The sequence below is a fragment of the Eupeodes corollae genome, chromosome 1, assembly GCF_945859685.1.
Source record: "Eupeodes corollae chromosome 1, idEupCoro1.1, whole genome shotgun sequence".
NCBI classification, from domain to species: domain Eukaryota; kingdom Metazoa; phylum Arthropoda; class Insecta; order Diptera; family Syrphidae; genus Eupeodes; species Eupeodes corollae.
Genome location: NC_079147.1, coordinates 297,078,645 through 297,136,462, shown reverse-complemented (window position 1 = coordinate 297,136,462; position 57,818 = coordinate 297,078,645). Strand labels below are relative to the sequence as shown.

General features: G+C 34.5%; 3 protein-coding genes across 3 annotated transcripts; 2 read left to right on the top strand and 1 right to left on the bottom strand.

The window, feature by feature from the left end:
* Positions 1 to 2,711: 2,711 nt before the first annotated feature.
* LOC129938515 (uncharacterized) lies at positions 2,712 to 4,247 on the top strand. The gene is made up of 4 exons (XM_056046136.1): positions 2,712 to 2,923; positions 3,068 to 3,276; positions 3,339 to 3,534; positions 3,593 to 4,247. Exons 1-4 carry the CDS (start codon positions 2,866 to 2,868, stop codon positions 3,877 to 3,879), a joined length of 750 nt encoding a protein of 249 aa, XP_055902111.1. The 5' UTR covers positions 2,712 to 2,865; the 3' UTR covers positions 3,880 to 4,247.
* An 8,908-nt stretch (positions 4,248 to 13,155) lies between these two features.
* Positions 13,156 to 16,043, top strand: LOC129941147 (sulfite oxidase, mitochondrial). The gene has a single exon (XM_056049707.1). It carries the CDS (start codon positions 14,340 to 14,342, stop codon positions 16,023 to 16,025), a length of 1,686 nt encoding a protein of 561 aa, XP_055905682.1. The 5' UTR covers positions 13,156 to 14,339; the 3' UTR covers positions 16,026 to 16,043.
* A 139-nt stretch (positions 16,044 to 16,182) lies between these two features.
* LOC129941148 (probable serine/threonine-protein kinase DDB_G0282963) lies at positions 16,183 to 31,426 on the bottom strand. The gene is made up of 3 exons (XM_056049708.1): positions 29,884 to 31,426; positions 18,873 to 19,722; positions 16,183 to 18,791 (listed from the first exon to the last, which is right to left on the bottom strand). The coding sequence occupies exons 2-3, from the start codon at positions 19,718 to 19,720 to the stop codon at positions 18,191 to 18,193; spliced, it is 1,449 nt and encodes a 482-aa protein (XP_055905683.1). The 5' UTR covers positions 19,721 to 19,722; positions 29,884 to 31,426; the 3' UTR covers positions 16,183 to 18,190.
* Positions 31,427 to 57,818: the final 26,392 nt, after the last annotated feature.

Below are 57,818 nucleotides of genomic sequence, written 5' to 3'. Positions count from 1 at the left end.
TGCCTTTTAAGTCCAAAGAAGCAGCGATTTGCAAGAGTTATTCTTCATTTGATTTTAGCGCTGGTGTAGTTGTATGTGTTTATAGCGGTGCCTAGGTAGACAAATTCCTTAACTACCTCGAAATTATAGCTGTCCATGGTGACGTTTTTCCAAGATGTCGTTGTTCAAAGTCCTTTTTTGATGACAGCATATACTTGGTCTTGACGTCATTGACCACTAAACCCATCTTCTTCGCTTTCATGGCAGGCTTAAAAACGCTCCACTGACATCACGCTTTGATCTTCCAATTATGTTTATATCATCTGCGTATTGGAGTAGTTGGATGGACCTTTGGAAGATTGTGCCTCTAGTGTTGACGGTTGAGTTTTACACAATTCTCGCGACTTTAAAATCGGTAAAGATATGGTGTATATCGATTTTTAGTTTCTGGGTTTTTGCCTAGATCTGCCGTAGTGTGAATATTTGCTCGATATTGGACTTTCCTGGTCTGAAGCCGCACTGATAATAACCTATCAGGTTGTTGACGAACGGCTTCAGACGTTCACAAAATACGGCAGAGAGGATCTTATATGCAATGTTAGGGAGACTGATGCCTCTGTAGTTGGAGCAGTTTAGAGGGTCTCCTTACTTATGTATCGGGCATACTATGCTGAGATTCGACTCATCGGGCATGCTTTCTTCCGACCATATTTTGCAGATCAGTTGGTGCATGCTCCCTACCAAGTCATCGCCTGCTTTGTATAGTTCGGCAGCGATGCCGTCAGCTCCAGCAGCTTTGTTTGACTTAAGTTTAGATACAGCTACCTTCACTTTATCAAGGTCTGGTAGGCGGAATTGTTGATCTGCGTCGCCTAGGTTGAGTGGTTATATCTCCCTTACAGCGTAATTCGGTTCGTCATCACCGTTATATAATTTGGAGAAGTGGTCTTTCCATATATTCCCCTACGATGTTCCCCTGATCGTCTTTATAGGCTTCGGTTCGTGGCTGGTACCCTTGGGAGGTATTTTTTACCTTTTGGTAAAATTTACGAACCTCAGCAGCTCTAGCCCTGTTGTGCAGCGACGTTTTGTATGCCTGTTGTTTCGCTGCGTCGTCAAACCAGGGGTTTCGCTGTGGTGGCCGTGTGAAACGTAGCACTTCAGAGGCGGCATCTCTGATGGCCACTGGTTTTCAATACCTAATGCAGGCAGCATAGGACTCCTTAAGAGGTTATTAGAGACTCGATCGGAAAACGACATGGCAATCTCTTGCGATTGTAGCCGTCTAACGTCGAAGCTTCTCACGGTAGCCGTACCTTGGCTTGGCTTCGAAAAGTTCGAACATTCTGTAGTGTCGTGGGTCGTTTTCAATGTGGTCAACCTAGTTGACACTTGATTGATCATCGCCGATTGATCAAAAAAAATTCATGTCCCCTTTTGGATATCAGGATGTTGTGATCTACGTACTAGCTACCAGAACTTCTCGCCCCTTAGCGAGATCGATCAGCCTGAATCCGTTGCCGGAGATGGTGTCGTACAGGCTGTATCTCCCGATTGTGCCACCAAAGATGTCTTTTTTTCCTAGCTTCACATTAAAATCTCCTAAGATAATTTGAATGTCATAGCCAGAGGGCACTGCTCATAAGACTTTTCCAAGAGCTCGAAGAATATGTCTTTGGTGTCTTCATCATTCTCCTCTGTTGGGGCATGCGCGTATATTATACTTGCAGATGCGGATTGTCGTGATGCGCTCGCTCACACTCCTGAAACTTGAGACTTTAACTAATGTATTTTTTACATGGTCAGGAAATCACCCCGACGGCACAACACCCAATCAGGAGGGCCAGATCCTTAGTATAACTCCAAGGGTGGGGAGCCGGATAAACCACTCCAACAACTTTCCACTGGGGTTAGAACCAATCTCCAGTTGAGGTACTACGCACCCGATGTTCACCGCGGGGAGGTGAGAGTAGGAGTTCATAGACAGATGTCGGTTTTAAGAAAAACCTGTATACGCTTGTGACCTCTTGAATGGACATGTCTACCATTTGAACATTCAATTACGGATATTAATTTTTCTATTTTTTCATAATTCAATTGAAATATTTCTGAAATTTTCCGGTTAATTTCAATCCGCAAATTCTTACCACAGATAGGAAATGTCAAACAAAACTCTCAACAATAAAGGTTTAAAATCTTAAAGCGGAGAAACACAGTTAATTTCAGAAAATAATGTTTAGTTTAAGGTTGTAAACACCTCGCTTTCATAAAGTTTTTATTTATGGGGAGCAGAAACTTATAAATAGACAGGTATGGATGTAACCCCCTACTTTGGACACACTACAGGATTTGCGGTGGGTTTTATATTGGGTGTACGCAAAGACATAAAATATTTTGTACATGTGGATCATTCTTTCGTGTTTTAAATCAAAAAGTGAATGTGAGCCCACAAAAACTATACTAACATGAGATAAAAACATTTAAATAGATATCAAATTCTTTTAAAAATGTATGTTCTTTAAAGTACATAAACCTTAAAACACGTTTTCCTATATATCGAGCATTTAAAATCTTCACTTTTGAATAAATTATTTATTTTTTCAAAACGTATTACATGCAATATAGCCTTATCCAGAAAACGTAAAATTCTTAACTGAACACACTCATCTGAAAGTGAAATGCGTCCCACCAACTCTGTTTACACCTTAATTATTTTTGGGCTGGGTAACTTTTTCGAACTGTCACTTTTTCCATTGCATCCCAATTAATTTGTTGGTTTTCATTCCAACAGAATCTATTTGTTATTTTTTATTTCTATACAAAAATTCACGACTTAAATTGTAATTATATTCACATTAAATATAAATAAATAAAAACCCAGACGATATGCAAAAAGAACAATCCGTAGAAGGGTCAGAAAAGAATGACTATCCCAAAGCTTCAAGTGAGTAATCAAACACAATCCCCTTTGGTTCTCCTAAATTCTTCTAATTGACCTGAATTTTTGAGGCGTCACCAGATCTTTTTGTAAGTCAAGTCAACCAAAATAAATTCTCGTGTCTTTTTTTTCGCCTCTGAATTACCCTAGATGGCCTGGTATTTGGGGCAATTGTTACATTCGTCGGTGCTATTGCTCTACTGATGGCTTTTTGTTCGCCTTATTGGATTGAATCCTATGAGGAGTCACGCAGCAGCTTCCTCAACATGGGTATTTGGCAATATTGCTTTAAGAACTTCGTCTATCCGAATTATCAATTTCCAAAGAAGTTCACTGGATGCTATGGAGCTTACAGTCACGTGAGTTATACTTTGAATTTGCCTTGGGGTGTTCTTTTGCATAATGGAAGGAATTTCTCTAGGAATACCATGAGATCAGGGAGTATCTCCTGCCTGGATGGCTGATCTCTGTCCAGGTGCTTGTGACAATCGGGTTTCTACTCGCCTACGCCTGTCTGGGTGTTCTATCGATGATCATCACTCGTCTGCCACTCAAGGGAGTTCTCCAATACGAATGGATTCTTACTAGAATCTCCTTTATCTTATGCGCTGTTTCCAGTAAGTTTTATTTAAACCTTCCACAACCCTGAATATTAATTTATAAATACAATTTTAGGCATCTGTATGTTCGTGGCTATAGTTATTTTCGGCTGCTGTGCTTACCGTCGTGACTGGCTGATGTATCCCAAGTTCAACGTCCTCTCATGGTCCTACTCTCTGGCTGTTGTGGCCTGTATGGTTCTAGGGCTTGCTGCAATGATCCTCTATCGCGAGGCAAAGGACGCCTACGAGTTGCGTGGCGATAGTAAGAATCTGGTTATGCAAATGGAAATGCAGGAGCCCGGCTATCAACCACCACGCCATCATCAAAGCCAATCGCGTAGTCTTCACGGCTATATCTAGGCTCTGAGGCTTCTCAAATTAGTTTTGAATAGATTTAAGCCTCATTCTTTTTTATACTACATATCTTAAACACATTTTTAATCCGTCCAAAAATCACACGTGTACAAGTGCCCTTAAATGTTTACAACTACAAATTGTGTCTAGATTTAGAAATTACTTAACCAACAAATCCGTCCGAGTGGTAAAAAGTGCCTTTTTAAGAAATACAAAGAAATATGAATCTTTGTCTTCGAATATTTTTTTAAATTGTAATAAATTTGTTTACAATCTAGAAATAATTTCATAGAATAATAATTTTGATTTAAGCAAAAATTAAAACGAAAATAAATTGACGAAAGTTTTTAAACTTCTTTTTAGACAAAAAATAAGATTTCTGAGTTTTTATTTTAATGTTAGGGTTAGGGACACATTTTTTGGTTTGAAAGATAGGAACAATACGTTGAGTATGATGGTAACTTGTACCGTTGGTGATTCTACATACTTGAACCGATTCCGGGTGTGTAAATGATTACTTAAGCATTCCAACTTTTTATTAACACTAAAAATATGTGGAAATAAAAACAATAGGAGTACCTACACCAATATTATTTGAAAGGTCTCAATGAATACAATAATTGAGAACCTTGCATCAAAAGCGGGTAAGCCCATTTTTTCCGCAAAACCGGGTTTTTAAAACACCATATTAAGAAAAAAGTAATCTATACATATTGGTGCAAACCAGAGGTCGATACGACAAAAAAAATAAGTCCATTATAGCAAAATTTGAATCTGCCACCCTAGTGCGTTTGGTGCAAAAAAGTGGCAAATCCGGATCTGCCTCCTTATTGACACAAACGAAATGCTTACGTTATTTGCATCAAGTTAGTCACGTTTTAAAGTCATAGACAGTGAATCTAATATAGATAGTGCAGGCCCATCAACAAGTGGCACAACATGTAAGAAAAGAAAAGTCGGATTAACGACTCCGAATGGAGACAGAATATTATTAAGAAGTCTATTGCTACTGGGAAGAGTAACACAAATTATAAAGGCAAAGATATTGGAGAAAGAAAAACTGGACCAGATTGTTGTTGCAAAAAGTATAAGTGTTTTGCTAAAATTAATGAAGAGAAGAGAAAAACAATATTAGAAGGTTTTAACAATTTGGGAGAAGCTAATATGCAAAATGTTCATTTAAGTGGTTTAATCCAAACCGAGAATGTTGAAAGACAACGACCAAAAACTGGTACAGGGAAGAAGCGAAGTTGCTTACATAAGTATTTTATAACATTAGGGACTCAACATATCCAAGTTTGCAGAAACGAATTTGCATCTCTCCTTGGGATATCAAAAAAGAGTGTAGATAAAATATCCAAACAATATCGTAAGCGTATATCACAATATCACCACTTTCCCTAACCAGGGTACAGTTTTTTGCCTTGTGATAGGTGTTTTGGTGCCGAATGTATTGAGCAAGCTTCTAAAAACTTTAAAGTTGTTAATGTTGGCCAAAATATGATTCTAGACTTCAGTCAACACTACGAAGGTCATTTTAAAAAAGTGATAGATAATAAATGCAGAAAAGATTCGATTCAAGATATCGCATATAGCATTTTTGAAAATATAGTAAATAGCACATTGAAACTGTTGCAGTCAGTTCATCAACTGGAATGCCTGTATTCGAATATTTTTCTATAATGAGGAATGTTGAAGCCAACTTGTCTGTTCTGCCTCAGGAACCGATGTATGATCAAACTTTGCCTTTAAAAATGGCTAAATATAAAGATGTGATGCAACTTGTAAAGAATTACGCTCCACCCAAAAAACTGTTTTTCTGAGAGGCTCTTAAAAGTGAAACTGTTGGACCAACAAATGACGGTTCCAGTAATGATGACGATGATCAGGCTGAAGTTAACCTTGTTGAGAAGATGTTGAGAGATTCAAAAGAAGAAATATAATTCAGAAGTTTTATGAACAGGTTTAACGAAATTCACAAGTCCATGATCCTAGAACCGAAGGCTGCAAAGACGAAAGTGAAACCATCATAGTGAAAGTGGAACCGCAGTCAATGCTGAGGATATGAAGGAAATTTTTGCCGACTGTATAATGGCAATGACGAGCCCAATTTCGCGTTAGACAGGATGATCCATTCAACATAGACGACGAAAGCAAAGATTCCCGTCTTCCCGACTTAGACGAAGTGAAGATTGTCATATCTAAGCTGAAGTCTAATAAAGCTGCTGAAACAGATGGTTTGAATGCCGAGCTCTTCAAAACAGCTGGAGATAATTTGGTAAGGAGCATGCACCAACTAATCAGTAAAATATGGTCAGAAGAAAGCAAGTCAAATGAATGGTACTTTCAAATTATTTGCCCTATTCTGATTCTGAAAAAAGGAGACCCTCTAAACTCCACCAACTATAGAGGTATAAGTCAACTTAACATCGCTTATAAATTCTTGTCTGGCGTAATATGTGAACGTCTAAAGTCCATCGTCAACAACGTGATAAGAGCTTATCAGTGTGGTTTTAGACCAGGAAAGTTCAGAATCGATCAAATATTCACATAACGGCAGACCCACTATCTTTTCATCGACTTCACGGCCGCGTATGACACCATCTACAGGGACGAGCTGTATAGAGCCATGTCTAGTTTTGGCATCACTGCCAAACTCGTCCGTTTGTACAGGATGACCATGGAGAATTCACGCTGCTCCATGAGGGTCGAAAACATTTTATTTTACTAGAACCTTTTGATGTTAAAAACGGCGCTGTCATGTGCTTTCTTTAACATCGTGCTTCAAAGAATGATGCAGAGCTCCCAAGTCAACGCTATAGGCACTATCTTGCAAAAGTCTGTCCAATTCAATTACTAGCATATGCTGATGACATTGACACTATCGGAATGTCAAAAATGGGTTTAAAGGTTAATGAGGGCATCGAGAAAGGACTTACCGACCGACGTCTCGATCAAAACGTCACCATCGACAGACGTTAGATTGTGGTAGTAAAGGACTTCGTCTACGCATAAAACAACACCAGCGCTGAGATCAAACAAAGAATAGCTAAGAAATCAATTGAGTAGCAAAGCCCTCTCTCGAGCGACCAAAGTGTCGCTATATGAGATCCTTATCATCCCCATCTTGCTACACGGATGAAAACACTTTGGGTCGTTTGGAGAGAACAGTTCGTCGCGTGGTCTATGGTCATCTATGTGTAGAAGGTAAGTTAAGTAGAACGACTGAGTGCAAATCTTAAGACAAATAAAATATCCTTTTGAAATAAAGCAGCTGATTTAGGAACAAAGAAGAGCTTGAAGGAAGAGATTTATAGATGAGAATGAACTACAAAAAAGAATTAGTTAGTTTGCACATGATTTACTAAGTAGATTTCTGAAAACAGATGCTCCTACCGAATACTCTTTATAGAAAGCAGTAAAGCGTTCAAAAAGATCATAGACGCAAAACCCGCGAATAAAATGCCAAGATAGCAAATGAATCAGAAACCCAAACAAATCTTATCTTTTTTTCTGAATATCTACCGAGTGTTTTTAAGCCATTCCCTGAAAATACAGCTACAGATCCCTTACAGATTGTTGCTTGCCTTAAAATAAGATATGAACCTAGTCATTGAAAAATTGCAGAAGTCTTTGTGCAGGTTCAGACGACATAAGGGACTTGAAAGTAAGGTCAGTTTCTAGCATCTGATTGGCCAGCTGTCAAAAAATTGCCTTCCCATTAAGGTAACTTTATTGGAAAGTTGACTTTAAAGATTGTCAAGAAAAATCTACCTAACTAGGTATTAAGTCAAGTCTACTCATGTCAAAATGACAGGTGATCATGTTTTTTCATTCAACTGAAAGCTGAACTTTATTACTCTATTATTTATTTATATTCTGCACAACTTCATTTAATCCTTTCTGTAAAATGGTTCCTTGTCAATTTTGAAAAGAAAAAACTAATATTTCTTTACAATAAAATCTATAAATCGTGATTTAGCTTGCCTCAGGAATGTTTTGTAGACAATAATTTTGTTGGTATTTTTTGCACTATGAACTTAAATTAGAAGTTTGCGAAGTAAAGGTCTGAATTCGAAATTCATGACACTTGAAGAATTAACTAGATGTTTTGGTCGAAATTTACGTTCAAAGCATATACACACCATATATATATTTTCCTATCAAAAATGTTTAAAAATGCAAACTTAGGAACTCATTTGGTCGTGTCCTTGGTACAATAATGTATCTGCAGGAATGGTTTATACCTTCCTGGAATCCTTGAAGTTTGAGTAAGAACGTTCCATTCACACTTTTTAATTACAATCAAAAAAACTTATAAGAACACGTCCAAGTGAGTTCCAATGTGGTGCAGAAATTGGTTGAAATGAGGATACGATATTATGTCTACTTACTTTTCAATTGGAACGTGTGGCTGAATGTAGAACAGCCCATTACACAGCGCGCAGAGCATTTTTTATCCATACTTGTAATGTGAAATATAATTTATCTGCAAAATAAAAAATCACAACACAAAAGGCGCAAACACTCTTTTAGCAGATTTTGATTAAAATGTAATATTATTATTGCTAGGGGCAATAATCAACAACAAAATTAAATGAAAATGTTAATAATTAATGTAAGTTATGTTTTCAAACAAACAACTTTGAGATATTGAAAATGATGTTATAATTTTTTAAATAAACAAATGCAAAAACGAAACTTGCTATTCGAGAGATTTAAAAATCTGAATTTTTGTTGACGTTTTCAAACTCACCTCGCTCGACGAAATAAACAGTTATGTTATGTGCGATGTTTCGCTGCTGTCACACTTTTACCATTTTTTTGTATTTGAAAAACTAAGCTTATAGTGAAATTGTTAAAACCTAGTCACTGTTTTGTAATTATCAAATACATTTAGGAAACAGTCATCGTTTTTAAATTCGAGAAAAAAGGATAATTATAACATTCAAAAAAGACAATTTTTGGAATGTATAATTTTGCATGAATCTTTGTATTACATTTAAATTAAAAAAAAAAACAACAATGTTTTACATTTTTGCTAAAATATTTTAAATTTTCTTTACATAATACAACAAATGCCTTGTTCAGACAATTATAGCTTTTTATTGAAAATAAAAAGTGTATTATACGTAGTACACACTTTTAAATATATTAACGTCACAAATTAATAATTTCTTGTCACTTTCAAACAAAGTCTTCTAGCCAAAGTTTCTTTTGTATTCAAATAAGATGGATTTAAGACAAAATCATTTATCCTGGGTATACCTAAATCCATATTCGATCATTACCATCAAAATAAGACTACATACGTAAATAATCAAGCAAGGAAAAAATAATTTAATTAATATATTTTTTTTTGGTAATTTTCTTAAGAACTAGAAGACATAAAATCATCAACTTTTCAGTTTTTGATCAAAAACTATAAGCCATGCATTCTAAATACAATAGTAAATAATCTTAAAGTTTTAAAAATCACACTTTTAACCTTTGTTTGCCCAAATTTTGAATTTAAAACAATTTTTTTCAAAAACAATGCAAATCAACATCAACGTCTGTTCCCTTAGCAATTAGAAAACATGAACCAAAATGTAATAACAAGAAATAAACACGATCCTCTCGATCATAAAATATAATATTAAATATTATGTTACATTTCAATACAGTCAGGTAGGAACATGTTGTTTTACTTATAAGTGATTAGTGTTAGGTTAGGTTAGGTTATAGTGGCTGTCCAAGATGGAAACGGACACACTTAGGCCAGTTTAATGGCCCATTGTGATACCACATGAATCTTGAGGCTTCCTCCTAAGCTCAATGGAACCAGCTTGAGTCCCTTACGAAACGTGAGAGGCTGATTATACCGATGTGATTTAGATCGTTTAGGTCGTTAAAGAAGAATTCTCCTAGGTAATTCTTGCGTTTTCAAGCTAAAGCAGGGCATGTGCAGATAAGATGAAGAACCGTTTCTTCCTCTTCCTCGTCCATACAGCTTCTGCAAAAGTCATTTGAGAATACGCCTAGTCTCGTGGCGTGCTTTCCTATTAGACAGTGTCCGGTTATGACACCTATTATCCAGCTTATATGCGATCTGCTTAGAGAGAGCAAGCACCTTGAACGTTTTAAATCCAGTGTTGGCCAGATGTTTTTTGTGGCTTGACACGTGGTGATGTTGTTCCACCTGGTGCCTGCCCTCCACACAGCGTCTTGCATTAGCAGCAGTTTACAAGTAGCGATTGGTATGCCAGTACTTGCCAAACGTGGTAGGATGGGCTGTACTGTACCGTTTCTGGCGAGTTCATCTGCCTTACAGTTATCTGAAATGTCTCTATGGCCTGCAACCCAGCAAAGGTGAATATTAAACTGTTGCGCCATCTCCATTAGAGATGATCGACAGTTATGGACAGTTATGACTGAGTTTGTAAAAACAGAGTCCATAGATTTGAAATCGGCCTGGCTGTCAGAGAAAATACGGATATCAGATGTTGATATCACGTTTTCTTTGAGCCAAGACAAGACTTCCTTAATCGCCAAAAGTTCCGCCTGGAACACGCTACAATGATTGGGAAGGCGGAATGAGAGACTTAATTTCAGTCGTTCAGAGTGCACCCCTCAACCAACCTCTTCTTTTGTTTTTGACCCATCTGCGTAAAAATGGATTGACTCATCCTCCAAGAATGTCCTATCCTCCCGAAAAGATCTGGTAGGCATAGAAATCTGGAAGGGGATGGTGTATTCTGTGTGCTTTGGAATTGATTCTAAGTACCTTAGAATTACGGAATGGCCAATGTTGTTGTAAGTCCATTGCGACGAAGCATTGAGGTGAATAGCAGAGCTTGCAGCTATTTGTTTGCTAGATATGTCAAGAGGTGTAAGGTAGAGCAAGGTGTCCAGTGCTGCAGACGGGGTCGAGCGAAGCGATCCGCTTATACATAGGCAGGCTAAACGTTCTACTTTATTTAACTTATCCCTGTTTATACCTTTCTCTAAAGCAGTCCATCATACTGCCACACCGTACGTTAAAATCGGTCTGATTACCGATGTGTATAGCCAATGCATGATTCTGGGTTGTAAACCCCATTTATTACCAATAGCTTTTAGATAGAACACCACCTTGCGGTGTCCCTCTACTAACGAATCGTCTGCTAGAAGAGTTGCCCAGTTTTGAGTTAATTATTCTGCTAGTAAGCATTAAATGAATTAACTCCCGAAGCGAACTCTCTACATTTAGAGATGTCAGTGCAGATGTGATTGCAGATGTGTCCACGTTGTTAAAGGCACCTTCGATGTCAAGGAAAGCAACCATAGTGAACTCTTTATGAAGGAGGGAATATTCGATGGTGCGTGCTAAAGTGTGTAACGCTGTTTCCACCGATTTACCTTTACAACAGGCATGTTAAGACGAAGACATAAGTCTTGTATCGATACGTGCCCTTGAATGGATATCAATCAATCTTTCCAGGGCCTTAAGAAGGAATGATGATAGACTTATAGGTCGTAATTAATGTTAAAAACCATAAGTTCTTTGTTTAACCATATTTTATGACAGTTAACAGCAAAACAGTTTTTCGATTTTGGTCTTAAGTTGGCATCTGAGATAATCGGATTAATAAATTTTTATTAAAAATATGATATCTCAACGAACTATTCTAATTAGCATTGTTTTGACTTGATTTAAAGACAAAAGTGTTGGATTTAAAAAAATGTTTAAAACTTGCCCCTAACTCCTAAACAGGGAGAATAGACTCCGCTCCCATAGTAAAAAATGATTGTTTTTAACTGTTCTATACAAATCCGTCATTAAACTTTGTCGCCTGAGTTATCGTACTCTTCCCAAAAAATGCAATAGCTAATGTCGCCGTAGCCAATAGGTGTCTACCCTAAAGAATTTCTCATCAATCTACTTTATTTTCATGTTCAATTGATTTTAGGGGGTGGTGAAATGACTTTAGCTGTGGGGAATTGATGTTAGACTTAAGAGTGCGTAAAAATTGACGTTTCAGCTTGTAGGCAAACCAGAATGACAGATTGGTTTCCGGTTTTTATATAATGTGTCTATGGTTCAAAGAATGAAGTTGACTGCAAATGAAGTCACTTGTGTTGCTTGAACCTGCCCAATGTTTAAAGATTGATAAGATCCAAGCCTGGAAAGTATTAAAAAAATAAAAACTTTCTGCTAAGTAAATGATATATTAACCTTCCGAAGTCAAGGCTTTTTTGCCTTAGTGAATTACATCTGCTGTTATTCATCGTCCCACCACCTTTTATAAAAAAAACAACACTGAAACTGAAAATCAATTATTATTATTTATTAAAGTTCGAGTATTTATATAAAAGAAATTGAGAAAAGTATTCTTTTGAGGTTTTATAAAAAGTAGTGGGGTGATTGGTAACCAAACTTGGCATCGGAAGGTTAAGAAAGAAAAATAATTTGTTGATCTTGCATAGATTGGTCCTGACTCCTGATCATCCGGTGGTTTTAGTGTTGGAAGAGTCTAATACTGCTCACTACGGATTTTTAAAGAGTATCTTTGGGAAATTTCCATCGGATGAAAAACAAAATAGAAAATGAATTTTTAAAAGGATTTGTTTTACTCAATTTGAGTTTTACCTTAAAGCCTAGTACATACTTCCTCGTGAAGTGAACGTTCGCCAGTGGAGAAAGTGAACTTTTGACATTGCTCACTGGTACACACTTGTGAGTACACGTTGTGAACATTTGACTTCAGCTTCACCAACAGTTCCCGTACATTTTGCACGTGAATTGCCCGTGAACGAAAACTCTCCACTTTGTTCTCCACTCAGCTTCACGAGCAAGTTCACGGGTGAACCAAAAACTGAAATTTGTATGGGTTCACGAGATGGTTCACAAGTATGTACTAGGCTTAAAATTCAATTTTTTTGTATTAAGCTCAGGTTTTTGAAATATTCAAAATATGGCATGAAATGCAAGGGTAAAACACAAATCCCTATCTTTAGACCCAGTTTAAATCATTTTGGTATCTCTTTTCAAAAATTCTCATTTTTAATCTTCATTTAGCTCTAAATGAAGTTTTTTTTTCATAGTTTTTTTTTTTTTAAATACAAAAAATAAAACAACAGTAGAAAAATATTCCCATTTTAATTTAATATAATTTATTTGTTCCACTATTTCTTAATAATATATAATTATGTAGATGGATGTACAGATGTAAAGTTTATAGGCGTTATATTTAAAAATAAAATAGAAATAAATAAAAAATTAAGTTTGAGTTTAAAAAAAAAATAGATAAAACAGCATTTAAAAACGGAATTATTAGATATTTTGATCCTATTCGATTAAAAATTACAATTTCCTTGATGAGAAATATTTACATGAGAGTTTTAGATATCAGTTAAATATAAAAGTATATCAGAGCTGTAAGGATTTAGGTCATTTGGTGACTTATGTCAGTATAGTGAAACTCAGTTAAAACTCTTTACATTCTTTACAGTCATTCTTAAATGCTCTTAAATTTCTTATGTCAAATCAAATTGATTCAAGTTAAAAGACTACATTCAAATGCCAGTTAGACCGATTTAAAATTAGACAAATTCAACATTGACTTTTAATTTTTCTTAAATACTTTTTGATTTGACGTTTCAACCAGTGGTGACTTTTAAAAATATTTAAAACTTTTATTTTAAACGTCAAAGTCATGACTTAATAGCAGTTACTAAAAGACTAAAATCTTGACAGCTCTGACGTATAATAATGCATGTATGTTTATAATAGTTTATGTCATTTATGCGAGACAAAATAATGTGTAGATAGATAGAGACTAGGTACCAAATATATTTTGTTTTTGTATAGAAAAAAGATAGTGAAATGTGAAAAACTTTTTACACATAATTTACAATTATTGTATTTGTTTTGCTTTATTTTAAGTTATCTAAGTTATTTTGAGTAAATTCTAAAAATCATTCCATTTTGTTCGCCGTCAAGTTAATATATATTTTTTTTCTTATGGTGAGTTTAGTTCACTTTTTCGCTAGTGAACTCACCTCAAATTCCTATTAGTGATGAAGTACACCCTATATGTCATTCTGCATGCACCTTAAGTACATATCACAAAAGCTTTAATAAAAAGCTCCACTTGACACATCATAACAGCTGATTGATTAATAAACGTCATCATATAAAGCCTCACCATGGGGTGGTGTAAACAAAAAATTTACTTCCGCTTCTATAACCGCAAGAGCCAAAAATAAAAAAAACAAATAAACACAAGTGGAGTGGACCACTGACAGCATCCCACGAGCTTTGCCCTTGAAGCAGAACAACAACATAAAGCATTTAAGGGTGACAGGTCAGGCCTTCTTATCTTCGTTTACTCAAAAATAAAAAAAATTATTACGAAAAAATAACAACAAATTATGAACTTAGTGGCTATCATCGTCACACTGTTGTGAAGAGTGATAACGACAGTATATACTTGAGATTGAAGATGTCAAGGGTGCTACGTAGTGCCTTTAAATTGGGAAGCCATCACGCGACCTACCTACTGCACCAACAAGAGGCTAGAATAATAAAGTCAATAAGCTGCTACTGTGACTATTCATATAAAGGAGGTCAAGAAGGGGGTGATGGTGAGTCAAGAAGAGATTTCAGAACGGTGTTGACCTTGGTGGGGTTGGGTGGGTTTGTAGCTGCCTATGTGCTAGCATCGAAAGTGGCAGCTGAAGGGAAGCCCTCGAAAGAGAATGTCAATTACCAAAAGTGGCACACGGAGGCGAGAACAGATTTGCCGACCTACAAACAGGAGGTGATTCAGAAACATGACACCTTGGAGAAGAGAATCTGGGTAACCTATGGAATTGGAGTGTACGACATTACAGATTTTGTCCCGAAGCATCCGGGCAGTGACAAAATCATGCTTGGCGCTGGAAGTGCCATAGATCCCTTCTGGGCTATTTATCAGCAGCATAATAACAAAGAGATTCTAACGCTTCTCGAGTCATTTCGAATTGGCAACCTGGATAAGGCGGATGCAGTGAGTACTGAGGATATGGGATCGCCTTGGGCGAATGAACCCAAACGACATCCGTTGCTGAAGCCAGCTTCAGAGAGACCTTTCAATGCTGAACCACCAATTAGTCTATTGGCGGAGAATTTCCTCACACCCAATGAGTTCTTCTATGTGAGGAATCACCTTCCGGTGCCGGTGATTGATGCTGAATCCTATGAACTCGACGTTGAAGTTGAGGAATCGGGAATATCTAAGTCATTCAGTCTGGATGAAATCAAGAAGCTTCCCAAGTGCACTGTGACTGCGGCTGTAATGTGTGGGGGAAATCGGCGTTCCGAGATGACCGAGGTGAAGCCAGTCAAAGGTCTATCGTGGAGTGCTGGAGCTGTAGGTAATGCTAAATGGTCGGGAGCCAAATTGAGGGATATACTCTTAGCTATTGGAGTTGAGTCAGACGAGAAGCGTCATGTGATTTTTGAAGGCTGTGATCTGGATCCCACTTCGCATCCCTATGGCGCCTCCATCCCTCTTTCCAAAGCTATGGACGAGCGTGGAGATGTCATCCTAGCCTACGAGATGAACGGCGAGACTATCAATCGAGATCATGGTTTCCCGTTGCGAGTAATTGTCCCAGGAACAGTTGGAGCGAGAAATGTCAAATGGCTCAGTCGAGTAGTAGTCTCAGATAGTGAATCATCATCACATTGGCAGCAAAACGACTACAAAGGATTCAGTCCCAGCACCGATTGGGATACAGTTGATTTCACAAAATCACCTGCCATTCAAGCGATGCCAGTGACTTCGGCCATTTGCTGCCCATCAGAGGGCGATAAAGTACAAACGAAAGATGGATGCATTGCTGTCAAAGGCTATGCTTGGTCAGGTGGAGGACGACGGATTGTTCGAGTTGATTTGACCGCAGATGGAGGCGAAAGTTGGCATGTGGCTGAGTTGGAACAAGACGATCTGCCCGATGGTCGTCATTATGGTTGGACGCTTTGGTCAGCCAATTTGCCAGTTCCGGCTGGACAAAAGAAAATAGAGATCTGGTCAAAGGCAGTTGATTCGGCCTACAATACACAGCCGGAAAGCTTCAAGTATACTTGGAACTTGCGAGGGGTCCTGAGTAATGCCTATCATAGAGTCAAAGTCGAAATTGAATAAATGAAATAAGAAATGGAATTTGTTGTTTTTTATTTCTTACTTTTTTTTCAGAGAGGGCGCTTTAAGGTACAAAAATAATAACTTTTCTTTGGTCGCAGCCACATTTTCTGGATTAGTTTTTGTATTCGATTTGGACGGGTTAAAGGACTTGAAGACAAGGTTTCTAGCATCTGATTGGCCAGGTGTCAAAAAATTGACATTAAATTAAAGCAACTTTGGGCAGGTTCTGACTGTCAAAAATTGCCTTTATTTTGACTGGAAAGTCAAGCCCACTTATGTCAAAATGACAGAGGATCATATTCTTTCATTTAACTGAAAGCTGAACTTTATTACTCTGTAATTTATTTATTTATTGCACAATTCCATGTTATGTTTTGGGTAAAAGAGTTAACTGTCAAATTGGAAAAGAAATAAGTAATATTTCGTTACAATACAAAATTTAAATAGTGATAGACTTGTAGCTTGCATACGAAGTGTTTTGTAGCACGATCAACTAAAGGTTCATAGACGTTAGTGAAGTAAAGTTCCGAGGTTGAAAAGTTTGACATTTTGGTCAAAATGTACTTTCTAAGGCTGAAATTGACTACAAATGAAGTCCCTTCCAAACTTCCAGACTTCCAAATATGGCAATATTGTTGGAAAGTTGACTGGAAAGTTAGTCAAGACAAATTTCCCTAACTATCATGTGAATTTTACTCATGTCAAAATGACAGGTGATCATGTTTTTCATTCAACTGAAAGCTGAACTTTATTACTCTATGATTTATTTGTTTTCTGCACAACTTCATTTAATACTTTTTGTAAAAGGGTTTCCTGTCAACTTGTCGTGGTAGACTTGTAGCTTGCCTAAGAAGTGTTTTGTAGCACGTTCAACTTAAGGTTCATAGACGTTAGTGAAGTAAAGTTCTGAGGTTGAAAAGTTTGACATTTTGGTCAAAATTTACGTTCAAAGGCTGAAATTGACTTCAAATGAAGTCCCTTATATTGGGCAAGTTCAGGCGACATATGGGACTTGAAAGTAAGGCAAGTTTCTAGCATCTAATTGGCGAGCTGCCAAAAAATTGACTTCCAAATAGGGCAACTTTGTTGAAAAGTTGACTGGAAAGTTAGTCATGGCAAATCTCCCTAACTATCAAGTGAATTTTACTCATGTCAAAATGACAGATGATCATGTTTTTTCATTCAACTGAAAGCTGAACTTTATTACTCTACGATTTATTTGTTTTCTGCAAAACTTCATCAAATACTTTTTGTAAAAGGGTTTCGTGTCAACTTGTCAAAATAAAAATCGTAGTGGATTTGTAGATTTCCTGAGGAATGTTTAGTAGACACGACAGTAATTTTATTGGTACTTTTTGTACTATGAACTTAAAGTAAAGGTTTGCGAATTAAAGTTTGGAATTTGAAATTCATGGCACTTGAAAAACTAGCTAGTTGTTTTGAATGTAAGTTTAAAGAATTAAGTTGACGTCCCTTGTGTTGCCTGAACCTGCCCATTATCTAAGACTATCTTTTCTATTGGTATTTAAAACTGACAGTGACATTTCAAAGCAGTTTTAAGATTATAGCAAATACAAATTTGATTTATGGAAAATGAAGCAGTAAATGTCAGGAACGGAAAAAGGTTTAAAAAACGCTCAAAGTTGAAATTTTAAAAATAAATCAATCTCAACCAACACCCTCTATCAACATGAATCTTGTTCAATTATAAATTAAATTAACTTGACGGCAACTTTAAGCACATTCGAATTTTTTTGTTGCCCCTTAAAAAATATCGATTCCATATTTTTCGTTGTTTTAAAAAGTCCCAAAAAAATTGCTTCCAACGAACTACCAAATATTTCCTACTTACATGCTACTAACCAAGTTAGAACTTAAACTTACTCGGACAGCTTGTTTACACGTTGCATCTTAACTCAACGATACGATTTTCAAGGACTCGATCAATATCGTGGTGTTCGGTTGTTAAGACTCAACGTGTAAACAAGGTGTCATTTATAGAGATCAAATATCTCTTTTAAAATCACTTTGTCTTTGGCTACCTGTCCTTATGTTTTCGACGCAACACCGCTGTAGATGCAGATGCAGAAACAGGATCAATCCATCCTTCCCGTTCTCTGAATCTTCTCTTTCCTCTTCTACAGCAGCTTATTTGGCTGGTCCTATTAAATAACAATCTTATCATACGAAGGAGGTGGTGATTCGTCTTTGAATTGTTGCAACTCCTTTCCATTTTCTGGCAGTAAAATAGCAATATGGTATGGCGGCGGAGCTCCAGTTGGCGTTAATTCCAAATTCTCCTGCGACTGCGCTGGCGGTGGCTGGTGCTGATGCTGAGCTGGTTGATAGTGCAGATTCAATTGGTTATTCTGCTGAGTCAATAGGCCACGACTACTTGAATCGTCAATGCTAAGCGATGGGGATGCAGCTAAATTGCTTGGCAAACGGCAAAGGGACACAGTGCATGCGGCCAAAAAGAATGTGGCAGAGAATGCAGCAAAGATGAGAACTTCCAGGCCGGTTCCTTGGTGATCGGCGTATAATTTGACACCGGCAACAAAGACGGAGGCCAGAATTAATGTGGCCCACATACCGAATTTCAAGTGCGATGGCAGAACTTGAGCGTCAGCTGAGTCTAAAATTGGATTACTAGCGGTGGTGGTGGTTGTTACCGTTCCGGTTGTGTTGGAATGGTGAAGACGTACTGTTGGAATGGGTCCCATGCCCATGGGGCCTTGTTCTAGATTTTGAGCATGCGATGGGCTTCTGGAAGGAATTAAAAAAAAAAAACAAGAAAAAAACAATAATTTTCAAGCAGTTCGTCAGAAATTCCGAAAATGTACTTACACATAAATAGGTGGCAGTGCTACCGACGTCACCGACGCACCAGATGGCGCTGACGAGTGCGATCTATGCGTCGAATTGTGGTGATGGTGCTGGTGGTGATGCACTCGCGTGGCATACGAACTGCCATGATCGCCAGCGCCACTGCCAGTTGTAGACGACGAGTGCTGCGTCTGGTAATGACGGATGCTCATGTTGCCAAACTGCGGATGATGATGGTAACTGCGGGTGGTAGTTGTGGTCAGAGTCGTGGTTGGGTCATGATGATTGTTATTGCTCAATGTGGCGCTATTGATGCTGCTGCTGCGACAACCCCGACTTTGTCTGTTCGAAGAGTAGTGCACTATGGTCCCGCTGCTGGCGCCACTGCTGCTGTTATTACTAAAATTATTATTGTTGCTGGCAACACTATTGTTGCTAGCGCTATTGTTGTTACTGTTATTCGAGTGGTGATTGTTATTACTATTATGGCTGTAATAACTGTTATGCGCATTGTTATTATTATTATTGTTGTTAGCTATACTATGCGATCTATGGCAGTCTATTGTAGTCGATTGTTGTTGTTGCTGTTGCTGGTGTTGCTGATGTTGTTGTTGCTGGTGTTGCAAGTGCTGTTGGTGCTGCTGTTGTTGTTGCTGATGGCCGTGACTATGGGAATGCTGTTGTTGTTGCGACGACGACGACGATGGCGGTAAACGATGTATTGTTGGCATTAAGGACGTCTTACCACCCATTCGACGTGGCGGATGGGGAAATCCTAAACCATTTCCACCTGCCCCGGATAAGGATGCAGCTACTCGAGCACGACCGAAACCGTAGGTCTGGGAACGCTTATCGATCCAGAAATGCATTGCTGTGAAAGAAACAAAACAAAAAATTAAGAAAAAATATGGAACAATACAAAACTGGTGTGAAAGAAATTTGAATGAGTTTCCAATCAACAAACAAAAAAATTATAGTGCAATGACGATGATGACGAAGACGACGCTCAGAGAGGGTGGGGTGAGGGATGATTTTCTTATTGTTTGGAAGTAAAAGGATATTTTAGAAATGTGCCTCAGGGCAGGAGCTCAAAACGGTGACAAGTTCACAAAGCATTCGATATTCAAGTACTTGGTGATGGTTGGTGGTTGTTGAAGGTAGATGTGGCATAGTGGTTCCTTACCTCCTTTCCCCTGAGATAAATATGTTCGTACAATGTAAAAAAAAGAACTTTCCACACAATATGTATTCGTCTTTATTTCTTTATGCTCATCACAATATAAAAATGTTCTATTCTTTTAAACAATAGAGGAACAGTTGCTGTTAGTAATCTTAGACGTCTTAGTTAAGGGTGATGCTCCGTCAACAAAAAATCTATTACAATAATTAAAGTGAAAGGCAAGTTTTGCAAAGGATTTTTGTTTTGTTAAAGTATTTTTTTTTAATATTTACACCTGAGTTAAATAAATGTCAACAAAGATTTAACCAACATTTGGAAAATCCACCTCTCTCTCACCTGTTTTAGAAAAATCCAGATTTCTAGGTTTTGTAGATAGTTCTTTAAATCGATTTTTAATTTAATACCGCATTCAACAGTGATTTAAAAACTGTAGAAGAAGTTTAAATATATTTTTGAGTACTCATACGCCCGAGTGTACAAAAGATTGGACAAATGATATATGCATGTTATGACTTTATGGGAAGTTTTGACTAAAATTAAGCAGTATGATAAGAAACTACAGGGTGAAACAAAAACTAACCGAAATAATTTTTTTCCGCTTCCTTTTTATTTGATCAAAAGGAATTAAGGCAATATCTCTGTAGAAGATACACAATTCTGGCACATCAAATTTATATTTCAAGTTCAAGTCCGAAATTTCTCAGACAAATGTTTTCTCTTGGCTTAAAGAAAAAGAGATATGAATATTTGAATTTTCTCAGATATTCAGACCGCTATCAAATCTCTGAACTCTGTCTCTACAAACTGTATAACAGTCCACAATTGTCAATCATTTCTAATGGAGATGGTAAAGCAGTATAATATTCATTTTTGCTGGGTCCCGGTCCATAGAGACATTCCTGAAATTATAAGGCAGATTAATGGGCATACCAATGTAAGCTTTTGCTGAAACAAGACGTTTTAAGGAAAACCAACATAAGGTATGACATCATTTTTTGTCAGACACGCGCCTATTAGGAAAGCACGCCTTGCTAGGCGAATTCTCAATGACTTTTGCAGAAGCTGAAGATTTCCTCTATAACGATCTCAACGACCTGAAACAGAATTACATATTTAGTCTTCCAGTTTTTACAACTCATAAGTTGGTTTCTTTAAGCCAAGAAGAAGCCTTCAACTGTCCTTTATTTCGAGTTAAACATGATAATTTTGTTAACATTTAAAAGAAAAAAAAATATAATACAATTGACAGTGTTTTTTACATTCACAAACGTCTTACCAACCAACCAACTTATCTGTAAGATATGGTCGGAAGAAATATGCCCAATGAATGGAACCTCAGTTTTGTTTGCCCGATCCTGAAAAAAGGAATGCACCAACTAATAGAGGAATTAGTCTACTTAACATCGCCTCTGCGATGTTAAGTAGACTAATTACATGTCTCTAATCACATGTCTCTGCCGTTGTTGTTGCCCATCGTCAACAACCTGATAGGTTTTAGACCAGGAAAGTCCACAGTCGATCACATATTCACATTTCGACAGATCCTGGAAAAAACTCAAGAACACCAAATCGACACCCACCATCTTTTCATCGATTTCAAGGCCGCATATGACAGCATATACAGGGACGAGCTTTATAGAGCCATGTCTAGTTTTGGCATCCATGCAAAACTCGTCCGTTTGTGGACGACCATGGAGAATTCACGCTGATCCATAAAGGTTGGAAACAACTTCACAGAACCTTTCGATGTCGATGGTTTTAGACAAAGTGATGTGCTGTCATGCGATTTTTTAAGATTGTACTTGAAAGAATAGTGCAGAGCTCACAGTTCAACACTAGAGGCACTATCTTTTAAAAATTCTGTCCAATTATTAGCATATGCTGATGACATTGACATAATCGGAAGAACTCAGCGTGATGTCAATGGGGCTTTTGTGAGTATTGAGGCAGAGGCGGCAAAAATAGGTTTAACGGTTAATGAGGGCAAAACAAAGTACATGCTGTCGTCAAGAAAGGACATACAACACCGATGTCTTGGTCAAAACGTCACCATCGACAGACGTAACTTTGAATTAGTCAAGGACTTCGTCTAAGAAAGCAATTGAGTGGTAAAGTCCTCTCTCGAGGGACCAAAGTGTTGCTATATAAGACCCTTATCATCCCAGTCCTGCTATACGGTGCAGAAGCATGGACTATGACAAAAGCGGATAAAAGCACCTTGGGTCGGTTCAAGAGAAAAGTTCTTCGTGTGATCTACGGTCCTGTATGCATCGAAGGGGAATGGTGGAGAAGATGAAACGACGAGCTGTATGGGCTGTACAGCGAAGTAGACTTAGCCAGAAGGGTAAAAGTTCAACGACTAAGATGGCTGGGTCACGTAGAGCGTATGGAAACCAGGACAGCGCAGTAGAGGAAGACCGCGGATCATGTTGCGCGCACAAGTGGAAAGTGACCTCACCCAACTTGGAGCGCGAAACTGGAGTTTGTTGGGTGAGGCCCTTGTTCACACAGGACTGTAGTGCCACCTTAAGTAAGTAAGGAACGTCTTACCAAAAACTTTACTAAGTTCATTTAATTGAACTTTAATTTTTGTTTGAATATTTTTAGAAGTTCTGTAAATGACAGATTGGTTTTAAAAAGAAGTCAGAACAAATTAAGCAGGTTCAGATAACATAATGGACTTCATTTACGGTCAACTTCATTCTTTTAACGTACATTTTGACCAAGAAAACTAGTTAGTTTTTCAAGTGTCATGAATATCAAATTCAGAACTTTACTTCACACACCAAGTACCAAAATCATTATTGTCTACAAAACACTCCTTAGGTAAGCTTCAAGTTTGTATTGTTAAGAAATATTACTTATTTCTTTTCCAAATTTACAAAGAACGTTTTTACAGAAAGCATTAAAAGAAGTTGTGCAGAAAATAAATAAATCATAATTTAATAAAGTTCAACTTTCAGTTGAATGAAAAATTGCCATTTTGACATAAGTAGCCTTGACTTGATAGTTAGGGCGATTTTTCTTGCCTAACTTCCAGTCAAGTTTTCAATAAAGTTGCATGAATTAGAAGGCAATTTTTTAACAGCTGGCCAATCAGCTGCAAGAAACTTGCCTTACTTTCAAGTTCCTTATGTCGCCTGAACCTGCCAATTGCTATAAAGGGTATTCCAAAAAGGACGAGTTAATTTGACAGCTCTTGGCGGCCTATTGTTTCTTTAACTTTCTGTCAAAATAGTGTGCAATAAATTCAGTAAATTCTACTGACCCTGGAGCTGAAACCAAACCACTGTACGCAGCGTCGTGTGTTTGCTAATCGGATATTAGAGTAGTTGGAAATTGATCCCAATTTTGGGCGAAAAATCGTCTTTAGCGCCCATTTTTATTATTAAATATCTACATACGTGAATAAGCAATATTTTCTGATTAAGGACGACATGAACCAAAGTCATGGAAAACTTGACCTTTTCTGTAAAATATATTCGAAGTCAATAAATCGTTCTTGAATATATAAAAGTGTATGTGTTTAAGTAAAAATGTGTTAAAATATCATGTTTTTAGATTCTAGGGACATTGGGCAAGTTCAGACGTCATAAGAGACCTAAAAGTAAGGTAAGTTTTTGGTATCTGATTGGTCAGCTGCCATTACCTTCCAATTAAGTATTTTTATTCGAAAGTCTAATGGAAAGTTAGTCAAGAAAAATCTCCTTAACTATCAAGTATAGTTTACTTCTATCAAAATGACAGTTCATAATGTTTTTTTATTTAACTGAAAGCTGAACTTTATTATTCTATGATTTATTTATTTTCTGCACAACTTTATTTAATGCTTTGTGTAAAAGGATTTCTTATCAATTTGGAAAAGAAATAAGTAAAACTTCTTTGCAATTATTATTATTGATTTGTAGACAATAATTTTTTTGGTAGCTCTTGTACTATGAACTTTAAACAGAGGTTTGTGAAGTAAAGTTCTAAATTTTAAATTCATGCCACTTGAAAAGTAACAAGTTGACTTGTTCAAAATTTACGTTCATAGAATGAAGTTTCTTATAATGTCTCAACCTGTCCATGGGTTCGTGGAGAAATGTCAAAATTTTCAAATTTGTAACTTCCAATGATAACTTTAAAAATAAAAATAAATAAATAAATTGGGTGGCGCAACAATACGTTGAGAACTAGGACTTAGTGACTTACAACTCTCAACTATTCCTGTGTGCAAGCACACATTAATTGATTAACCCTAAATATCTTACGAACTACAAACGTTAGAGACCTGAATTAAATTTTATATAATATATTGTAACGTGATATGAAAGAAGTATATTTCTTAAAAAAAAAACCAATCAATGTTTTTTTTTTATAAATCAATAAAACTGAAAAAAAAAAAAAATTGTCACCTCCAAAATTTTACGACTGAAATATGATTTCATCTCTAAAACAATTTTGAGCAACCAAGAATAATGTTTTTGATATCTGATAAAATTTTGAAAAAAATCTAATTGACAGTTTTATTTATAAAAAATAAAAATCTAAAAAAAACATTACTCAAAGTTGGTAAAAATTGAATATCGATTCAAATATCTTTTCAAAAACTTGAAATTTAGGCTTCAAGCTTATTTTATCTTATGAGAAATATTGTTTTCAATATTTTGAAAAATGTTGAGAAAAATCGAATTGACAGTTTTTTTACAAAAAATAAAAACCTAAAATTAAAATGTATAACAGTTGGTAAAAATTCAATTTCGACTTAAATATCTTTTCAAAACTTTGAGATATTGGCTTTAATTTACTTTTATCTTTAAAAAAAAATCTTGTTGTCAACATTCCGAAAAGAAAATTAACAAAAGTTGGTAAAAAATGATTTTCGACTCAAATATCTTTTAAAAACTTTGAGATAATAGCTTTTAACTAATTTTTTCTTATATGAAATATTGTTTTCAACATTAGGACAAATTTTGAGAAAAATCGAGTTGACAGTTTTTTTTACAAAAAATAAAAACCTAAAAAAAATGTATAAAAGTTGGTAAAAATTGATTTTCGACTTAAATATCTTTTCAAACATTTTTAATATTGGTTTCAAACTAATTTTATCTTATAAGAAATATTGTTTTCAGCATTTGATACAATTTTTAAAAAATTCGAATTGACAGTTTTTTTGCAAAAAATAAAACTCTAAAAAAAAAACAAAACTAAAACTTGTTAAAAATTTACTTTCGGCTCAAATAGCTTTTCAAAAACTAAAAATATTGGCTTGAAACTTCTTTTATTTCACATAAAATATTGTTTTCAATATTCAGTAATTTTTATATAAAAATCCAACAGTCCGTTTTTTCATAAAAAATAGTACGCAAATTTGGTAAAAACTGATACGAGTACATATAGACAAACTTTTAAGCAAGACAAATCGACAGACGGGATGGGAAGTTATCAGTGTGGGTCGCATCCCAGCCTCTTTTTTTTTATTTCAAGTGCGGATTGAAGCCATCAATACAGGTTCCCCTGCTTCACCCTATCAGTTCGGTCCCGTTCGGACACAGCCCTACTAAACCAAAGGAGCTCTGCTCCGCCTTGTGCCAAAACTTCCCGATTGTACAGAAGTCGCCTATCCACGGTTCGTCGTCTGACATGGTAGATTAGCGGAACTGCCAATCTATCCTTTATCAGACCGCATCTGTCTAAAAAGAGGAATGCCTCTGGTGGAATGAAGCTGCTGAAGCGTGCACTCTCAAAATACTCGTCGTTCGGATAGAACGCCCCGAAAATTAAATTGTTGGTCGAAGACATAGCTCTTGCAATGTGACCTCGAACGAGTTTTATCACGAAATTGTGAATTCTGTTGATTCGAGCCCCGTTGTACAGGACCTCGTTTGAATATTAATGCACATAAGAAGATTCGGCTGTTCGATATAAGTCGGTACAGCGTCGTAAACACTGCAGCTCGAACACCCAAAACTTCTCCATCTGGGAAGGGGCAACGTTGAACTATACAGGACAACCATAAACTATCATCGGCCGTATGAGGGCCATGTAGCAAATTACCTTCACTCTTCCTTCTTCAGCCGACTGCTGTAAAACAGACGTTTCGTCAGGAGAGGTCTCCTATGGCCCTGGTCAGAGCAGCATTTATATGTCCACCATAACCTGATACCGAGGTATTTCACTAAACTTTTGCTCGATAGTCGCTGCCTGTGAAGATCAACAATGACCATCTTGCGCCAATTCTTGCACGTATCCCTCGTGGCCCTAGCCAACGGAGTCCGGAACAGAATTGTCTCTGACTTCTGGACATTTATTCTCAGTTTCCAGTCGTCGCAATATCGCTGAATCTTGTCGAAATCACGCTGCAATAGAATTCTAATAACCTCAACCTTTTCGGGCAGTTTTGTACGCAATTAGATCGTCGGCGTACTTAATTGCCTTTTTAAGACTTTCTATAAGATCGGTGGTGTAAATGCTGAAGAGAATCGGCGAATTCACCGCTCCCTGTTGAAGACCATTTTAAATTGAGAATGTTGTGGTAGAAGTTACATTGCCACTTTTGACAACAAACTTTCTATCGTTAAGCATACCATAAAGTATATACAATAATGGCTTGCTTATGCCAAGCCTACTCAGTTTTAGGTAAAGACCCTCTAACCATACGGTATCAAAGGCCTTTTCCAAATCAACCACAACAGCACCTGTGCATTGTTGTTTTGATTTATTCCATAGGAAATCAGAAACGAGTTTAGACGCAGCATGAATTGTGACATGACCCGCCTTGAAACCGAACTGTTTATCCGGAATTATTTTGTTGTCCGCAGCCCACTTAGTCACTAGTCAGAGCCCTATTGATGATCTTTCGAAAACTTTGCTGATGCTCGGAAGGGGACAGTCGAAGACACTTACCATCACGCTACGGGTACTACTTAACTTTATATAATAAATTTAAATTGGCGCTGTTCTATTTCTGGAATATAGAATAATCTATAATAATCTGGAAATCTTTCTGTTGATGTTTGAAGTGTAAAAAATAGCTGATCTAAAAACAGCTTACATAGCTATCAAGGTGTGCTGCTTTTTACGAAAAGCTAAAAGTTTAGTTTTTTGTTTTTTTGACAGCTATCTCAATTAAGCAATCCAACTCCTATAAATAATTTATCTAAATATTTACCTACAGATGATATGCTGTCCAGCACAGAATTGAACGAAGCCATTTGACTTTATTGACAATTATGAAAGCAATTATGACTTTAAAATCATTTCAGTTTGAGAGTAACTAAAATGGTATAAAACTGCGAAGGATAGACGAGACGATATAAATCATAACCATCCTGAAAAAATGTCTGCTTACGCCTATGCTATAATATGTATTCACTCAATTATCTCAAAACGTCATCATCTATGTACTTATTGCTTACGAGTAGGAATTGCAAAAGAAAATGGTTTAGGTTTTGACTTTCGTCAATTAATCCTTCTCGGATGAAAAGTCATTATACAAAAGCTAAAGCATAACCTTCCTACGCCCTATTCGTTAATTATATTAACGCCTGCAGAATAACACTTATGTACAGTACAAAAAAGTATATACTATATAGCCAGCCCCTTTGCTTCCTTAAATATCGATAATGTCTTTTTTTCTTAAACAAGAACCAACGCAACGCAACGCCATACATTGCCATTGCTATTGCTTTTGCCGTTAGCTTTAAACATGGTGGTTATTCAAATGACAAATGAAACCCACTCTTACAGTTTAATTGCGTACGCCTGACACTTAAGGTTTGCTACCTACCTACATAATAGAAATATTGTATTGCAACCTACGCAACTGAGCTTCTTTTTTTTGTGTAGTATAGCCTTATTATTCTTTGCACAAGGAACGTGATATAACTTCCGTCAATTCTTACATTAGTAGGTATGTGGAATAATTCTTTTAAGGTAGGTACCTACGTTTATGTTTATTTAAATGTCAAACCAAGCCGTCAAAAGTTGAAAATAACAATTAATCTTTTCTTTTATTTTCAAATCTATAGGTATCGAGTGGGTGTAGGTTCCTATCTAAGAAAAAAAAGGAAATTTCAAGTTCAATGCACCGTAAAAGTGAAATTCTTCTATCCCATCTTTGGATAGGTAAGGTCGGTATAAGGCACCTTACCTACTACCTACATTGTCTATCTCTTTATTAAATAATAGTATATCTCTGAAGAAAATTCCTTTTTGCATTCAAAATGGCAGTCAACAGAGACTTACTTCCTATCGACAAATAACGCAAAATAACGGAACGGCAAAAAGCAAAAGCAAAAGAAAAAGCAAATACAAAAACAAAATGCACTTTGCATCCGACCGAAGTTCAACGTTCAGCACGTTTTCATACTAAAGCAAAACGAATCCTTTGACAATCTCCGACAAAAATACTTTCCATCCCTTTTGTCTGCCTTGTTGCACAGTGTAGATATAGGAAGATATATTATACAGTGTTCACCCTTTCTCCTACTCTCAACTCTACTTCGACTGCTGACTCTGTTCTTTTCAGGATTGCCAGATTGGGCAACTTCTACTTCCCGAAAATCGGGCTATCTTACTAAAAAATTCGCACAAAATTCTATATGACACTGATTGTGCTATAAGTAGCCCAAATCTTATCTTGGACGATATTTTTTCTTGCACTTATAAATGATATAAACAAAACATTATTTAGCTTATTAAACCATATTTCTTCCATTTCCATTTATTTTCTTAAAAGACTAGATTTAATTGAAGTAACTGAAACTGAGCAATTAATTGGGCTACTTTTTTGATTGTGATATTAAGCTACAAATCCTTTTATATAACATAGTCTTCTAGTTAATTCAGGGCTATTTTTTTTAACAAAGAATTTATTTTTTATTGTATTGGCATAAGGATACAATTTTGGCTACTCCTGCGATTTTGGGCTACAGGTATTTTAAATATGACATCCTAATAACAATTGGCTATAAGTAGCCCAATTCTTGTGATATTTTTCTTTTTAAATTAGTTAAATATTTGTATAAACAAATTTTGTTTTAAGTCATTTTCTTTTTAATAAAAATATATTCCAATTGAAGTTGGGCTAATATTTGGGCTACTTGGATTATGGGCTACAAATATTTTTGAGCTATTCAGTTAGTAGAGGATATGGCAACCCTTGTTTTGTTGTGTCGTTCTGGTGGTTCTCATTCTCTTTGTGATGTGGAAATGTGATGTGATGATGTGCGCTTTAGGTCAAAGGCCTTGAGCAGAAGCACACCAACCACAGCATATAAACACAGAGTACACAGGATACAGTACAACAGAGCGAAAGCTAAAAAGGCACCCAACTGAAGTATACAAAAACCGCCGAAATGTGAAGTTAGTCATCGTCATTGGTTTACGGTTTTTCCTTGTCGTTATTTTTATAGGTACCTATGTATAGTATGCTTTGTGTCCTTAACGGCTTTTTTTGCAAAGTAATATCCCTTTAACGCTTTCCCTTTTTTTTTCTTTCATCATCATCATCAGCAGCATCGTCATCGTCATATCTTTATGCTTCGAGCTCCCAACAAACGTCCTTATGACTTCCGTTCAAAGGATAAGTAGCATTATTATACCGATGGGGTTTGAAATCACTTCGGATCGAATCGGGCTTGGGCTGTTAAATATACTATACCTATGAGCTATGAGAAGGAAGGGGGGCAAACAACTACAAAAAAAAGAGGGTCTGGAGGGATGTGGTGGACCCCATATTTAGAAAATCCCCAAGAAGCATATTTAATGCAATTTTTTTGTTTGTGTTCGTTTGCTTTGCCATTGCTGCCGCAAACCTCAGTATAGACGAGGTATAAAAATAACTCCAGCTTAATAGAATGCACTTACCTTGCGTTTATTGTGTATCCTTGTTATATCCTTAATGGGATGCAAACACCAGTGCAGACACAGAAAAAAAAGAAGAGAAGAGAAACTGCACTACACAACACACTGTCTGTGTCTGGTGTTTTCGCAAACAGATCTAATTGTTTGTGTTGTTTTTGAAGACGGATTGAAAAATTATCACAAAAATATTTGACTATTTCTTAAGCTTGGTAATCCCCAAAAAAAGGACTAAAAACAAGGTTCGTTTTATGAAAATCGGTTTCCTTTTGTTTCAAAAAAAAAATCACACATAGTGTCCTGGCTTGGCCAACACTCTCTTTTTATTTTATATATTTTTCTAAAGAACAAACAAACACAACGACGCGACGGCAACGACGAGGACGACGAACGGTATGTTGCCGTTGCTGCTTCTGCTGTCCACTAACAACTCAAAAGGATGGTAAAGTTGTTATCCTTTCTCAGAGATGTACCGAGATTTTGTCTGTCAACAAAAGGATGCGCCTTTTGGACTGGCTTTTGCTCCTTTATACTTATATCTATTTCGATATGTAAGGACATATGTTTGTTTGTTGTTGTTGTTATGTTGCTTTTCATTAAGGATACTACCGTGTATTTGCTCTTATTTTCCTTTTTTCCACTCTCTTTGTACCAATATAAATTTGTGTTTTGTGTCTCTCTTCGCGTTTTTGTGCATAATTTTCCCCTAAGGGGGGATGGGAGGGGGTGAGTGTTAAGGACGGACCACGGACCACGGACCGCGGAGGGGTGGTGTTGGTGCGATGTTAGGGTTGGTTGTTTGGTTGAGGTATCCTTTTTAAAATAGGTATTTTTTTTGTTGTCACGACTAGCGCTCACTTAAAGTGGGTAGTGGGTGGATTTTGCTTTGGTTGGAAAACTTGAATAGGTATGAAAACCATCCTACCCCTTGCCTAGTGTGGAAAATAAAACAACAACAAAAGTAAAACAAAAAATACAAAATTAAAATCACATAGGCTCTTATGATTTCATATGCGAAAGTGCTGCTTCGTTGCACTTCTATGCACCACTAGGATTTGGATTTCAGAGATCCTTATTCAAACACAGAATAGATACGAGTTGGTATGACTTTGATTTAAAAAAAGGACACTTTTCGATTTTTTTGTGTTGTTGTTTTTGTGGTGAAACTTTTGAATTTTTCCTAAAAAAAGGACGAGAATAATTTTTCGCGTTTAAAATGTGCACTTGTCTTATTGTTTTTATAGATACACAGAGTTTTGCATTCAATCAACATAAAACAAAAACGCAACTATTTTTGATTTAACAGAAATATAATAGAAATCAATCACAAACAAAAAGGATATGTTCTTTGTTAGGAAAAGGAAAAATTTGAATCAGAAAATGGGATTACATTTTTTCTTTACAAATTGTTTTTTTTTCCTTTTTTTTTTACTTTTTTTCCAGAATAAAAGGATTATTTGTGATTTTTTTTTTTAATTTCTTTTATTTGTTATTTTTACTGACCAAAGGACACACTCTTTTTGCAGACATCTGATTGAAATAAATGTGATTTTTGCACTGTTTCTGTATTTATTTTGCTTCGAGAGAGATTTTGATTACAATAATAAAATTCAGGATTAAAGGAAAAAAAGAAGAGAAATTGTCAAGGACTTTGGAGGGAAATTCATTAAGAGAAGAGAGAAAAGTATTTTTTTTTACCTAGGCATATCCTTAATTCTAAATATCAAAATATAGGTAGACTAAATACATTTTTTGACAGGTGCATGCGTAGTAGATGGCATGAAACAAAAGGGTGACCCAAATGGATTTTCAGAGGGTTTCTTTTTGCACTGTTAACGATTTAAGATGGCAAAAAGCAGTCGTTGTCCTCATGGAAATCTGATTGGTAATGAAACAATAGCATCAATACACAGGACTTGTACTTCATAATTTAAACACGAATGTTCTGTTTATATCATTAATTTTTGAAGAGAAAAATATCGCCTAGTTTAAGGTTTGATCTATTTGTAGCCCAATTTTAAGTTATTTTTTTAAAACCTGAATTTCGAAGTTTCAAACAGAGTCTTATTTTGCTTTTTACGGACCGATTGAGCATTACAAAATTTAAAGAACTTTTCCGGAACAATAATTAGGATACCTATTAAGTAGACCAAAAACGTGTTGCAACGGAAGCATTATCATTTAAACTTCTTGGTTTAATTTTTACCAATTTAATAAGACCTAAAGATTATTTCGAATGAATCACTAACATTTTTTAGTATATCAAAATCATGAAAGCTGTTTTTGAGATACAATTCGTTTTTCATAATTCTGATGTTTCTAGGGTATAATATATTTCGAAGTGAACAGACAAAATTTTGAGTCGACGATTTACTTTAATTTTTGCTTGTTCTCTTTTATGGTTATTCCGAAGAAAATCTCAAGGTTTTTAACACTTATCAGCTAAATATTCCAAAGAATACTTTAAATTATTAAATCACCCTGTATCTTTTCAGAACGAATGGCTTTTCAAATAACTCTTTTTAAAATCCTATTTAAGAAAAAAACGCAAATATATATCTCTTAAAACGTTAATTCTCTTCTTCCATATAAAACTCTTAAATAAAGTCAAATGCTTGACCTGGCCATGGAATAATATAAGCTCAACTGTCAAAAAACAAGCCGTTTTCATATCTGTCAGAAGAATAAGCTTTTTCTTTATCAAACGGTAGGATTGACTAGTTTTACCTATAGAGCTTTTAGCTTAAAGTTTTCGAAGAGGTTATTCGAAATCCCAAGAAACAGTCGTTCTCTTATAAATTAAAAATAAATGCTTTTAAAATAAATGGTTTGTGGAATTGATAAACTTTAAAAATTATAGGATGCGTTGGGGTATTATCTTTGTACAGGGTCCGACAAAAAACTTCCCGTATTTTCGACGTTTATATTTAAACCTATTTATAGATAAAATGGTGATGTTTAAAATAAAATAATTATTTTATTTAGTAAAATGGCATAGTATTTAATTTAAAAAATTCAATGAAATTTGTCTGTTAAATTGTTTATTTATTTGTCGTTACCTTTTAAATAATGGGAGATCTTTTTGCCGGACCCTATATATAAAAGCATAGTACCTTTGTATATGAAAACTTTATTTTGCCGTTTTCCATATAAAAGTGCGTTGATATAAAGAAAAAATATAATGAGTGCGAAACAGTCGTAGCTTTGTTCTTAAGCTGATATAGTTATTCCTCAACATTTTTGACAGCACACCAAACGTCGCTTTTGCTTTGCCGATGCGGCACTTGACGTCTTCTTCATTTCTGCTTTCGATGGAGACTATACTTCCAAGGTATTGAAAGCTCTCCACTTTATCCACTGGTTGCGGGAAAATATTCATTTGAGAGTATGGTCAGGTTCCGAGGCTGATCATTTTTGTTTTGCCGGAATTAATTTTCAGAGTAACAACTTCTGCTTCCCTCTCCACAATTTTTGTCATATGATGAAAATCCATGATCCTATGAGAGAGTAAGCAAACATCGTCCGCGTAATCCAAGTGCTTTAAATAGGATGTCAAAGTCCATTGGATCCCTCTGCTACACGACAGAGCTGCACACAGTACATCGCTTATCACCAACAAAAACGTTGGTGATAATAAAAGACTTTGTAATTTAAGTAACAAAAAAACAAAGCTTATAAGCTTCTCCAAATGTTACCTAATAACTCTTTGACTAAAGACAAGTATATTCGTCTTGAAAGGGAATTCAATATTCTTAACAAGTTTTTATATAAAATGTATATTATCTCAGTTGAAAGTAGTGTAAAAGTAAATAGTAAATGCTTTTGGACGTTCATTAAAAGCAAAAACCAAAAAACAGTCGAATTCAAAAAAATATGCAGTATAAAGGTTCTACCTATTCCGATTTGACTACGATTTGTAATTTGTTTGCTGAATATTTTGAATCAAACTATGCAAGCACCATTGATCACCAACAATCTGTTTATGACAACGACAATCCGGTTACCGCGATCAATGTTGGAAGATTAGTTATTAGCAAGTCTGAAGTTGAAGAAGCACTTTTAAAAGTGAATAATGGCAATCGTCCGGGTCCAGATGGAGTGGCTTCAATAGTCTTAAGAATGTGTGCTGTAGTTCTCTCTGAACCTCTTTCTTATATTTTTAATCTCACTCTTTCTAAAGGTGAATTTCTTTCTGAATGTAAAAAATCTTTCATAATTCCTATTCATAAAGCAGGACCCCAACAGGAAATATCTAACTACCGTCCAATCTGCAAACTGTCCACCATTCCAAACCTTTTTGAAAAACTTGTGTGTGATAAGTTTTCATTTTTGCTTAAGGAAGTAATATCGCCTTTCCAGCATGGCTTTGTATCGGGCAGGTCGACAACTACTAACCTTTCTATTTTCACAAACTATGTTCTCAATAAAATTGAGGCAGGGTATCAGGTTGACATCATCTATACTGACTTTGCAAAGGCCTTTGATAGAGTCAGCCATACTATTCTACTGAACTAACTATCAAACATTCAAATATTTTGCAATGGTTGAAATCTTATCTTATAGGACGCATTCAATTTGTTTCCATCGGTAATGTTCTCTCTAATCCTGTACATGTGTCATCAGGAGCCCCTCAAGGTAGTCACCTGGGACCCTTACTCTTTCTTATTTTTATTAATGACATGCCAGATATTTTTCATAATTCTCTTAGACTTTTATTTGCTAACGATCTTAAGTTTTATAGATGCATACAACAAACTGATGATTGCCTCCGCTTGCAAGAAGACCTTAACAAGCTTATTGAATGGTACAAGAAAAATCAATTATCTTTAAACGTTTCAAAATGTCAATGTTTTTCATTCTATCGTTCTTACTGTCCTACTTTCTTTGAATATAAAATTGGCAGTAGTGTTCTTGAAAGAGTCAATGAAAACAAAGATCTTGGTGTTGTTTTTGACCTCAAACTCAATTTTATCAAACATGTTGAATAAATTGCTGCCAAAGCTAACTCCATGCTTGGTTTTATTAAAAGAAATTCAACAGACTTTTCAGACCCTTATACTATTAAATCTCTTTTTTGTGCATACGTAAGATCTATTTCAGAATATTGTTGTGTTGTTTGGAACCCATACTATAGAATTCATTCATTAAGAATTGAAAGAGTGCAAAAGAATTTCACTAGGTTTGTTGTATGGAAACTTGGATGGAATATTGAAACTCCTTCATATACTACGTGATGCAATCTTATCGGTTTAGAGTCACTTGAAAATCGACGTAAAATCTTCTCTGTTTTATTTATTCGTGATATTCTGTCGCATCATATCAACTGCCCATACCTTCTATCTTTAATTGAGTTAAATATTCCTTCTCGTCAACTTAGAGATTATGATCTACTCCAAGTAAGTTACCATAGGGTTCATTACGCAGTTAATGAACCTATAACTCGCTGTGTTAGGGAAACCAATTCTGTCTCTAATGTAATAGACTCTGATTTCCATTTTAATAGAGTCACCTTAAAAAATAAACTTGTGGTCCATTTCCTAAATATTGATTCAAATGTATTTATTTATTTACTATTTATTTATTAATTGCTTTGTTTAAATATTAATTTAATTTTAATTTTAAGTAGTCTGTAAGATGATTAGTGTAATCTCTGTTTGATGAATAATATAACCTATCATCTTTACTGGGAGGCCCATGCGGATTCGGGGAAAAGTTTCTTCAGGCGCTTCAGAAGGTATCGGGTGCACGCTCGTTTTAAAACCGAGGAAAAGTGTTCTTTTCAGCTTCTGACTTGCTCATCCACCGAACTTTTACATTACCGCCTACTTTTTTTATTTAAGGAAAACGTTAATACAGCTTCAAGAATTCATCTGTATATATAAAAATAAATTTCTGTTCGTTAGTCTTACTAAAACTCGAGAACGGCTGAACGGATTTGTCTTATCTAAGTCTTGAAATGTTTGAGTAGGTCTAGGGAAGGTTTAAAAGGCGAGAAAGAATCGAAAAATTTTCGGGAAAACCCCTAAAAAAGCCCTTTTCTATTTCCCATACAAACTTTTTCTAGAGTCGATTTGAACTTTATTGCTATTCAATAAAGTTCATATTAAATTATAATCACTTACTGTTGTGTAAGCAATTTAGGTGTGTTCCTAAAGTTCAAATTCAATCATATCTATGGTAAGTCTTCGCATGCGCTTAGGAGGATCTAACGTTAAGTTTTGAACTTTGAATCTTACAATACAAATAGCTGAAGAAATTTACAATGAGACATTGATCATGATAGAAGATATGTGTTTATTGATAGCAAATAAAGTATTGTCGTGTTTGGGAATGACAGCACCCAATCATCATATGCAAGATGCATTAAATCACGAGTTGCAAAGGGAACAACAGTACGACATTGAAGCATTGGCCGAAACAGTTCGTACAAATGGTCCACAATAAAATCAACAACAAAGAATTGCGTACGACACTTTGATAGAAGCTGTGAATAGTGGATCTGGTGGAATTTATTTCCTTGATTCTCCCGGAGGAACGTTCCTACTTTCATTGCCTTTGGAGAGGAACAGATCGCGAAAAGATGTTGCTCTAGCGTTGGCTTCGTCTGGAATAGCTGCGACTCTGCTAGAAGGTAGACGAACTGACATTCTGCCTTGAAATTACCATTAAACATGCAAATCACCGAAACATCAATTTGCAACATGGTCAAAAATAGCGCAATGGCCAATATCCTACAGGTATGCAAATTAATTGTTTGGGATGAATGCACAATGGCCCATAAGAGGTCACTGGAGGCGCTGGACAGAACATTGAAAGATCTGCGTGATAACCAAAACATTTTTGGTGGAGCAATGATTCTGTTGTCAGGTGATTTTCGTCAGACTCTTCCAATTATTCCCCGATCAACTGTTGCTGATGAACTAAATACATTTCAAAGTCATCGAATTTGTGGCTGTACGTAAAGACACTCCAATTAGCAACTAACATGCGAGTATTTTTGCAACATGATGAAACTGCAAATGTGTTTGCGAAGTAGTTGTTAGATACTGGAAATAATAAAGTTACAATGGACACCTCGACCGGATTCATCACATTACCTACAGAACTCTGTCACATCACAGATTCAAAAGAGGAGCTTGTTCAGCGTGTTTTCCCAGATATAGCGCAAAAGTTTAATAACCATAATTGGCTGGGTGAACGAGCAATATTGGCATTGAAAAATAAAGATGTCGAGGATCTCAATACGACCATTCAGAATTTTCTTTCAGGACAGTTGGTTTTCTTCAAATCAGTCGACACTGTTATAAACCAGGATGACGTACTCAACTATCCTACATAGTTTTTTAATTCATTGAAATTGCCTGGATTACCACCTCACAATTTGCACTTAAAAGTATAGGACAGTTGTCATCATGCTGAGTAACATTAATCAACCTCGACTATGCAATGGAAAAAAACTAGCTGTGAAAAAGCTGATAAATAGCGTCATTGAGGCAACAATCATAAAAGGAAAATACAAAGGAGAGGATGTCTTGATCCCGCGAATATTGATGATTCCAACGGATTTACCATTCGATTTTAAACGCTTACAATTTCCAGTACGTCTAACCTTTGCTATGACAATAAATAAATCGTAAGGACAGTCTTCAGAAGTTTGCGGAATCAACTTGGAGTTTCCCTGTTTAGCGGATGCACAATTATAATCTCTCAGGCTGCTCTACGTATAGTTCCTTTCCAAGAGTACCATATAATAATGCTATTTTGACGCCAAATCGTTGAATTTTTAGTCTTTGGTTTGCAGCTAGGGCTAAAAGCATGCGAACAGTGTTGTAACGTGCTACAAGACTAAATGTTTTTTCGTAATCGATGCCATTTTGTTGAACACACCTTTTGCAACAAGTCATGCTTTGTATTGCCTATTCTCATGGTTCGCTGCATTCTTCACTCCAAATGCCCATCGATTTTGGACTAGTTTGAAACGTTTTTAGGTCGGTTAACAGGTTCGTTATGAATTTATTCTAGGGATGATAACTCATGTTCCATTGCTGAGAGAAACTGCGCACTGTCACCTGGCTTTAAAGCTTCGGAGTATGACCTCTGTTCTTGACTTGAATCAACTTTGCTCGAATTTGCCTTTTTTCTGTCTCTTCTGCTGATGTTAAGTTCATTTTCCATTGAATCTTCACCATCGAAAAATGAAGCAATTTATTCATTCTTAAAACTTGGACTTGATTGATTTATTTCAGTATTTTCTTCACCGTTTGCATTCTGCAAAACAAATTAGACACTGTCTTCAGCACCACGAAGGTCTTCATTATCTTTGATCTCTTCTAGGAATGTATGTATCTTCAGTTTTTGCATTGTAAGCTATTTCTGACTTGAAAATTACGTCATGGCTGCAGACAATTTTCTTCGGTTCAGTTCGGCCTCAGCCCACAGACATTTTGGCAACTTACTGGCGTCTATCACACTTCTAGCTGCTTCCAAAATTGTTCGATTTTCAAGTTTAGGGACTTCATTTTGCTGTGGAGTATAAGGGGGTCTAATACTTTCACAGTAATATTCACAATAATGTATTTACCTCTAAAGCCATCAAAGAAGGTCGCTTCATGTTGCTTTGTGTGGAATTGTACTGAGGACATTCGGCAGCCCTATGTCCGAGTTCTTTGCACTCATTTTATATGTTGTGATGAAATCAAAGTTAATTTTAGGAATGCACCTTTTTCTCTTTTAAACAAGAAATCATAAGGAATTATTCTGTGAAATAGAGTTTTACACTTGATGTTAAAAAAACTGTTAGATCGTATAATTTGTCTAAAACTAATTTTGTTCGACTAAATAATTATTTCTCTGATATTGATTATTTAAATGAATTTATGGTTCTTGAAATTGTATTAATGGGTTTTGAAAAATTTGTACCTTATTCTTTCAGAAAAAAAATCATTGGATCCACCTTGGATTAGTAAGCAGCTTCGTGACTTAAAAAGAAATAAACGTAATGCATACGTGAAATACAATAAATCACGAAATCAATCGGATTATGACAATTTTAGTAAATTACGTAAAAATTTTATAGTTAGTAAGTTTCTATATAGGGCTTATATCTTGAATATTGAATGTCATATCAAAAACAACAGTAAATGGTTTTGGTCATTTGTCAATTCTAAAAGAAAATCGATAGGGATTCCAAATACCATATTTTTCAAAGGTATTGAATCGTCGGATTTAGACTCCATAGGTGAACTCTTTGCTAATTATTTCAAATGCGTTTATTCTCATTCATGATTTAATAATAGTTCACTGAAAAACATAATAAGTAGGGATCCAGTTAAGTATTGAAGAAGGTATTTCCGGACTGAAATAGCTTCAGTCTAATTATTGTACTTGACCTTCGGAGATGTTAAAAAATTGTTGTGATTCCATCTGTGCTTCTTTACCAAGCATATTCAACAAGTCCCTCCAAGAAGGTATTTTTATTGATGAATTGAAACATTCTTACTTCGTCCCTATACACAAATCAGATTTTGAAAATGATGTAGAAAATTATAGGGGCATCTCTAAACTCTCCGCAATTCAAAAATTATTTGAAAGCATGGTGAAAATAAAGCTTGATTTTCTTACAAGTGAATATTTATCAGAAGTACAGCATGGTTTTGTATCTGGTCGATCATCTGTTACCAATTTAACTTATTTCACTTCGTATGTCACTAATGCTATGGAACAAAAATTTCAAGTGGACACAGTATACACTGACTTTAGTAAAGCCTTTGATTCTGTGAACCACTTGAGATTTTTGGTTTTCATTCTCACTTTCTTCGTTGGTTATCGTCATAATTATCTTGTAGAACCCAACAAATTAAGATTGGAGGTACACACTCAAAGAAAATTGAGTGTACATCTGGTGTCCCGCAAGGTAGCCACCCAGGTCCGCTACTTTTCATAATGTTCGTTAACGATATTGTCTCGGTCTTTAATTATTGTGAATGCTTATTATATGCGGACGATCTGAAAATATTTTCAAAAGTTTCGAGTTTGGACGATTGTCAACATATGCAATCTGACATTAATTCTTTATCAAATTGGTGTCACTTCAATAGCCTTAAATTGAATATAAAAAAGTGTAACACGATTTCTTTTTCCAGAAAACCTCATATTTTGTTATCCAACTATACAATTGCATCTGTGGATTTAGTTAGGGTTTCAAGTATTAAAGACAGATGTTATTTGGAGTCATATTTATATATTTCTTTCGGATCGGATTGAAAAGATTCAAAGACGATTTACAAAATCTATATTTAAGAAAATGGGTTGAAACTTTAGTCCTAGTTATGAGGCTAAATGCCAATTACTTGGAATAAAGTCGTTACATTCAAGAAAAAAAGTTATTAGAGACTTACTATGATACCATATTAAATGTCCATCTCTTCTTGCCTTGTTACCCATATATGTTGCCGCTAGGTCTAAGAGAACTAGAGTCTCCTTATTCCAAAGAATTAAAGAATTCATATGAAAAATTATGGTAGTAATAAAACTTTATCAAGATCTATTGTATATTTCAATGAAGTGTCTTCAAATATTGACCTTTTTAATCTTGATCGTAATAAATTTAAAACTGAAGTGAAGAAGAAAAATGATCGGGTTGGTCCCCGTGAAATAGCTATAACTCCAGCCTATGAACTTGGTGGTAGCACACACAAGTTGTTGTTGTTTCATTCTAAATTTTCAATTGAAGTATTATCTTTATTTACTTTTTAATTTGCTCTTAGAGTGCTTACATCTGTTAGCTGTAATATTGCTTGTCGATTAAATACATTTTTTTTTTGACAGGAGGAAATCTTCAAAGGACACTTGGCAGTATTCGACACTAAGTAGTGTGGGACTCTTCACCACTAAAACCACCTCTTCATCAGGACCAATCTTGAAGGATCGACTTCCGATTTTTCTTTCTTAATTTTGTACAATCAATTTGGGGGAAGTTTAAACTTTTAATACTTTCCCATGTTTTTTTTTTATTATATATTATAAGCTAATGAAGCTTGGTTCTTCTTAATCTCCGAACATGATTTCTTATATTCAAGGCGGACTCCATTTCAGAATTAGTATGATTTTGCAGTCTCTGGTTGTGCGATACACCGTATTTTTAAAAAACTTCTGTAACCATTTCTATTTGTAAGTCACGATGTAGATCGGTATTTCTTATGTACCAAGGTGCATTAACTATTCCACGAAGGACTTTATTTTGAAATTTTTGGATGATTTCGATCCCATAGGTCCAAACAGGCTTTAGTACTTGATTATACAGCATTATTTTTTTTTGGATTGATAAATCAGAGTTGTTACCAAGCAACCAGTACATTTTTCTATATTTCAAGTTTAGTTCTTCTCTTTTCTTTTTGATGTGCTCTTTCCACTTAAGCTTTGCATCCAAAGTCATTATAAGGTATTTGGCCGTATTGGCGCAAGGTACAGCCTTGATTATTAATGATTATTGAAATATTGTTTATCTTTTTATTTGTAAAGTTTATATGTGAAGATTTTGTTTCATTGAGTTTGAAACGCTATTTTTCGGTCCAAGCTCTTACTGTGTCGACGGCATTTTGTAGTTTTACTGCTGCCTTAGAGACAAATTTGTCGGTTACCAAAATTGCGGTATCATCTGCAAAAGTAGCCATTATGGTGTGATTACCAACTGGAATATCCCTTGTGTATATTAAATACAGGGTAGGACCTAGGACACTTCCTTGTGGTACACCGGCTTCTATTTTCTCTAATAACGAGTATTCTTGATCGTTCCTTACTCTAAACAATCGGTCTAAGATGTACGATTTTAATATTTCAAAGTACTGACTGGGAAGATCCCTTTGCAGTTTGTACTCAAGTCCCTCATGCCAAACCTTGTCAAAAGCTTGAGCAACATCTTAGAAAATAGCTGAACATACTTGTTTTTCTTCTAATGCTTTTTCTATTACATCCAATATTCTATGAACTTGGTCTATCGTGGAATGTTTATTTCTAAAGCCAAACTGATGGTTTGGGATTAACCTTCTTTATTCTATGATTTTGCTAAGTCTCTTCAGAAGCAGTTTTTCAAAAACTTTTGCCATAATTGGTATAAGCGATATTGGTCTGTAAGCCGTCACTTCTGTAGGTGGTTTAACTTGCTTTGGTATGACAATTACTCCAGCAATTTTCCAATGGTGCGGGACATACCGGTGCTTAAGGCATTCGTTTATTATATATTGGAGTTTTATGAAGGCTTTCAATGGCATTTCTTTCATCACCTGAGCAGTAATTAGATCGTAACCTGGTGATATTTTATTTGGTAGTTGATGTAAACACATACTTTTTATTTCTTTAAGTCTTACAATTGGTATTTCACTTTCATCTATCTTATCAACAAACTGTAAGTTATTTTCAGCCGCGTTTGATGAGTATGGCTTAAAAACATTCGCAAGATGTTCAGCGAAAAGGTTAGCTTTTTGTTTCGGGTTACCGATAAATTTCCCATCTTGAGATTTCAAGGGCGAGTTTTGTAACTGAGGTCTTTTCAAGTGCTTGGCTGCTTTACATAGCGAAAAATCGGTTGAAGCATCAGTCTTTAAATTGTTCCACTCCATGGTCAATTTGCTCGATTGTATCCATGGGAGATTTTAAATTTATAAAACTTAAAGTATAGTCATCTTCTGTCGGGGAGCGCCTTGGTGGGCAGTAGATAGCTGATTAAATAAATTTAAAAAAATAATTATTGCACAGAAATTTCATCTTAGCACGTTCCAGTTTATTATTCGGGTTTTCTGGTTGCTCCTACTTTTTCTTAAAATTTCATCTTTCGTCAAAAGGAGCGCTTATAAGATCAGGGTTTGTTTTTTAGCAGGAATAGTATTCCAAAGCTCAAGAACCAGTAGAGATATCGACTTCAAATAAATTTTGTTATACAAATAATAATGCGGAAAGATGCAGAAAGGGCTCTCAAGAAAGTTAAAAAAAAGGTGAATATTTTTAACCCTAAATATCTCACGAATCAATAACGTTAGAAACTTGAACTAAAATTGTATATTATGGATTGTAAAGTGATACCAAACAAGTATATTTTTTGGAAAAAACAAATCCAATCAACGGCTTTTTTATAAATCAAAAAAACTGAAAAAAAATTTGTCAACTCGAAAATTTTACGAATAAAAAATGATATTATCCCCAAACAAAATTTGTGCAACGAAAAAAAACGTTTTTAACATCTGGTAAGATTTTAAGAAAAATCGAATTGGCATTTTTTTTAATAAAAAATAAAAACCTAAAAAAACATTACTCAAAGTTGGTAAAAATTAAATTTCGACTCAAATATCTTTTCAAAAACTTGAGATTATGGGTTGCAACTAATTTTAATTTATAATGAATATTGTATAATATAATATATAATATAATCTCTCAAGTTAATTTTATTCTTCCAAATTTGTTTTCGACTAAAAATTTATTTAAAAAAACAAGATTTTCAAACTTAACTTTTTCTTTATATAAAAAATATTGTTGGTATTTTTAGATTTCTAAGAATAATTCAACTGACAACTTTTTTAACACAACACGAAAACCTAGACATTTTTAAGCAAAAAAAAATCGACAGACGGGATGGAAAGTTATAAATGTGAGTCGCATACCACCCTCTTGTTTTTTAAATGGAAGCTTAAGGTCTTTATAAAGTAAAACATGTTATTTTGAGTTATTTGAAGAAGCTTTATTCTCAAATAAGCCATGAGAGCAGCTTTTAGCGACCAACAAACAAAGTAACAAAGAAGCAAAGCATTTGAAATGCAAAATTAATACGGTCATTTTCAAGGTAACCCCTCAAATTCCACAAAATGATGTGCATATTCCGAAAGTATTCAATTTAACGAATATCTATTATTTGTTGCAATGCAAACAGTGTAGCTTCTGATTTTCAGAATAATGGTGCGGATTTTCTCCTGAATTTCCACGAATAGACATACCCACATAATAAAGTTTGATTTCCTGTGAAGGATATTTTGGATGGCTGGATTAAAAACAAAGCTTAAAGGAAGCAGTAAGGCCATAATGCTATTAGCTACCTCTTTTCATGTCTTTGCAAAAGTGTATCGCTCTTCTTCACTCTAAAAATAACTTAAGTCCATGAATTCTAATAGCTGCTAAATCCCAAGCAACCAACAATAATCCATACGAGTATAATCACTTTTCTGACCAATTCAAGGCCATATATAAAAACAAATTTCAAACTTTTTCCAGCAAAAATGATAAACTTCCGACTTGTGTCCCAGAACACAGAAGACCCATATTGAAGTGCTGAAAAAACTAATCAGAAATATTTAACTTTTGATAAAATTACCATAACAACTGTGACCATACACACCGCATCTTGTGGCAAGAATTTAATACAATTAACTACCATAACAATGATTGTCAATGGACAATAAACAGATAACTTGACTTGAGTTCTTGATGATGGAAAAATATATATACGAGTATATCGGTTTGGCTTTATACTCCACATATTGACAAAGGATAGAAAGTTTTGTATACAAAAAAGAATCATCCCCAGGACTTTTTGAATAGGCTTGTCCTTCCCTTGCAATAAAAGTGCCTCAAGCCATATTAAGTAACTATACAGAATTCTTGAACCCACAGCACATACAACATAGCAGATACTAAGGCTCGTATAGTTTTGAAAGAAAGAATCCATTGTTTTGCAGTAGTTACAACCGAAACTTATGAATGACATGTGAATGTGGAAAAGTTTCTTATACTTCTCTCTCGTCTTATTTCCAGAGGGCAAATCTAACAAAAAGCACTTGAAACACTTATGTCAATGCAATTTGCCTCCATAAAAGTTCTAAGCTTTGTTTCGGTTTGATGAACTCTTAGCATAGCTGTAGTCACTAGGTATATACGGTTTATCTACAGCTATGGCCACAATAATAGAAACAGAACTTAGTTTTTTTTATTTTTAAGTCTTTAACAAACTAAAATTTGAACATTTTATTTAGTTAATAATTATTTTTTTTATTCTGATTTTTAAAAAGTAATATTGGTTGGAGGCCAATTTGCTGAAGTTCTGGTGGAACTTTCACCAACAAAAATAGGAAAACTTAATTTAAATTCCAATAATTCTATTTCTCAATAGAATGGCGTTAGGTCTGTTAGCCCAAAACCATAACACCCACATCTAAAAATGTCATAAAGAACAAAAGTGGTCGAAATGGCCAAAAAGTTAAACAAAAATCGCCAAAAATCCAAAGTGAATGTCGTAACGCCCAAATAATTGTTAAATAAAAGAACGCTCAAATTGTTAGTTGCTATTTTGACATAAGGATTGGGATTTGTGACATTTATTTTGACATTACGAAGATTATGACTTTTATCGTTTCGTATGTCTTATCACCCAATGACATATAACACAAATCATAAAATGACATAAAGCCCAACAAAAATTAACGTCGTAGAAAATATCACTAAGAAAACCTCACAAAGCCCAAAGGCATAATGACATATCAAACCAAACAAACTTTCAATGTCGAAACGTCCAAATTTAGAAATGTCATAACGCCCAAAATTTTGTATTTATCAAATATTTCAAGTAGTTGTGTATTGGCTATGAAACGCTTATGAACAGTGAGGTATGCATAAGGACAAGCTGACCCCTGTAACCCCCTTGCTTGGGCTCTGTCACTTTCTTAAAGTGAATTAAAGCCAAACATAGTTGTTACGCTTTCTTGAAGTTCCCAGATTTAGCACGATCTGACGATGATTGCGATTGGGCGATAATATTTAAAACTCAAAGAGCCAAAACTTAACTAATATTTTGTCAGAATGCACAAATGTTTAAACACATGACATTCTTTGGACGATGCGATATTTTAGATAATTTTTGGTATTAATTTTGGACAGTAAGACCAAACGTTTCTTTATTTTTATTTGAAACTTCGTAAAAACCCAAACAGAGTTTTAATGCCAAAGGGTTCGGTAGTATCGCCCAAATCTTGAAACATCAAAATTTTGTTCGTAGGTCCGTACGTACGCGACGTTTTTTCTGTCATCGATAGCTCAAGAACCAGAAGAGATATCGATTTCAAGAAAATTGTATTAGTGGTTTTTTTACCATAGCAGTTAAAAAAAGGTGAAAAAAAAATTTGTCACCTCCAAAATTTTACGACTAAAATATGATTACATCTCCAAAACAATTTTGTGCAACGGAGAATAATGTTTTTGACATTTGATAAAATTTTGAGAAAAATGGAATTGACATTTTTTTACAAAAAATAAAAACCTAAAAAAAAAGTGTATAAAAGTTGGTAAAAATTGTTTTTCGACTCAAATATCTCTTCAAAAATTTTAAGTATTGGCTTCAAACTAATTTTATCTTATAAGCAATATTGTTTTCAACATTTGGTAAAATTTTTAAAAAATTCGAATTAACAGTTTTTTTACAAAAAATAAAACTCTAAAAAAAAACAATACTAAAACTTGGTAAAAATTTACTTTCGGTGCAAATAGCTTTTCAAAAATTTAAATAATTGGCTTCAAACTTATTTTATTTCACAGAAAATATTGTTTTCAATGTTCACTAATTTTTTTTATAAAAATCCAACAGTCCGTTTTTTCATAAAAAATAAAATCTACAAAAAATAGTACGCAAATTGGGTACAAATTTGGGTACAAAATTGAAAAGCGATCGCCTATTGGTTGTGTAGTTAGGTAGCAGGTAGATGTCTAAAACGACCATAGAATAGTTCACTCGGCGTGCTTAGCTTTATGCAGATAGATAGATAAAGATGTTTATGATGATAATGAAGGAATGTTATTGCTGGCTAGAAGGTACATACTACATTCCTTCTTTACTACAAGTTTTCAGCGCAAACATGAAGTTTTTACGTTCAGTTTATTTATTTTCTTAAAGTTTAAAAAAAAAACAAGCATACGAACAGGAACAAGAAATTGCTATTCATGTGTTGTTTCCAGTCAGGCTCTTGTGCGTTTGGGATTTTAGTTATAAAGTGACACGTAAGCAGAAGTTATAGAGGTTGTACGTTTCTTTAACTAGTACTAAGTATTTATTCTTTTATATAGGCGAAGGCAAGTAAAATATGTGTTAAACAACCTTATTCTAAAGGAATAATATTTTAGACTCAAAATTTTGATGCCATTTTATAAATCAAAAAACCTTTGATTTTCCAATTTTTTTTTAAATCGTAAGATTTTTTTTTTATTAATTTTTATGTATAAAATTTTGTAATATGTTTTTCAGATATAGAATTTTGAAAAAAAAATCAATACTTTTTTTTTAAATCCAAACAATACAAATTGCACTTTTGATAATCAAATATTGTTAAGGCAATACAAGAGCTTACTAAAAAAAATTATTGAAATTGGTTGATAAGTTGCTAAGAAAATTACGAAACAAAATAACGGTTCTACGAGCGGTACCTTTCCTGAACAATTAAAAAATTAAATTTAAGAGAACATTTTAAAAAAATCTATCGGTTTGTTTTTGAGAAAATTCTAACTTTCGTTTTTCGACCAAAACAATTGTACGGGGCCACTGTTAGTTTTGATCTTAAGAACAAAATTAAAAACCGCCTAACGCGAATCTGATCAAAACTTCAAAACTTCCAGTTTAAACTCAATCGACCCAATGGTTTAGGCTGTAGGAGCGTGGACAGACAGAGAAAATAGATCGGACGAAATCACGGGACCCACTTTTTTCGACTCCTCTACCGTCGTAATATTATGTTTGATTAAAATCTCGAGTTTAAAATTTTTTACGAATGCAAAACTTGTCATATACATAGTTAATATATGTCACAAGTAAAAATGACTTCAAGATAACTTCAGTACAGTTTTTCGCTGCGCCTATCGCAAAATGACATAATTTTTGGATCGATGTCAGATTCAAAACGCTTCCAAAAATTTTGATTTTTACAATTGTTAAAAAATATTGAAAGTCGTTCTTTTGAAACTTTGTAATTGGTCCAATTTTTCGAATTTACCAACAAAACTTGATTTAAATTTAATTAATTAAATTAGTTTGGAAGGATTTCTTTCAAAGAAGAAACATTACAAAGATTAAAAATTAATTTTCGACTTAAATATATTTAAAAAAAATAAAAGATATTGGCTTCAAACTAATTTCGTCTTATAGAAAATTTTGTTTTCCACATTCAGTACATTTGTTATAAAAATTCAACAGCCAGTTTTTTTCATAAAAAATTAAGACTTACAAGAGAAAGTACGTAATTAAATTAAAAATTGATGTTCCATTCTCGATATCTCTTGAATAAATGAAGTAATTGACTTTAACATTATTTGATTCTGTGCTAAATTTTCTAAGACATTCTTATCTTACTTTAATTGTTAAAAAATGGGTTTTCGAATAAAAATCTCGTGCCAAAAAAAAAATGATTATGGTTATTTCAAGGTATACATAATATTGTTGGTAATTTCCAAATAATTTTTTAGAAAAATTCAACAGACAACTTTAAAAAAAAAACTACAAAAACAACAAAAAAATGACATAAAATGGTTTTCGACTCAAGTATTAGGAGAGCAAAGAAAGAAATTGACTTCAAATTTTGACATTTTTTTTAAATTTTAAGCAAGACAAATTGACACACGGGATGTGTTTTGGTCGCTTCCCAGCCTCTTTTTTGAAATGAAGCCACTTTATATTGATGATTTTACATTTCCGTAATATTCTCAACAGACAGGAACATTGTTTACTACCTTTACTTTTATCAATTAGCTCGGGGAAGTTTTGAACTTTGATATTTATTATATTTGCTTTTAGCTATATTCTTCTATTGAATGAGATTTTTCTTCAAGTGCCCATATAGTTCAGCTTAATTTTAGATACAATAGTGCTCATATCTTTTTTTTCTAATTAACGGGCACTCAAGTGTAAAAACAAAGCGAGCATTAGGAAAATTGGGAAAAATTAAAGAGGAGATACCGATGCACATTGGTTTTTAAGTTTTGAATATCAAAATGATAGGGATAAACAGAGCTGGTTTATAGAATCTCTATACTTGACATTACGTCTGAAATTGATCTCAAGGTGAAACTGATGTGCATTCCTAGAAGAACGAGTATCTCGGCTGAATTGTTTGAGGGGGAATGTAACTGGCTAATTCAAAAGAACACTGTCTATAAAATTATAGGTAGAACAACGAAAGGCATGAAACCTTGCGGCGGTATTTGAGTGACGTAATTGTTTCGGTAATAGTTCTATTGACTATCATTTTCAAGCTCTTTTTTGGATCCTGTCCAAAATACTTAAACTTGTTTAAAGGGCACCTGCCCAAATATGCTAGTTATATTAAAGTTTTGGACGAATGAAGGCTTTGTAAATTACAGACAGATCAGAAGGGGTTACAAATTTCTTGCACCCTCGGAGAAATCCTAAGTACCAGCATTTTAGGAAATATCGAATATGTGATCATTCAATAAGAGGTGATTTGTGATACACATACCGAGTACTGAAAGTTGATTAGTTTCCTGGATGCAAATGCCGCTCATGGATAGTGGCATCGGGGATGGGTTACGCTTTAACGACAGGAGACAGCATTGAGTTTTCGAAGCATACAATTCTACACTGTTTGAGATTCCCACTGTACAATGCTTCGAGATCAGAATTTAATAAGCTGCTGTTGAAGTTTCACATCTGAAAGACAAGGATGTGAATCTAGAAACGAATATGAAAAGCTGAGGGTACTGGGGCAAGCAAAACAGTTTAATGGATTAAAAGTGGCAGACAAGAAATCGTTTATGAATATGAGGAAGAGAGTCGGAGACAAAACGGAGCCCTGAGGAACACCCTCAATACCAAAAGCACGCATTCTCGATATGAGAGCTTGGTGCCAAACTCTAACAAATGTCTTTGAAATATCAAGTGCAATAATCTTACTTACTTCGGTGAGATAAGCTATGAGATTCGTCTTTTTTAGGGACAGGCTGTACAAATGCTGTTTTCCATTCGCTCGGAAAGATACCTGTAGAGTAGGAAAGATGGAAAAGCTTACGCAGTGGTTTTGCCAAGGTTTTTAATCTGGCAATCCTTTTTTCGTTGTTGGTTTTTTTTTGTCAGCTGTCACTCATTTCTTCATATTATTCTGCATCCAAAACACACGTGCACTATGATGGATAGTTCTGTCAAATAAAACGAGATCAGCCGTCTAAAATAATTTATTTCAAAGAACTACAATATCAGTGATGCCAGATGAAGATTATTTTTATTTTTATTGTTCTCAATATTGTTTAAGCCATTTTTGAAAGAACGTTGTTGACTTGTTTTGTGGCTCAAAGATTCATGCGATTTAACACTGCTCTACTATTTTTGTGGAGTTAAATGAAGCGATTGAGGCCTGGAAAAAGAATATTGATTACGTTGACCGTATGTCACCAATTGGGCCTCCCGCCTCAAATTTACTCTAGTCAAATCATTATGTTTATAAAAAATTATATTTTCTTCGCATACTATTACATTATATGCGTTTTATTTCTCCTTAAAAATCATATCGCGTCAAAAAACAGCCATTATAATAAAGCTTTTTCATGACTTGTCAACTTTACTCAAAATAAAAACAATTTAACTGTAAATAAGAAATGTTCCTATTAATTTGACCAAAATTGTAGGTATTTTCAGAACTTCAGAATGAAGCCACCATCAATTTTAGTCTAATACTCTTGTTTAACCCAGAGGAAAAAAGAAACAAATTGGGGATATATTTTCCAACTGAACTTCTATATTATATTGTCTTGTTGTATGTGGCATATGGTTTTCTGTTGATAGTTTTGAGTTCAGAACTTTTTGAGGTAGCTAAATTCCTAAGTAAAACTTAAGTTTTTTTCTTTCCTCTAAACTCTACAAGTATAACTTTTCACTTCGAAAATAGTATCTTTGCATTTGAAAAAGTTACTCTTCTTTTTGTGGGTTTTGAAACTTATTGTTGTATAGTTTTTTCCTTGTTTGTTTAATGTTTTGAAACTTTTTTGTTATAACTTCAAAGTGACCTCTTTTTTATGTGTGTTTTGTGTGTTTTATTACTTCTCTTGCAAAATTATACTATTTCGAATAATATATGATATTCTATTTGATTATCTTCTAACTCCATTCAACAAATTTCAGCAAGACGATGCACAAGGACGACGACGACTACGAGCTACGTTCCTTCACGTGAAATTCCCCCAGAGGACTTTTTCAGACGAGGCCATTATAAATACACAGAACTAGACATACCTCAAACATGTGGTATCATGGGAATTCTCTATGAAGGCACTTTCTAACCTTTTTCGAAAATCCCTTATGAGAAACTAGGTTTATACAATATTACAGCTAATATACGAAACCAGCCCGTATCATGGTATAAATTTTATGTTCATGAATGAATAAAGGTAGAAATATATATTAGTAGTTTATAGCGACATTTAATTGCTAATAAAATATGTAATATTTGTTCACGTGGGTTAATTATAGCCATCTGTGAAATAAACCCCCATTCAAACAATAACCATTTAGAAGATAATTAATATAGGTACATTACAAAGGTACAGATAAGGACGAAGGATGACGGCGGCAAGGACGAAAAGATTTGAAATGAAACACACATCATTTAGACTTGAGTAATAGTTCTCGTAAATATTTATTTATACAAAAGTTAAAGACAGAACCTGAGACAGTCATAAATGTTTTGTTGATTTTCTTAATTAAAATTATACAATTTTATGCAAACTAAGGTGGTAGAGGGTCTTTAGTTATGTATTCAAATAATGTAATTTTGAAATTAATAATAGAACAATTTGGAAAGTTTTGATTGTGATTTAATATTTATGAAGAAAATTTGAAGTTAAATATTTAACTTGATTTTAAGTTATCAAGCTTTACCATCAAGACGTTTTTCCTTTAGAATTATGTTACAAGAACGTGGTAGACTAAATTAAAAATATAAATTATTTTTTTAGGAATCTATTTTTTTTGACACAAAATATTATTTTCAGTAAATCTGGTAATTTTGGATCGGTTAACTAATTGTTCGTTGGCTTACTATGGAACAAAACTTAATTTTGACACAAGTCCTGTCATGCTTAAGAAACCTGAATACAAATTGAAAGGCAGCTAGGAACACGAATACTTTGTACAAGGTAGCGGAAATGTCATCACTCTGAGAACCAAAAAATACAATTTTAAGAAATATAAGATTTTCAATTAAAAGGCCTTTGGGCTTCTGTTACTTCTGAAGCTGTCATCCTAATATTTGACAGGTCAAAAACTGGCTACCAAAAATCTTGTAATCTAAGACCTATAGATTATTTTATTTGAGGTAATATACAAAATTATATGGAAATTATCCACAGTCTAATCAAGACCTTAAAGATGAAACTTCAAAAATTATTGACTATAATCATCCTGGAAAATAACCAAGAACATCAAATCGAAATACACCATCTTTTCATCAATTTAAAAGCTGCATATGACAGTTTCTAAAGGAATGAAATTTAGATCGACATCCCTGTCGAGACCGTCAGTTTGTGCTGCACCATAAAGGTTGGAAACAATTTAACCTAACCTTTTAATATCAAAAAAGGTTCAGGAAAATTAAAATTATCCTTAATAGTGAAGAGCTCCATCCAACGTTAACAATAGATCTTTCAAAAGTCTGTCCAATTTCTCGATTATACTGATGACATTGATATAATCGGAAGAACTCAGTGCTTTTGTGACCGTTGAAACAGGGGTGGCAAAACTGGGTCTAACGGTTAATTAGGGTAAAACAAATTTTATGTTATCATCAAGAAAGGATCTTTAACACCGACGTCTCGGTCAGAAAGTCACCATCGACAGAAGTAGCTTTGTGATAAATTTTTTTTTCAATAAGGAAAGAATTGATGTTGACATGGAATACAACAACTGCATGTGAGGAATTAACAACATTATTTTTTTATTTGAAAAGCGCATGTATTCCATTAAATGTGGAATATGACATCATTCAAATGCCCGCCTCGGCTTCTTACGGTGGCACGGATATGAGTAGTACAATTTTCAATGACGCTTCTGCATAGGTCCGGCTGAATTTGAGCGATGGCCTGTGTTTTGTTCACCTTTAGTGCAAAGACCTACGGCATCAAGAAACATCATAAGAAAAAGTATAGCGGAGTCAAATCGCATGACCTTATTGGCCAATTATCATCACCCTTGCGAGAGATAACCTAAGCCTCAAATCTTTCATGCAAAATATCAATCGTGGCGTTTGCTGTGTGGCACGTTGCGATCGCCATATATACCACATGTCGTCTAGGTATATATGGTTCAATTTGAGACATAAGAAATTAGTTATCATCGTTATGAAGCGCTCACCTAACGTCGTTTTCCAAACCAGTACAGACCAATAAAGTTGCCGCGAAGGCCCAAAATCCACACCAAACGGTAACTTTTTAAGGATGCATTACGAGTATCACCTGGTGAACCTCGCGTGGGTTGTTCTTTGCTTGATTTACGGTCCAGTATGCCTAGAAGGGGGGTGGAGAAGTAGATAAATTGAGCTGTACGGGCTCTAAAGCGACGACGTACAGTGGTTCGGGTTGTATGGGAGAGCGGAAAAAAGTCTGTTTAATCTTAACCGTTCAACGGTTTAGAATAGTCTTTTACATATTTGATAAAAATTTGGCTTAGAAAAAAAATAATTATGAACAAAGTTATTGCCATTTTTCTAAAATTTGAGGGTTTTGATATTTGTATGGGAGAGCGGTAAAAGATCTATAAAATCTGAACTTTTAAACGAATTTTGATGAAATTTGACACACATGTTAAGATTAGTCTTATACAATTTACATGCTTGGTCAAAATTTGGCCACGACAAAATTATTATTATTATTGACATTTTTATAAAATTAAAAGCTTTTGATGTTATATTTAAATAAAAGATTTTTTTTAGTAAAATCTCTTAGGGCATGTCTTAATATCAGATTCAGTGAAACATTTTTGATCATAACTTCCACATCTGCACGTATCTGTTGCTGATTTTTTCTGTGCTTTAATTTGAATGTATGAAGTATGGCATAATTACTTTCTTGGTATCTTTTGGCGCCTTTTTCAAAATCAAAAAGTTTAAAAAAACACATTTTTTCCTAGTACTAAAGCTTCAGACTACTTATAGAAGGTATCTTTTATAAATCATCAATATTTTTATTTTTTTCATATAATCGAAAATAGACCAATTAAGTGATTTAAGAAGCTAGAGAATTTATTTAAAGGAACTTCACGATTTGAGTACAATTATTTTTCAACTTTGAGGGCTTGTAAATCAGACCATACAATATATATGTTAAAAAATACTTTTAAACCATACGCTCGGGTTATCTACAAGCATAAAGCTCAAAAGGATAAATATGACTTTTTAAAAAAAACACGTAGCCAGAATTGTAAAAGTCCAAAGCTCAAGGTGACATGTTCACGTGAAGAGCATGGAAACCAATCTTCCGAGTGAGAAATGTGCTTGGTCACTGAATGAAATTTTATTCTTATTATTATTATTTATTTATGAGATTTTATATTCAAAGTCAATAAGGGATGAAGACTTAGATACACTTAAAATTTTACACTTCGAGTAATTCAGCTGAAGATGATTGGAGTCGCACCAATTAAGAAAATTTTTTAGCACTCTTCAAGTGAAGCTGTTGCTGTGAAAACTTTTACATCATCGGCGTACATCAAGCAGTTACAAAATTTAAAAACAGAAGGTAAATCATTGATTAAGATTAGAAAAAGAAGTGGACCCAAATGACTGTCTTGTGGAAGACCCGACACCATGTCAATAAGATTTGAAACACAATTATCTATTTTAACAACTTGTTTTCTATCAAAAAGGTATGAATTTAAACCACTGTAAAAATGAAGCATTCATTGTTAACATCTTAAGCTTTTGTAGGAGAAGGCCATGATGCACGCGGTCAAAGGCTTAACAAAATCAATATACGGACGTCAACTTGTCCACCCTTTTCAACATGATTATAAGAATATTTTGCAAATAGACTTAAATTAGTACACGTTTATCTAACCTTGTAAAAGAAATTCTTGACAGCAAAATAAAGTCTTTGGGTGACCATTTTTTCAAAAAGTATGGGAAAAACTGAAAGTTTTGATATTGGTCTATAGTTCTTCCCTAAGTGCTTAAGATCACTCTTTTTAATGGGATCTTTGTAAAATATCACTTTTATCAAGTTTTAGAATTGTTTTTTTAGAGTTTTATTTTTTGTAAAAAAAACTGTCAATTCGTTTTTTTTTTCAAAATTTTACTTAATGTCAACAACAATATTTTTTGAAAGATAAAAGAAGTTTAAAGCCAATATCTACAATTTTTGAAAAGATATTTGAGACGAAAATCAATTTTTACCAACTTTTATACATTTTTTTAGGTTTTTATTTTTTGTAAAAAAACTGACAGTTCGATTTTTCTCAATATTTTTCTGAATGTCGAAACAATATTTCTTATAAGATAAATAAGTTTGAAGCCTAAATTTCAAGTTTTTGAAAAGATATTTGAATATATTCAATTTTTGCCAACTTTGAGTAATGTTTTTTAAGATTTTTATTTTTTTATAAAAAAAAAACTGTGAATTCGATTTTTCTCAAAATTTTATCAGATGTCAAAAACATTATTCTTCGTTGCACAAAATTGTTTTGGAGATGAAATCATATTTTAGTCGTAAAATTTTGCAGGTCAAAAAATTTTTTTTCAGTTTTTTTGATTTATAAAAAAAAAGTTAAATGGATTTTTATCAAAAAATATACCTTTTTGATATCACATTAAAATAAATGATATAAAATTAAATTCAAGTCTCAAGGGTTTATGGTTCGTAAGATATTTAGGGTTAACCGAAATTTTCACCTTTTTTTCAAACTGCTATGGTAAAAAAAACACCAACGAAATTTGATTGAGAGCCCTTTCTGCATCTTTCTGCTTTATCGTCTGTATAACAAAATTTATTTGAAATCGATATCCCTTCTGGTTTTTGAGCTACGGACAATGAAAAATACCTCGCAAACGTACGGACGTACGGACAAAAAGAGTTACTCATACGCGTAAATAAATACCACACTAATCTTTAATAATGATTACATATACTTTTTATGACATTTCGACTTATTTTCAAAAAAAATAACTCAAATCGTCACCTTTTCTTAGTTATCAACAAGGAACGCATTAACGTCTTTTTTAACCTTCTATGTTTGGGTCAAAATTGACACATAAATTAATGTATGGACTTGCGAGATTTTAAAAAGTAAAATAACCTTTTATTTATCGAGTCCTTTCTGAACTTTGTCAAAACATTGGCCGTAAATATTATAGCCAAAGATTGAACCTTGATATCCGGCACACAAATCCTCAACATTAACCATCACGTCACGGTTGTGCTTATCAATACCCCAGGTTCATTAAAAACAAGAATACAAATTGTGTTCGTAAAAGTGACACATGCAAATCCACATTCCCATCAGACACTTAAAATTTTGTAAAGGCTTGAACCTAAAGTACCTCTCAGTTTGTTCATTTTGTGCACCTTTACAAAAGTACCCCCTTACTTTGGTTTTTAAATGCCAGTTCCAACCACCGAATAAATCATCTTCATCATTGTATTAGGAAAAAGACAAAATTCGTACGTTCTTCTATTCAACAATTTTAACAAGAAAAATACTTTCGACAACGTTTTTTCCCGATTAAAATACTTATCTATCCTATAATAAACTCAAACAAAGGAACACCTTAAATTTTTCATCTATACAAAAGAAGCAATATAGAGTACAACACAAAAAAAGTTACTCATACGCCAGAGAGTGTGTTTCTACAAACAGATGTACACTGAGTACATTCCTTTTCACTCCTGAAGTGAAGATAAATTCATGAATGTTTTTCATTCTTGTGACTTCAATTTGATAAATTACATTGAAAATTTACATTCCATTCTTATATTTTCTTTTTCTTCTGTGTATGTGCTCCTTTTAAGTATTTTGAATAAGGACCCATCACTAGAGCTTGGGTGAGAGTGTACTCTGTACAAGTGTACGGTACCCATTCCATATAGCCAACATTTGCAGTTATCACAAAATAAAAAGGATATCTTCTATTTCCATCGGAACGTTTGTCGTCGTTGTCGTTGTCGTCGATGTCGATGTCGGTTGGTAGGTCGTGGGTTGCCTCCATCCATCTACTCGATTGCTCCAGATGAATGGCCGAAAATGATCTGTGTGTTGAAAGAGTCCTCCGACTTCCAACCCTCTCTGCAATATACTTTTCATTTGGTTTATGTACTGGGTAGTTTATTATCCTTGGTGACGCTGTTTTTTATAACTCCTTCGGGACTTCAATAGAAGTGTGTGTATTTTTTGAGGTTCCCTTTGGCTGTTTTCATTTTCTTTTTCTTTTTCGTTTTCGTTTTTATATTTATTTTTTATTTGGTGTTTCTTTCTTGTCAGTCGGGATTTGATTGTGGTGTATATTTGAATTCAAAATGGTCGTTCTGTCGTCTGATGACTTAAAGCAAAGGACATTCATGAAACAGTCTATTACGTGTCATATAACAGACTAAATGGGCGATATTTCCCAGACGCAAGGATACTCATATTATGTACTCGTATGTGAGCCTGAGCAAAGTGAAAATGAATAAATTGCCTTTTTCATTTCAATGAATTTATGGCACTTCAATATATCGTCCCCGAGTACCTCTCTATGAAGACCAAAAAGATGGATTTATAAACAGAGTGGTGTAGTGGGATCACGTCGTCGTCATCGTCGATGTCAACATTGTCGTCGTTTGTCGACGTAGTGTGAAAGATACTTTTTTTGATTTGATTTTAAAAAACTTATAAAGTGCAAAAATCAATAACAAAATATATGTTCGTGTGTACTTTTTGTGTTTGATACAAG

Excerpts from the sequence above, each read along its gene's own strand:
- LOC129938515 (XM_056046136.1), top strand. The coding sequence starts at position 2,866 with ATGCAAAAAGAACAATCCGTAGAAGGGTCAGAAAAGAATGACTATCCC. Across the intron at positions 2,924-3,067 it reads TGACTATCCCAAAGCTTCAA|ATGGCCTGGTATTTGGGGCA; the intron begins GTGAGTAATCAA and ends GAATTACCCTAG. Across the intron at positions 3,535-3,592 it reads TATCTTATGCGCTGTTTCCA|GCATCTGTATGTTCGTGGCT; the intron begins GTAAGTTTTATT and ends ATACAATTTTAG.
- LOC129941147 (XM_056049707.1), top strand. The coding sequence starts at position 14,340 with ATGTCAAGGGTGCTACGTAGTGCCTTTAAATTGGGAAGCCATCACGCG.
- LOC129941148 (XM_056049708.1), bottom strand. The coding sequence starts at position 19,720 with ATGCATTTCTGGATCGATAAGCGTTCCCAGACCTACGGTTTCGGTCGT. Across the intron at positions 18,792-18,872 it reads GCACTGCCACCTATTTATGT|AAGCCCATCGCATGCTCAAA; the intron begins GTAAGTACATTT and ends AATTCCTTCCAG.